This window comes from Hordeum vulgare, chromosome 5H (genome assembly GCF_904849725.1).
Source record: "Hordeum vulgare subsp. vulgare chromosome 5H, MorexV3_pseudomolecules_assembly, whole genome shotgun sequence".
In the NCBI taxonomy this organism is placed as follows: domain Eukaryota; kingdom Viridiplantae; phylum Streptophyta; class Magnoliopsida; order Poales; family Poaceae; genus Hordeum; species Hordeum vulgare.
This window is the reverse complement of record NC_058522.1, coordinates 539,021,346-539,093,434: the sequence shown is the minus strand read 5'-3', so window position 1 is coordinate 539,093,434 and position 72,089 is coordinate 539,021,346. Positions and strand designations below refer to the sequence as shown.

General features: G+C 45.3%; 1 protein-coding gene and 9 non-coding genes across 10 annotated transcripts; 9 read left to right on the top strand and 1 right to left on the bottom strand.

The window, feature by feature from the left end:
* Window positions 1-763: 763 nt before the first annotated feature.
* Window positions 764-902, bottom strand: LOC123400548. Its single transcript, XR_006610781.1, has one exon. It is a non-coding gene; the product is annotated as a small nucleolar RNA Z247 (small nucleolar RNA).
* A 15,077-nt stretch (window positions 903-15,979) lies between these two features.
* LOC123397189 lies at window positions 15,980-55,964 on the top strand. The gene is made up of 4 exons (XM_045091837.1): window positions 15,980-16,017; window positions 16,498-16,570; window positions 53,882-54,005; window positions 55,725-55,964. The coding sequence occupies exons 1-4, from the start codon at window positions 15,980-15,982 to the stop codon at window positions 55,850-55,852; spliced, it is 363 nt and encodes a 120-aa protein (XP_044947772.1). The 3' UTR covers window positions 55,853-55,964.
* LOC123400745 lies at window positions 54,101-54,187 on the top strand. The gene has a single exon (XR_006610955.1). It is a non-coding gene; the product is annotated as a small nucleolar RNA SNOR75 (small nucleolar RNA).
* Window positions 54,291-54,378, top strand: LOC123400751. The gene has a single exon (XR_006610961.1). It is a non-coding gene; the product is annotated as a small nucleolar RNA SNOR75 (small nucleolar RNA).
* LOC123400747 lies at window positions 54,497-54,583 on the top strand. Its single transcript, XR_006610957.1, has one exon. It is a non-coding gene; the product is annotated as a small nucleolar RNA SNOR75 (small nucleolar RNA).
* On the top strand, window positions 54,874-54,960 carry LOC123400748. Its single transcript, XR_006610958.1, has one exon. It is a non-coding gene; the product is annotated as a small nucleolar RNA SNOR75 (small nucleolar RNA).
* Window positions 55,015-55,081, top strand: LOC123400515. Its single transcript, XR_006610758.1, has one exon. It is a non-coding gene; the product is annotated as a small nucleolar RNA Z105 (small nucleolar RNA).
* Window positions 55,170-55,251, top strand: LOC123400506. The gene has a single exon (XR_006610750.1). It is a non-coding gene; the product is annotated as a small nucleolar RNA SNORD18 (small nucleolar RNA).
* LOC123400517 lies at window positions 55,359-55,425 on the top strand. Its single transcript, XR_006610759.1, has one exon. It is a non-coding gene; the product is annotated as a small nucleolar RNA Z105 (small nucleolar RNA).
* On the top strand, window positions 55,523-55,603 carry LOC123400503. Its single transcript, XR_006610748.1, has one exon. It is a non-coding gene; the product is annotated as a small nucleolar RNA SNORD18 (small nucleolar RNA).
* Window positions 55,965-72,089: the final 16,125 nt, after the last annotated feature.

The following is a 72,089-nucleotide window of genomic DNA, read 5'->3' as shown; positions in this document are numbered from 1 at the left end:
TGAAGTAAGCTTGGTGACACCATATGCTCGCTTATTGGATGTTCTAAGCTGTGGAAGCAATGGATAGAGCCCTCGAACACATCTACCTCGGTATTGAACCCTCTTCGTTGCCGGATACTAAATCAAAAAGAAGAAGGGGTGAAACTTAAGGAATACATGATTGTCAAGGGCAATTCGTTGAACAGAAATGAGATTAATGGAACCACTAGGGACATGCAAAATTTTGTGAAGATGGATTTTTCGATGTGGGGTTTTAATAACTGAATGACCAATGTGTTGGATCCTCATACCTGTTCCATTGACAATGTGGATCTAGTCTTGGACACGATTCTTCTCTCTCACGGTGACTTCCTCAAGTTCACTCATGATGTGGTTGGATGCACCACTGTCGATGTACCGGTTGGTGTCGACGCCATACGATCCTTCAGCAGCTCCTGCAACTTTTTCATCCTGTGAGGAGTCACTTTCATCCTCATCAAACCTGTACCAACAATCCTTTGTGGAGTGGCCGTGTTTCCCACAGATTTGGCATCTCATGGCATCGGGACGAGAGGTTTTGGAGCTGCAGCGGCCCCTGTTGTTGGAGGAGGGGGGGGGGGGCGCTGCCCCCGGAGTGTTGGGAGTTGGTGTTGTTGGTGTTCCCCGCAGGCTTGCTCTTGTTTCGTGGTGGGCCACGGTAGCGAGACCCTCGAGGGCCGCCACGAGAGGCGATGTTTTGCAGATGATTTGAAGCCGGCAGCGTTGTGGAGCAACGCCACCCTCTGATCAAAATTGCTCACCTGAGCAAAGAGAGCTTCGAGGGTGACTGGTTCGGTGCGGGCGTCGAGGGCCGACACCAGGGGCTGGTACTCCATATCCAACCCTGCAAGGATGTAGGAGATGACTTCATCGTCATCCAGGGGCTTGCCGGCGGCTGCCAACTCGTCAGCAAGCGAGCGCATGTGGGCGAAGTAAGTGCCCGCAGATTGGGTCCCCTTGTGCGCATCGGAGAGAGCAATGCGGATGTTGTTCACCCGCGATCTGGACTGCGATGAGAACATGCTGGCAAGTGCAGTCCAGAGCTCGTTGGCCTTGCGGATGGAGGTGACCTCAACAAGGACATCTCCAGATAGGTTGTTCAAGAGATGTGCTAGTACCTGTTGATGCTCCCTAACCCAACCTTGATATAGAGGGTTCGGGACATAATCCTCTTTTCCATCTTTGTCTTTGGTGATGATGCTCTTCGGTGGCTCCGGTGTGGATCCATCGGCATAGCCGAAGACCCCCCATGCCGATGAGCTGTGGCGTGATCTGCGCTCGCCACATGACATAGTTTGTCCTGGTGAGCTTCTCCGCGACTTGCTTGTTGATGACGGACATAGATGCGGCGGAGGAAGACGACATGGTGGAGCAACGGAGATGGCGAGAGAAAGGCTAGATGTGATGGAGGAAGGAGGCTCTGATTACCATGCAAGATTCAGCTTAACGTCTTACCTCGTTAGAGGCGACGGGTCCGTGTTATATAGGCAGGGGCCAACCGTGATATGCATTCAACTTGGAGAGGAAGATTACAAAGAGATAAGTACTAGGAGAAGGTAGTTCAAACAATAGAATACAAACTACTCTAGACATCCTAGCTGCATACGGCGGCAGAGCCGATCCTCTCCTTGTGCATCACGTCAGGAAGTTGGTTTAACACTGACTTTTGTTTCACTCTGAGTAATGCAGCCAACTAAACTGACTTGTTTTAGCAATGGTGATGGATCATATGTTGTCTTGAACTTGCCGACTGGGGAGACACTAAACTAGTAGTCGAGGTTGTTGTTTGGTTGTGACGTTGTTGAAGCTATTCGAGGTTGGGATCAAGTTGCAAAAGATTCATGGTTTAGTGACAAGAACTTGCTGGTAATTAACATGTTCTCCGCTGCTTCTGATTAGGACTGTACTTCCTCCATTCTTAAATACTCCCTCCGCGTTAAAATAAGTGTCTCAACTTTGTAGTAGCTCTAATATAAAATTGTATTAAGCTTGAGACACTTATTTTGAGACGGGAGGAGTATGTCTTCCTAGAAATTTCAGTAAAGACTGCGTATGGACGGATACATATAGACATATTTTATAGCATAAATTCACTTATATTGTTCTATATGTAGTCCATAATGAAATTTGTAAAAAAAATCGTATTTAGAAACGGAGGAAGTATATATATATAGAATATTCGAAGCGCAGCTAGTGATGTTTAGATTGGTAGATAAATTTCAAGGGACTCGTGTGCGGGTGCTTTGGCAAGAGTTTATCACCCCCCCCCCCCCCCCCCCGGTATGATCAGGTGATGGAGGTCACTGTGCCGGGAGGATGAAAGCATTTTGTCAGAAAGATGTAGATCAACTAGGTTTTGCTTGGCTGTTATAGATTTGTATTGTTTTAGCAATGGGATATTGTTGTTAGTTAAGGCCTAACAGCGGGCAAAAGTGCAACATTATTACACCGACATTTTGAACATATTCAAGTCGCAAGCCTCCTCCTCCCGCGACACACGTCATGGGAGAAACCCTAACGCCGCTACTGTGAAGACTCCCTCCTCCTCCCCTTCTCCCCTCCCCTGTAGTCGCCTGTGGGCTTACCCAGGCGAAGCCCGGTCGGGGCATCTTTCCCTTTTCGCTTGGTAGCGTGTGGCACAGCCGACGGAGACGCGACGCAAGCAGGGGCGCGACAGTGCGGCATCCAATCTGGGTGCGGGGCAGGGGCGTAGCCAGGATTACCAACCATTGGGTTTAGCTCTACTAAAGAGTGGGTTCAGTTCTTTGCTTAGTCTTAAGCTAGTGTAAATCTATAAGGGACATGTCAAATTTTATTGGGTTCACTTGAACCCAATGCTAACAAGCTGGCTCCGCCCGTGGTGCGGGGCGGCGACACCTGGCCAAGTTCTCACGCGGGTGGCTCTGTGGTGGCGGGGGTGGCTACGATGTTGCCGGTGGCTTCATTTGGGTTCGCCCAGATCTGGCGGCGGCTATACCGCAGGTGGCACAGGCTCAGCGGCGGCCTGGGTGGCTCGACGTGGGCAGGAGCTCGGCGGGCGGCGGTTCTGGTCGCTGCCGCACGGCCCGCACCTCGTCGTCTGGTTGTGTGGATGCTGGAGGTGGATGGCGACCACCGGTGGAGGGACTCATCTTGTCGAGCCGCGACGCCGGTCCGAGGGCGGCTCCAATTCATTCCCTGCTGCGCTTGAACATGCCACGACATAGGGCTGGACCTTTCCGAGAGATGGCCACCGCTGAGGGATGGATTCGACACCGGGAGAATCATGAAACCATCCTTGCCTCCCGTTAGGTGGCACACCGGGTTCGGGGAGCTCGTCCTTGCACGGTCGGGATAGGACGGGGCGGTGGCGGCCAAGTGCGGTCGGCCCTAGGGTGGGCGTGAGACTTGGGGGCAGTGCCATCCAGGGGTGGGGAAGGAGATGCCTTCCCGTCCGTTTCTTTGCCGGTCATGGCTGCAAGCTTCGGTTGGGGATGGTGTCGTGACCATGGGTATCGGGGCGGCGGCCCTGGAGGCGGGAGGCATGGGCTCATGGGCGGAGCTCACAGCTCGGGTGTGAGCTGGTTGTCATGGTCATGCGGCGGTGTGGTGGTGAGGGTGCGGCATCCGGAGTTGTGGGTGCGGCGGGCCTGGCTTGTTGTACCTCACCTCAGTGGCTTTGAGGATTTTCCTCGGTGAAAACCTGCTTTGGCTCTGCCAAGCCAATGATGGCGTCGTCTATGGGCATCGTCTCCTTCTTGAAGGCGTTGTCGCGGCTGCCCTACATGCCCCGGTTGCTCTGAGGAAAACCTTGATCTCGGGATCGGGCGGTGGCGATACTCCTGTGTCATGCCCTTCATGAAGGCACCTCCTTGGAGTGTTTGGCTCGTCGTGCACAGCTTCCTCTCTTCGTGGTGATTCTCTCACGGTTAAGGCCTCCGGAGACTCCAAGTGGTGCTCCCTCTGCCTACATGTAGTTGCTTGGAGTGGATGTGATGGTCTAGCTGTTCTTATACACCCTTATATCTGGTCTTGAGTGTGTTTTGTGGGTATGAGTTGTTTGTGTTGGTTTGCATGGTGATCGTTGCTTCATATATACATAAAGCGGAGGGCGAGCCTTGTTCGGTATGGGATACTCTTGTTTGAGAGTTGTACATAGAACGGACTTTGTTTAATTCTGAGTAATGCAGCAGTGGCCATGCATGCTAATCACAAGAGGCGTACTACAGGAATCTGTTTACCTGGGCTATCACACTCAGCATATTTGCTTAGTTGAGAAGACATTGACCTTTGACTTGTCACAAATTGGCCACGAATTGGTCGCCTGGGGAACAACGGGGGAGCTTTCTAGGAAGCAGCAGTAGGCACAAGCGACATGCAAATGCAAGGCCAAAGACTTGACTGAAACATCTCAAAGAGAGGAAGGCCACACAAGCATCTCCGAAGCATTTCCACAAATTCACAGCCGGCCAGGCTCTGCATCTTCTGCCTCTACAACGCCGGATCTGCTGCAGCTGCTGCTCCCGTTCCTGCTCTGCGTCCACCACGGTTGCGAGATTGGATTTTCGGTCTGTCATTCTCCGGTTAAAAAACAGGTCGTCTCAAGCCCTGCATCCCTCTTGCTCACACCATTCTCTTCTCCACTGATTCCACGGTGTTCTTTCGATCCTTTCAATGGCCGAGGTGGTTGTTGGAATCATGTGTCTTGCAACTATATTCAAATTGGTCGAAATCGTTAATACTCGAAAGATCATCATTATGGAATTACACATGTATTTGTACATCGAATTACTTTACATGACTGGCTTGTAATCATTATTTGTTGGAATGCACTTAAGTATTACTGTGCTCAAGGAAGCCCATGGATTATCCATGGAATATAATGTACTACTAGTAGCAATCGCTGACTAATCATTTCGTGCAATTCGTACATATTGTGGGCAAAGGAGGAGACGGATGTGCAGTGTATATAGGAAGGTTTTCAGCTTAAGCAGAGCTAAATATGGTGAACAAATTTATTTATATAGAAGTTTCTTTCGTCCATAACACCTCAAATTAAATAAAGAGAAAAGTATGTTTTTGGTCCAGTTTTCAAAAAGTATACACTTGGTCCCTCAGAAAATTTTGGTATACATCTGGTCCCTCAAGTCTCAAAATCGGATAAGTTTGGTCCTAAACCAGATTTTGAGCCCGTTGACCGGGTTTGACCGTCACGAAACCACCTGATGAACAGTACTTAAAAAAATAAAAATAAAATATAAAAAAAACTGAATTTTTTTGGGATCTAATATGCTTACATGCGCAAGGTCGACCAAAATTCCGTGCTCTTTCGACACTCGAGGAGCGGTTGGTTAAAAAAATCTTCCTGGTGAATAGTAATCCAAAAAAATTCAAAACAATTTTATAAAAATGAAAAAAAAATTGGGTCCAATATGCTTACATGCGCAACGTGCGACCGAAAGTTTGTCATGAAATAATATCGGACGGGCTCTAGCAAAAAAAACAAATTTTGGCTATTTTTTGTGAGCAAAAATTTGTTTTTTTGCCACGGGCTCCTCGAATGTCGAAAGACGACCAACTTTTGGTCGCACTGAGCATATAAGTACATTAGACCTCAAATAATTTCAGATTATTTTGAATTTTTTCAAATATTTTTTGAATTTACGGTTCATCGAACATAGATATTTTTGTTTTTTTGCCAGGAGGTCCTCGAGTGTGGAAATACCATAAAATTTTGGCCGCACCTTGCGCATGTAAGCATGTTGGACAATTTTTTTTAAAATTATTGTTCATCAGGCGGTTTTGTGGCGGTCAAACCCGGTCAACGGGCTCAAAATCTGGTTTACGACCAAACTTATCCGGTTTTAAGCTTGAGGGACCAAATGTATACCAAAAAATCTTGAGGAACCAAGTCTATACTTTTTGAAAACTTAAGGGATCAAAAACATAGTTTTCTTTTAAATAAAGTACATAATGTTCTTTCAATAATTGAATTTGTTCTGTTCAAAAGGCACAATAGTGTAACATGGAATATTGTTCAAATACGTCGTCACCGATGGCTGTTGCACGCTAACAACAGAAAACCCACTTCATAGAACTACATTTACTAGGGGGACAGTGTGACGTTCCCAACGCTGGAATTCTTATTGCACATCCTGTAGCTGATGTCCGCGTAAGTTCTACAGAACCACATAGATCAACGATATAAAATTTAGATGATGATAAATGGATCAGTGCCAGCGCCGGGATGGCGACGCGTCTCCAACTCGTGAACAATTCGAGTTCATGTTGCCGATATCCGCTATCGCTCAGAACCGCTGTTGTTGAGTCATCAACAACGCCATTTATTCGCCAAAGAGATTAGGGGGTGATCGGGAAGAAAAGAAGAAGAAAGGACATGGCTAGGCCGCTAGTGATAAAAAATGGTAGACATACACACACAGTATTTCAATCATTCAATGGGATGGGCACGTGCCTCTACTAATGACCAATTAAAAACTCCCACAAGATGTAACCCCTCATCCCTGTAACACCTTGTAAGTATAGCAAAGCTCGCTAGAGATCGCTCAGGCGCCCGTTCGCATGATCGGGAAGGCAGTATTACGCGTAGGCGCGACCGTCATATCCATGGGGCGTACCATTAAATCTATCCATGCAACATTTTTTTTTAATACAGTAAATTTTGGCACGATGCAATAATTTTCGTCAACGGCTGCAACAAAAAAATAATTGTAGCAAAAAAATATCTACGTGATCGTAGTAAAAAAACGAAGTTGATGATGCGTGATAGCAAAACAAAATAAGGGTTGTAGCAAAACAATCTAGTGAACTCGGGTTGCAACTCTAACGAACGTGTACGCAACTTTTTTTAGTGAACGGTTGAAGCAAAAAATGATGCCGATTGTAGCAAAAATTAACACGGTTATAGCAAAAAAATTCAACTAACTCGAGTTACAACCAAACGTGAATGTAGCTTTTTTAATGAACAAAATGTAACAAAAAATAAAAAGCGCTTGTAGCAAATTTTATTGCGGTTGTAGCAAATCTGGACAAAAAATGTTGCATGCACTGACAAGCCACAACGCGTGGGCCGCACGCGACCGGCCGAACGATTTTTTTTTTGAAGGAAAACTGTAAGGGGACCCCATAGCGAGTTTTTTTAAAATAATAAGAACCCTAATTCGCGCCCATGGGGACTTGAACCTGGGTGGCTGGGTTGTACATCCACTCCACTAGCAAGGCTCACTTCTTGGCCGGGAACATTTACCGATCCGGAATACCTTTCTTTTTTGAAGGAAACCGACTGGTTTCCCACATGACCACGTGATCCTATAAGAAAAACTGCTAATATCTTTTGTCACATGCATTTATTTAGAATTGACTAATAAATATGTATGTGCGTTACAACGCAAGAGTAAGTATTTATTTATCCGAGCCATTGTCTTCATTTCGATTCACCTACCACCACACTTAGATACCAACAGTCGGTGTCTTTCAACACTAAGGAGAATATTTCAATAAATTAAGTCTATTAAAAAACCTATATGTGTCACTGTTACATGCAGCAGATGAAATACAAAATAAGATCCTATGTATCAGTTGCAACATTAATGTTCATGACTATCACAAGAATTGTTTGAATATATTTAAAATAAATTCTTCATGTACTTATAATGTTTATGAATTTAATAAGTGTATGTATATGCTATAAAAATTATTTGTGTATTCATTATGGAAAATAATTGTGTCGTCCGTTGGTAAGTACGCGGGTGGATTTGGTGAAAGGAAATACATATGTAGCGTCTTCAATCATGTGACATTTAAAAAAGAGATGCTGGTGGAAGTACAACATGCCTACGGATGGTAGTTGATTCATTGTAATTATTTCCTTGCCAAGCAACACAGAGCAATGCGTGTGGCATGTTCATTTGTATTACAAATTGACGTCGGTACAAAGAGATGACGAATCATGCACCATTTATTTAGATTGCATCCTAAATATATTATTTTTAAAATATTATACGCATTTTTCTAATCAAATTTCATATATAATATGTTAAAATTAAAGTTATGGTTTAAAATATATGATTATTTTAAAAAATCTATTCTAGATGGACTGCAGGTTGTTTAACACAAATATTAGGGGTTATATGTAAAAATTCAAAAAAAAGTTTGTTGTGACTTAAAGTCAGACTGGGGGTTCATTAGTATAAAATTCAGGGGGCTTTTTAAAAAGAAAAAACAATTCGTCTGACTTAAACCATACTACAAGTTGATTTCCTAAAGCTATAGGGGCTTTTCTAAAAAATGGCCGACAACGGACAACCAGGAGCATTAGCTGTTTTAGTATTAAGAGATAGAGATAGAGATCTTTTTAAAATGTTATAACTTCTGAACAGAGTATCAAAACATAGAACACTTTTCATCATTGGATTTGTTATGTCGAGTTCTTCAAAACTAGATCCCATATGATAGGTTTCGTCGAAATTCTTTTCATGAGTAACTTTGGGTGCGATGGAGGAAAAATTGGTGCTATAGGGATGCATTGGTTGGGTCGGGCAACTTGCGGTTCTTGGCTACTCAACATCAGATTCAAAAGAGTTACCGTGACCACTAGTGGGGACAGGGCCTATAGTCCCGGCCCGTAAGGGGCTTTAGTCCCGGTTCAACAAACGGGACCAAAGGGGCGGGACTAAAGGCCTAACCTTTAGTCCCGGCCCTGTTCCAAGCCGGGACCAAAGGTGCTCCACGTGGGCGCCTCGGAGCGCCCTCAGGGGCAGGCCCTTTAGTCCCGGGTCTTTACACGGACCGGGACTAAAGAGTTTCAGATTTTGTTTATTTTTGGGTTTTAGGGTTTTAGGGTTTAGGTGTTCGGAAGATTAACATGATGCCTCGTTTAGTGTTCGGGAATTAGTTTTCATATAATTCTAAATAGAAATAATTATGCATATATATATATATATAAGATTAACTTATCTTACAAGCGAGCATATATATACAATTATATGGAGATCTGAATTATCGGGACTAGAGCCCGTCTATTCGATTACATGGACCAACATCAGTAATGGCCCCTAGCTACACTAAATCGTCCTTTGTCATCTATAACTTCCGTCCTGAGAAAGGTCGCAAGCTCCTCTGCAACAACAATCGCGCGTTGCTCTGGTAGGGACTTCTCCCTCATGACCGTGTACTATATAAGAAGAGGAGATGAATATGAATATCAATCAGGATAACAAAGAATGACGGGTAAAAATAGAGGTGTGAATGTTCATTGCTTACGTCGAATTTGTGATCCTTGTGCTCAGAGGTAAACGTGCGAATGGTCTCGCAAACATAGTATCCGCATAGATGCGTCCCCCGTGGCTGTTGGTCGCACTTTACGAGAATAGAATATACACTACTAGGAAAAGGGCTATAGATGATATAGATACTAATGGCGCACCACACAAGCAGTGCGCCACTATTATATAGTAATGGCGCACCATGTGAGGTGTGTCATTAGTGTGGTGGATACTAATGGCGCACCACACTCTCGGTGCGCCACTACTATATATATATTTTTTTTTGCAAAACTACTAATGGCGCACCAGCACCTGGTGCGCCATTAGTAACCTGGTTACTAATGACGCATATGTTAGTAGTGCGCCACTACTATAAAAAAAATTGGTTTTTTTTTGCAAACTACTAATGACGCACCAAAGCTAGTGCGCCATTAGTAACCAGTGTTACTAATGGCGCATCTATTGGTGGTGCGCCACTACTATTTTTTTTACAGAACTACTAATGGCGCACCAGAGGAGGTGCGTCATTAGTAACCAGGGTTACTAATGGCGCATATGTAGGTGGTGCGCCATTAGTAACCTGGGACCAGCTAGATATTTTGGACAGCCACCTACCACACTCACTTTCCCCACTTTCATTCTCTCCACCTCCTCCTCCAAGCTTGTCTCGGGTGCCTCCTCCTCCTCACCTCATTTGCATCATAGATTCACCCAAATGAAGTGGTTAAATTACCTTTTTTGATAGGTAAGTAAGGGGAAAGCTTTTATATTGTAGATCTACTTTTTTCTCCCTGCAACAACGTGCACATGCACTTTTTATGGCCTAGCTAGATCTACGTATGTTTGTTGTGTTGCATATGTTTGTGGTGTTGCATATATGTTTGTGTTTGCAGGTACCGGTATTTGAAATGCGATAGTTGCCAATTTTTTCCGGAATGTTGATTCATTTCCGTTTCGGCGAGAATTTGGCACTATGCATTCTTTTTTGTCCTATTTTTAGGCAAAGTCATGCCAATTTTTTTTTGGTTCTAAAATATCATTTTGCTCTACCCCGCAGGCGACCATAGTCCGCACGATGACCGAAGGCATCGTGAATAGGTTTTTGAGCTCCGCGAAGGCCGAGATGCTTCAAAAGAACGAGACGGAGATAAGATGTCTGTGTCGAAGATGCAAGCTGAAGAGCCTTATGGACCCGGATTCCGTAAAGGTGCGGGACCACCTGCTCTTGCGTGGTTTCATGGATGGCTATCGGTGGCAAGGTGATGAAGATGATTATGAAGTCGTCCATGGGGGGCGGGAAAGAAATGAGGAAGGGCATGAGCAAGACAACCGCGGCGAGGGCGGGCGAGAAGACGAAGAATCTCCAGGACACAGTCATCATGTAGAAGATGCCGGACATGATGATGAGGAAGATGCCGGAGCAGACGAAGGGCATGATCATGAAGATGAAGATGCCAGAGCAGACGACGATGGACCATCCATGGCCTGGGTGCAGGACCCTCATATTCAAGAGCTGCTTCTCAAGCAGACGGATAACGCAAGAGCTGCCGCCCGAGAGAAAGCCAAGCTGGATCAACTGGAGATAGACGCGGTTACTCCATTGTATGAAGGATGCAGGCCCGAGGATACCCGCCTGAAAGTAATGCTCATGGCTCTGGAGATGAAGGTAAAACACAAAATGACCGACGCATGCTTCGACGAGAACATGTCATTCTGGCACGAACGTCTTCCCAAGGGGAACAAGTGCCCGACCAGTTTCGAGGAGGCGAAGAAAATCGTGTGTCCTCTGGATTTACCGCACGTGAAATACCATGTGTGCATGAACAATTGCATCATTTATCAGGACAAGCACGCGGAGTCTACCATATGTCCGGTGTGCGGCGTCAGTCGATACAAGAAGAGGAAGAAAGCTCCTCAAAAAGTGGTGTGGTACTTTCCGATCACTCCTCGTCTGCAACGGTATTTCGCGGACCCTAAGGTAGCAAAGCTCATGCGTTGGCACGCGGATAGGGAGGAGAAAAAGCGAGAAGATGACGGAAATGATCCGGAGATAAATAAAAAAGACAAGATGCTGAGTCACCCTAAGGATGCGAGCCAGTGGCAAGCGTTGAACTACGAATACCCAGAATTTGGGGACGATCCAAGGAACATCGTGCTGGGCGCGAGCACCGATGGAGTCACTCCGTTTGGCAGCCAGAGAAGCACACATAGCACCTGGCCTGTGTTTGTGTGGATGTACAACCTTCCCCCTGGTTGTGCATGAAGAGGAAGTACATTCACATGAGTATGCTAATTGAAGGGCCGAAACAACCAGGGAACAACATCAATCTATATCTGGGGCTGCTGAAAGAGGAGCTAGACACGCTGTGGAAAACGCCAGCCAATACGTGGGACGCCGCAGAGAAAGAATATTTCCCTATGAGACCCGCACTGCTCACGACGGTGCACGACTATCTCGGTTACGGATATGTCGCGGGGCAGGTGGTCCACGGATTTTCTAGATGCGTCAGGTGCATGGATGACACATTGTATCGCCAGCTAGATAGAGATCCCGGGTCTTCAAAAATCGTGTTCATGGGACATCGAAGGTGGCTTCGCGACGATGACACATGGAGAAAACGCAAGGATCTGTTCGATGGTGAAACCGAACCCCGAAGACGGCCCCTTATGAGGAGCGGCCAGGAAATATACGAGTTGTTGAAAAATTGGAAAGAGTGCCCACCGCCAGGAAAGGCGCCACAGCCGGGAAAGAAGCGAAAGGCGCCAGAGCCGCTGCTGAAGGTATGGAAAACGAGGTCTGTTTTCTGGGACTTGCCGTACTGGAAGATCCTCCGTGTGCCTCACAGCCTTGATGTCATGCATATCACGAAGAACGTGTGCGAGAGTCTGCTTGGTACCCTGCTCAACATGCCAGAGAGGACCAAAGATGGACCGAAAGCAAGGGCAGACTTGAAATCAATGGGCATCAGGGAGGAGCTTCACGCTAATAATGATGATGATGATGATGATGATGAGGCGAAGCAGGACAAGGAAAGTCGTCGCAAAGGCAAAAAGTACAAGAAGACCGGAAATGACTTCCCTCCCGCGTGCTTCACTCTAAGTCAGGAGGAGATCGATCAGTTTTTCACCTGCCTCGTAGGAGTAAAACTTCCTTACGGTTACGCGGGGAAGATAAGCAGATACCTAGACTCAGCGAAGCAGAAGTTTAGCGGGATGAAGTCTCACGACTGTCACGTGCTGATGACGCGGATACTTCCAGTTGCAATCCGTGGGATCATGGACGCGCACGTCCGTGAAACGCTATTTGGCCTATGCAACTTTTTTGACGTCATCTCTCGGAAGTCGGTTGGCGTGAGGCAACTTAGAAGGCTACAGGAAGAGATCGTGGTGATACTATGCGAGCTTGAGATGTACTTCCCGCCCGCATTCTTCGACGTTATGGTGCATCTGCTGGTCCATATCGTGGAGGATATCATCCAACTCGGGCCGACGTTCCTGCACAGCATGATGCCGTTCGAAAGGATGAATGGTGTCATCAAAGGATACGTTCGCAACATGTCACGTCCAGAGGGAAGCATAGCCAGGGGCTTTCTGACCGAAGAGTGCATCTCCTACTGCACGAATTATCTAGGCATCGAGAACCCCGTTGGTCTGCCCGTCAACAGGCACCTCGGCAGGCTCGCAGGATGGGGTCACCGTGAGGGTCGCCGCGAAATGCATGTCGACTTCGAGGGTCGACTCGCTGACTTTGAAAGAGCAAACCTAGTCGCGCTACAACAAATAGACGTGGTCGATCCTTGGGACGTAGAGCACAAAACCTTTATTGAAAAGACGTACAATGACCGAGGCCAACAGAGGACGGACGGAGATATAATCAAAGAGCACAACTCATGTTTCACGCGTTGGTTCAAGCAGAAGCTTTTGTCGTACCCTTTACATGAGGATTCTTCCGCGGAAGAACAACTCATATTCGCCTTGTCACAGGGCGCCGAGCACAACCTGATGACGTATGAGGCGTACGATACCAACAGCTACACATTCTACACCGAGGGAAAGGACATGAAGAGCGATGGTTATCAGAACTCCGGGGTAACGATGGAATCCTACACCGGTAACGACAAGGACAGATACTACGGAAGGATCGAGGAGATTTGGGAGTTGAGCTACGCTGGAGAGAAGGTCCCGATGTTCCGTGTCAGATGGGCCAAGAGCGTCATAAAAGAAGACCGGTATTTCACCACCATGGTTATACCCGAAGCCAAATCCAAGACCGCGGGCGCAAACATCACCGCGAAAAATGAGCCATGGTTACTAGCTTCCCAAGTGGACCAATGCTTCTTCATTACCGACCCGCCAAAGCCCAGTCGTGTTGTCATGAGGAGAGGCAAAAGGAAGATCATCGGAATGGATGGAGTCGCCAATGAGCAAGACTTCGACAAGTACGGCGACCCGAAGATGGAACATGACGACGATGATGAAGTACCAGCATACACCACAAGAAGAAGCAGGACCACCCTACCTAAAGGACGTCCGTTCAAGAGAAGAACTCCATTTACGAAAAATAAGGGCAAGAAGATTGTGAACAAATAGCTAGCTAAGATCGATTGTATTTAAATTTGATGATATTTTTTCATATTCAATATGAAAAAATATTGAATATTCATGAGGACACTCGATCTCGATCCCCTCCATTTCGATCGCTATCACCCCTCGCAAGATCCCCCTCGCCACCGAGCACCCCCCGCACCCTCCCCCGCTCCACCGCCGTCGCCGTCGGCATACTTACCACTAGAACACCTATTCACAAGATACTAGGCACTTCTCAAAAAAATACTAGGCACTTCTCAAACCAAGGTGCAACCAGCACAAGAAAACAATGCAAAAAAAATACTAGGCACTAGATGTTGTTGTGAGGCACTAGATATTCATAGGCATCTAATTGCAAACATAAAAAAAAATACTAGACATCTACTTGAAAACATAAAAAAAATACTAGGCACTTCTCAAACCAACGTGCAACCAGCACAAGAAAACAATGCATAGAAAAAAAGGAAAAAAAAGAGGGGGGAACACGATTCGAACCCGCAACCTCCTGCTAGGAGGCAAAACCCACGGACCACTGCGCTGCTACTTCGGAGGTTAACAACATAGACAAGGCGCACCTCATATACATGCGCCATTACTACATAAAAAACATTCTAATGGTGCACCGCTCGGGGTGCGCCATTCCTAAGCCGGGTCGCGCCCTCCTCTCTTCTCCCGCGGCCTCCCCCTACCCCTTTCCACCAAACAGCAGCTCCCCCACCTTCGTCCACGCAGCCCACGGAGCTCTGGCGCGCTAGGGTTTGCTCCGCCTCTGCCTCCGCCGCCGCCGCCGCCTCCGCCTCCGGCACCTAGCCGCCGGCCGTCCCGTCACCGCCTCTGCCTCCGTCACCACCGCCGCCTCCGCCTCCGACACCTAGCCGCCGGCCGTCCCGTCACCGCCTCTGCCCGCCTTGCCGCCCTTTCTCGTCGCCGGACGCCCATCTTCCCAGATCCTCGGCACCTGCCTCTCCATCGCGCCCTCGGCCTGCACGGCGCTCGGCGCGAGCTGCGCCACCGCCCCAGGCCATGACCCCGCTGCCCTGCCCCGCCGCGTGGCGCCCCTGCAAGTCGGCGGCAGCCACCGACCGCCCAGTCTGCACCCCGACACTTGGCTTAGTCTGATTTGAGGTACCATTTTACAATTCCCCAATTTTTTTGGTTTAGGGTTAGGCGGTTAGCTTCATTGCTCGCTGATTTGTTGTGTTGTGCATACTCGACTACAGTACATGAACATGAACTGGTTAATTTAGCACATCATTTTTGTTCGATTCTGTCATTGATTGATAAATGGTAAATTCATATTCATGAGGTTATCAGGGTTTCTTGCTTTCGTTGCAGTCCTGCTAAGTCTGTAATTAAATAGTCCAAACAAAGTGGCAGGTGATGCTGCAAGGTTATATTTTTTCTGCTGGTTTAGCTTATATTGGTTGGCATGGATGAGTGTTAAGTCACTAAATATTGTTTATGTTTTGATCTTTAGTTGGCTATATATAAGTTTCACCTGCTGGCTCAAGTTTACTTTAATGATGCAAGTTAAATATATAGCTACAAGCTAATTTAAACAGCAAACAGTGGCCCATACTAGTGTCAGCTCCTGTGGTATCGCACGCTTGCACACTTTCGTGACCTCTTTTTCTCTACTTTTGAAATGTTAGTTTGCTCATGTGTATTAATCAAGGTGACAAACAGCATGCTGGAGTAAACTTGTAAGGCACATACTCTTTTGATACTTAGGTGCACGTGAACTTGCAAGAGATGCTCGAGCTACAAGACCCGATGACCTCATGAATTCTGTTGTTGGAGGGCTAGCAAGTGGAGCTGTTCTTGGCCGAATACAAGGTTGGTCATTATACTCCACGGTCATATGTTGACTTATATTTCTTTTCATACTTAACATCTTTCAGTGACTCGCATTTGCAGTTTTTCTCAAGTCAAATTTGACTGTAGTGCTCAATTCCTCCTTGTCCTTATGAATTTGATCTCTACAGTACACCAAGCAAGCTTATATATCTGAAAAACTTAAGTTTATGATATCACACATACTAGCAGATGAAGATGCATATTATATTACATTACGCACTGAAGCTCAGGGAAATGTGCGATTATAGTCAGTCATGTGCGTTCTGGTGGAGCTTGTGCAAATGCTTAGAAGGTTGGTTCTGTGCCAACTAGCTGCATCAGAGATCAGACACGACCGAAATAATTTTTTACCACATGACCTCGTATAACGGGACTCTCTTGTTTTCACACAAGCACGTGTTTTTTTCAAGTATATAAATGCATCCATGTACCAAACATCACAGGGTGAATTTAAACGACACCTTAGGGTTATCTTGTTCTCTATAACCACATGTTGTGTGTCAAGGCAACTATTGAGAAAGTCTGTTTTCTGTATTTTGTGAGATGGCAGATTGCTTATGATAGATACTTTCAAGGTGGGATCCTCCCTTCCATTCAAAGTTTAGTTTACTTCGTAAGTAATGTTTAGTTTACTTCGTAAGCTTGCAAAAACGTCTACATTGTAATCCGTAACTCTTAACTTAGTCTCTCCTAGTACTTATCAATTTTACATGTGTTGTCATACTTAACGCATGCCTAATTTTAACACTAAATCAACTTCATTAATTTTCAGGTACAGTACTTGGATCAGCGGAAGAGGAGCATCAACACCACGGGCAGAGGAGCAGCAGCCGCTAGTTCTTCAGGTACAATGGGGGGACAACAGATATTGCTATCTGAAAAATGAGTTAGCCAGTCATCTAAGTTGAGCTGATTTTGATTTCCGTATGTTATGGGGGGACAACAGATATTGCTATATGTTCATTCTTGAGGGTACAAACTTGCTAAAATATTGATGATTTTTTGTTGGGTGACCTATTTTTGTCCATATGAAAGCAGAGGACCATATGGTTTGTGTCCTTTTCATCCATATGAAAGTAGAGGCACATTGTGGTGCTAGTTTGCTGGGTTTTGTTTCTGACCATCGTGTCGTGATGATTTTGCAGGTACCCCGAGAGGCCCTTGAGTTTGCCGGAATGTCGATTAATTTCCGTTCCGGCAATTTCGGGTACTCCATATGTCCTATTTTCAGCAAAGGTCATGCTGAAATTTTCCGTGAATTTTAGCATGACTTTGCTAAAAATAGGACATATGGGGTACTTGCGACTAATGCATGGGCCGGGGTATCTTAGTACTTAATTAAGTAGGATCAACTGCCCCTTTATTCTTGCTGCATTAAACCATAGGTGGCAATAGAGCCAAGTGATTAGGCCCAACTTAGAATTCTCCTTCCCTTTTCTTGATAGGGTATATTATTAGAAGATACCCATATATATCAGTCAACCTAGCGTGCCTCGGCATCGATAAACCCTAAATGATGAAAACTTAACTTAGCATTTAGGGTGCCTCAGCATCGACAAACCCTAAATTATAAAACCTTGGCTTTTAGGGTGCCTCGGTGTCGATAAAAACCTAAATGATGAAATCTTAGACTTTTAGGGTGCCTCGGCGTCGACAAACCCTAAATGATAAAATCTTAGCTTTTAGGATGCCTCGGTGTCGACAAACCCTAAATGATGAGACCATGATCTTGTTCCTTGACAATAACCAACTTTTTGACCAAACTTTTTTCCTATTTAGAGCGAAACATGGCCCACAATGATGAGGCCGGCGGTTCGGGCAAGCCATTCTGGGAGCTGTCCCAGGAGATGGTGGAAGAACCTCACCGCTATGAGGACGCCGCGGAAGACACCGATCCCGAGTACACAACCCCTAGTGGCGTCAGGGATGACACCACTGATGGTGTCGCCGAGGATGCCACCATTGATGATGGCAGCGCACGCGCAGATGGCAGCCAATCGAAGAGGCAACGGAAGGACCGGCGCCCGAACGTGCTCAGCACCGTAAAGGAGGAATTTACTGAAGTGAACTCCGACGGGTATCCAACGGCGCCCAAAGAAATAGTCAAGGGGTACGCGGTTCAGCTCGGGTGCATTCTCCGGAGCACTGTCTCGATCAACACCGAGAACCTAAGGCATAAGGACCGAGGGAATTTGCGCAACCTCCTCTTCACGAAGCTGCACGAACGATACAAGTTCCCCGGTGACGTCGCAAACACACGCCTCTCAAGGAATAAAGTGAACAGTGTCGCCCTCACGAAGATGAGCAAGGCCCTGTCTACTTGGAGAAGCGTGGTGAATAGAATGATTGACAAAGGTGATAGTTATGAGAAGATCAAGGCGAAAAATCCATCGATCAGCGAAGATGACTACAAGGAGTTCAAGATCAAGTGCGAGAGCAAGGCAACCGCGGAATCAAGTCAGTGGGGGAAAGAAATGCGGGAGTTGAACTTAGGGGTCCACCAACTCGGTCCCGGCGGTTACGGAGTGGCGGAACCTATATGGGACAAGGAGGACGCGGAGCGTGCCGAGCAAGGCTACCACCCTGCTTCGAGAAATACGGTGACAAGCAGACCAGGAACTATGTCAGGGCTCGGTACAAGGTGGACCCAGTAACAAAGGAGCTTACCACGGATGCGAAGACCAGGGCGCTTGAGCGTGTTCTAGTAAGGAATACACCCCACGTAATTAGCTCCATATGGTTGCATTCTAATTAATGAAGCCAAATATCTAAATGGTTCATTCCTTCCGCAGGACACTGAAAGCAGTAGCGCGGGGTCGTCTCAGAGCTCCCATTGGGACACCAATTTAAATAGGGCGTTTAACATAATGAAAAACAAGGATAAGTCCAGTAAGCCGTCGTCAGCTGGTCGTGTGGCCGGCAAAGGCTTGTCCACGAAATGGTCGTCATACTATAACGCTGGTGGGCGAAAGGAGAGAAATACCAACTTGGTAAGCCAGTCGCGCGAGGTTGAAGAACTCAAGGCAAAAGTGGCGCGGATTTCGGAGATAGTCCAAGAGCTAGTGCAACACCAAGTGGGAGGGGTGATCACCGCCATTGTGCCTACCTTGATTGAGGGGCTGCAGGCGTGGGTTGCGGGCAGCCAACAGGGGCCGCCCCCGATTCCCAGCTTCACGGCCAGCAACTCGCACAACGCGCAGGCGATGCCATTGGTGTCTCCGGCGCCGGCCGGCACCTCGGCAGCAAGCGGCCCCTCCGTCACTTGCACGCCCGCCGTAGGCGGTGCCTCGACATTAGCCAAGCTCGACGCCATCACGGTAACTAAGCCTCTCTCGGCCGATGACTTCATCTCCTTGCCTTTGACTGGGCATCCCCTGACGCCCTACATGTTTTCGCAGGGCGCCGGCGCCGACGTTCCATGCACTCTCCTGCACTTCATGGGCGCGAGTTGATCGATGTTGCCAAGGGCAGAATCGTTCAACCGGGCAACCCCATATTCCACGGTAAACCAATGCCACCCACCACGTATAGGGTTCAACTGGTTCGGGTGCTGCCAGGCTGCGACGACTTGTTACCTCCGTTCCACCCCGCTGGGGCCGACATAGATGATGTGATGACCCTCAGCGCCTGCTTAAGCTGGCCCTTGCTTTGGCCGAAGAGCCAGATTCGTTTGGGGGCGGGGGACACCACCCCACAGACAACACCGCCAGTCGTGCCGGCGCCAAGCCATGGCAAGACCGCCGCAACGCTACCGGACATGCATATGGCACAGGATCCGGACATGCATATGACACAGGTTCCGGACGACGACGATGACGACGATGGTACATTTACCAAGGTCGATAAGTACTTTGCCGAACATGGGTACGGTGAGGAATTCTTGGGGCCTCCTTCTCAAGAACCCAACCCTGCAAAAGACGACCGCGATCTAGCTGGTACCGCGGAGAAACCCAATTGCAACAGGCGTTGTCTGGCGTTTAGTTTTGAGGAGACGCCTCCAGCTGCCGCCTTCACCGAGCCTCAGATAGCCGAGGTGTGAAATATTATCAGCCCCAACACACTCAAGAAGGTGGTCTCTGAGCAGATGAACTGGATCCCATTACATCAGCAGAAGAAGGGACGGAAAAGAAAGACTAACAAGGGTGCGATCCAGCCGGCACTGAGTACGATCCGTGCTCTGGACGGGCCACCTTCACCTAAGGATATCTCGAGGAGGGTGCATGTGGCGGGTAGGCCGATGCTACCGACTAATCTGCTCAATGCTGCAACCGGTGCTATGTGGAGTCTGCATGACAGTGTTCTCTATTTGGAGAAGCGGCGTCTCTCCGAGAATAATGTGGCATACCCAGTTTTCGTGGCCAAGGTGCCAGAGGGCAAGGGCTTTGTCGATAGCGCCATTGGGGGTATGATCGTCCTGCGGTTTGCTGACATCTTTGCTATGTTTAACCTTCATCCGCTGCACTACACCTTCGTTCGGCTATTTTCGCTGAGTATGGAGATGCGGATCATTAGAGACAAGACCCCGGACCTAGTGATAGTCGACCCCTTCTATATGCGTGCCAAGATCTTGGGCAACGCTGGGGACCGGCAAGTCGCGAGTTCATACCTCGAAGGCGTCATTCTGGCAAACTCAGAAAAGGATAACTTCCTCGTGCCTTACTTTCCCTGGTAAGTTATCCCCTCATCGCCACGTAACATATGATTTCTTAGATTTTGATCGTCCTTTGTTGTTCTAACATTCCGTGTTTTGTGCAGTGACACACGTTGCACACTCATCCTCTTAAGCCTGAAATATTCCACGGCCACGTATTTCGACTCGGACCGTCAGTCAAAAAAAGACTACACAAATATCAAGAAAGTTCTTGATGAAGCTCTTCCTGGATACGCCATATCTGGAGGCACCTTCAGCAGGACAAGTCTCAGGCACGGCAAGCACGTGTTCACCCACAATACAACGTTCGCGTGCGTCAAGCAGCCGCCTGGCAGTCAGAAGGATGCCTACTACGCCCTCCATCACATGCGGGCGATCATACGGGACAGTAATCACCTTCGGCTACCAAATAATCTCAAAGATTGGGCCGCACGCTTGTCGGCAATCCAGGATGCGGACATCAGACAAGAATTCTTTCGCATCCAGTCGGAGTTTGCGGAAATCATCCATCAAGATGTCCTTCGTACCTCGGGGCAGTTCTACCTCAGATCTCCGCTGTCCAATAGTGAGATAGATACAATGCTACAAATGGAGGCTGACAACGACCGCAATTTCATGACCATCACGAAAGACGGCAGCTTCATCCACGTTCCCGTGAATCGCTACTAATTCATGTTGGAATATTAAACTTTAATGAACTGGTATGTCTCTTTGGTTTGGACAGTCGTTCAACTTATATATAATCGATGCTATTTATTAGTAGGACCATGAATCGTGTTGTTATAGTTGTAATATTAAACTTTAATGAACTTGTATGTCTCTGTGAATTGCTACTAATGTTTTGTTTGGATAGTGCATAGAGATGTCGTCGTATGTCGTGTACAAGGGTAAGGTTCCCGGAGTCTACGACGACTGGGAGGAGTGTTGGAGACAGGTTCATCGATTCAGCGGTAACAGTTACAAAGGGTACACCACAAGGGCGGAGGCGGAAGTTAGATACGCGCGCTATCTAGCGGGAGAGAGGAGGGAGCGTTGGAGGAACCGGATGAAGACCAGTTTCATTGCGATTATGCTCATCGTGATGACCGCAGCTCTCTTCTATATGTGATGGTAGTTTAGATGGTCGATATATCGACTTGTAATGTGAAGACAAACTCGCTACTCGCGGTCTCGAGACTTGTAATGTTCTAACTTTGTTCGGTATTTTAAATTCGGAGACTAATATGATGAATTGTATTCGGAGACTAATCTTCTATTGTATTCGATAAATCTGTTGTTTATATGTTGTGCTATCTATATTCTGTGCAATAATATATTTTGTAATCTGTGCAAATATCAGAAAAAATAAAATAAATACTAATATTCATACTAGTGGCGCATCACTCAGCACACTAGTGCGCCATTAGTAAGCCAGAGCATATGGGTACATATGGCCGTGGGAGGCATACTAATGGCGCACCATAAGCTATACTAATGGCGCACCAGGATATATACTAATGGCGCACCGGGATCTATATTAATGGCGCACCAGGATATATACTAATGGCGCACTACCTGGTGCGCCATTAGTATACCAGATACTAATGGCGCACCATGAGCAATACTAATGGCGCACTACCTGGTGCGCCATTAGTATACCAGATACTAATGGCGCACTTGTAGTGCGCCATTAGTAAAAAAATCTAATGGCGTGATGCTAGTGGCGCACCTATAGTGCGCCATTAGTAGCAAAAAATGGTGCGCCATTAGCAAGCCTTTTCCTAGTAGTGATATATAATCAAAATAATAATCTAGCATCATAAATGTATTGAAAATAGAAGTATATCATACTACTACTTACCTGAGCCGCTCTAAAGGTCAGCTTCTCAGGCTCGATACCGGGAGTCACGCACTTGAACCGCTTCCAAACCCTGTCCGACAAGGATAATGATTTGCTAAGTTTTTCATTAATTGATATATCAGAAAATCATCGAAAGAGACCGATAGAGGGCAAGAATGATTGAAATTACCCTTGAAGCATGTCCTGCAGGCTTTGGAACTGTTCCAAGGGTCTCGATAATGGGTCGAAGGCATCAATTCTTCCCTTATCAATTTGAATGTCCAACAGAATCCAATGGAAGCTGCACATGTATATATATATATGTGTGTGTGTGTGTGTGTGTGTCAGTAACTTATCAATTACACTTATAAGTGAATGGACACAACAGAGTAAAGACCCTCACCTGAAGTTGTATGGAAACAGTATGTGGTCATAGAAATTTTGATCTGTTAGAAACCTTAGAAGGTTTTCCTCCGTCTCCTTGGGTTTATCAGTTAGCGTCGCTATATGTATTTTATCTGGGTCAATAAACCCAATATTTAGGATGTTCTTACTTTTACAATCCAGAATCTTCATTCTGCATAATAGAGTACAAGTTATATATAGACAATGAATTGAAATAACTAAACAAGTTATATGTAGACAACGAATTGAAAAACTTACACACAATAGCAACTCATAAGCGATTTGTCGAGGGCGTCGCCATTGTACATCTGGAAGAGTTCATCAAAGTCGATATGGATTTCTTCGGGGCGGCCATAGTACTCCCGTGGGACACTCACCACGATCATCGTTCTCCCATTCTTTGATTCACTTAAGTACCATGTATGCAAGTAACGCATATTTGTTGGGGGATCATCTTTGCTGACCAAAGGTGCTCCCATGACAAACTGTGGCTTAGGGGCTACCACAGCCTTGGGTAACCTGTCGTCTTGGGAAGCCAGAATGTCTTTAACCGGGATACCCCATTCATTCGCCCACTTCTTTTATACTTCCAAATCTTGCCCCTGCACCAGAGGGGGGACATTCTCGGGTAACACCCTGAGGGGTGGGATCGACTGTTTGGCCTGTTGTCCAAGCTGAGGAACGTCTAATCTTTTTTTGCTTGTAGTTGAACTTGATTTGTTCCCACTTGCACTTGCACGTGATCTGCTCTTTTTCACTTCCTTCTGCAATGTGCGTGTATCTGTTGGAAATATGCCCTAGAGGCAATAATAAATTAGTTATTATTATATTTCTTAGTTCATGATAATCGTTTATTATTCATGCTATAATTGTATTGATTGGAAACACAATACTTGTGTGGATACATAGACAAAACACTGTCCCTAGTAAGCCTCTAGTTGACTAGCTCGTTGATCAAAGATGGTTAAGGTTTCCTGGCCATAGGCAAGTGTTGTCACTTGATAACGGGATCACATCATTAGGAGAATCATGTGATGGACTAGACCCAAACTAATAGACGTAGCATGTTGATCGTGTCATTTTGTTGCTACTGTTTTCTGCGTGTCAAGTATTTGTTCCTATGACCATGAGATCATATAACTCACGGACACCGGAGGGATGCTTTGTGTGTATCAAACGTCGCAACGTAACTGGGTGACTATAAAGATGCTCTACAGGTATCTCCGAAGGTGTTCGTTGAGTTAGTATGGATCGAGACTGGGATTTGTCACTCCGTGTGACGGAGAGGTATCTCGGGGCCCACTCGGTAATACAACATCACACACAAGCCTTGCAAGCAATGTGACTTAGTGTAAGTTACGGGATCTTGTATTACGGAACGAGTAAAGAGACTTGCCGGTAAACGAGATTGAAATAGGTATGCGGATACTGACGATCGAATCTCGGGCAAGTAACATACCGAAGGACAAAGGGAATGACATACGGGATTATACGAATCCTTGGCACTGAGGTTCAAACGATAAAGATCTTCGTAGAATATGTAGGATCCAATATGGGCATCCAGGTCCCGCTGTTGGATATTGACCGAGGAGTCTCTCGGGTCATGTCTACATAGTTCTCGAACCCGCAGGGTCTGCACACTTAAGGTTCGACGTTGTTTTATGCGTATTTGAGTTATATGGTTGGTTACCGAATGTTGTTCGGAGTCCCGGATGAGATCACGGACGTCACGAGGGTTTCCGGAATAGTCCGGAAACGAAGATTGATATATAGGATGACCTCATTTGGTTACCGGAAGGTTTTCGTGCATTACCGGAAAAGTTTCGGGATCATCGGTAGTGTACTGGGAGTGCCGGGAGGGGTGTCGGGGACCATCGGGAGGGGTGTCACGCCCCAAGGGGTCTCATGGGCTATGGGAAGAGATAAACCAGCCCCTAGTGGGCTGGAATAAGTTCCCACTAAGGCCCATAAGGTTTGAGAAGGAAAAAACACAAGGTGGAAAGAGTTTCCAAGTGGGAAGGTGGAATCCTACTCCAAGTAGGATTGGAGTAGGACTCCTCCACCTCCAATTTCGGCCAAACCTTTAGGTTTTGAGGCTGCCTCCTCCCCTCCCTCCCACCTATATATACGGAGGTTTTAGGGCTGATTTGAGACGACTTTTCCACGGCAGCCCGACCACATACCTCCACGGTTTTTCCTCTAGATCGCGTTTCTGCGGAGCTCGGGCGGAGCCCTGCTGAGACAAGGTCATCACCAACCTCCGGAGCGCCGTCACGCTGCCGGAGAACTCTTCTACCTCTCCGTCTCTCTTGCTGGATCAAGAAGGCCGAGATCATCGTCGAGCTGTACGTGTGCTGAACGCGGAGGTGCCGTCCGTTCGGTACTAGATCGTGGGACTGATCGCGGGATTGTTCGCGGGGCGGATCGAGGGACGTGAGGACGTTCCACTACATCAACCGCGTTCACTAACGCTTCTGCTGTACGATCTACAAGGGTACGTAGATCACTCATCCCCTCTCGTAGATGGACATCACCATGATAGGTCTTCGTGCGCGTAGGAAAAATTTTGTTTCCCATGCGACGTTCCCCAACAGTGGCATCATGAGCTAGGTTCATGCGTAGATGTCTTCTCGAGTAGAACACAAAAGGTTTTGTGGGCGGTGATGTGCGTTTTGCTGCCCTCCTTAGTCTTTTCTTGATTCCGCGGTATTGTTGGATTGAAGCGGCTTGGACCGACATTACTCGTACGCTTACGAGAGACTGGTTTCATCGTTACGAGTAACCCCCTTTGCTCAAAGATGACTGGCAAGTGTCGGTTTCTCCAACTTTAGTTGAATCGGATTTGACCGAGGAGGTCCTTGGATGAGGTTAAATAGCAACTCATATATCTCCGTTGTGGTGCTTGCGTAAGTAAGATGCGATCCTACTAGATACCCTTGGTCACCACGTAAAACATGCAACAACAAAATTAGAGGACGTCTAACTTGTTTTTGCAGGGTATGATTGTGATATGATGTGGCCAACGATGTGATGTGATATATTGGATGTATGAGATGATCATGTTGTAATAGAAATATCGACTTGCACGTCGATGGTACGGCAACCGGCAGGAGCCATAGGGTTGTCTTTATACTAACATATGTGCTTGCAGATGCGTTTACTATTTTGCTAGGCTGTAGCTTTAGTAGTGATAGCATAAGTAGCACGACAACCACGATGGCAACACGTTGATGGATGATCATGGTGTGGCGCCGGTGACAAGAAGATCGTGCCGGTGCTTTGGTGATGGAGATCAAGAAGCACGTGATGATGGCCATATCATGTCACTTATGAATTGCATGTGATGTTAATCCTTTTATGCACCTTATTTTGCTTAGAACGACGGTAGCATTATGAGGTGATCTCTCACTAAAATTTCAAGACGAAATTGTGTTCTCCCCGACTGTGCACCGTTGCGACAGTTCTTCGTTTCGAGACACCACGTGATGATCGGGTGTGATAGACTCAACGTTCACATACAACGGGTGCAAAACAGTGCACACGCGGAACACTCGGGTTAAGCTTGACGAGCCTAGCATGTGCAGACATGGCCTCGGAACACATGAGACCGAAAGGTCGAGCATGAATCGTATAGTTGATATGATTAGCATAGGGATGCTTACCACTGAAACTATTCTCGACTCACGTGATGATCGGACTTGAGATAGCGGATTTGGATCATGTACCACTCAAATGACTAGAGAGATGTACTTTTTGAGTGGGAGTTCTTAAGTAATACGATTAATTGAACTAATTGTCATGAACATAGTCTAATGGTCTTTGCGAATTACGATGTAACTTGCGCTATAGCTCTACTGTTTTTATATGTTCCTAGAGAAAATTTAGTTGAAAATTGATAGTAGCAACCTTTGCAGACTGAGTCTGTAAAACCGAGGATTGTCCTCGTTGCTACGCAGAAGGCTTATGTCCTTAATGCACCACTCGGTGTGCTGCACCTCGAGCGTCGTCTGTGGATGCTATGAACATCCGACATACACATTACTGATGACTACACGATAGTTCAGTGCAAGATACTTGATGGCTTAGAAGCAAGGCGCCGAAAACGTTGTAAAACGTCACGGAACATGAGTGATGTTCCGAAGAGATGCAATTGTGATTTCATGCTTGTGCCCTTGTTAAGAGGTACTAGACCTCCAACAAGATTCTTTGACCACAAAGTAAAGGAGAAAAGCTCAATCGTTGAGCATGTGCTCAGATTGTCTGAGTACGACAATCACTTGAATCAAGTGGGAGCTAATCTTCCAGATGAGATAGTGATGGTTCTCCAAAAGTCACTGCCACCAAGCTTTGAGAGCTTCGTGATGAACTATGACATATCAAGGATAGATACAATGATCCTTGAGCGATTCGCGACGTTTGACACTGCGAAAGTAGAAATCAAGAAGGAGCATCAATAGTTGATGGTTTGGAAAACCACTAAGTTTCAAGAAAGGCGAGGGCTAGAAGGGATACTTCGTGAAACGGCAAAACAGTTGCTGCGCTAATGAAGAGACCCAAGATTAAACCCAAACCCGAGACTAAGTGCTTCTGTAATAAGGGGAACAGTCACTGAGGCGGAGCAACTCTAGATACTTGGTAGATAAGAAGGCTGGCAAAAGTCGAAAGAAGTATATTTGATATACATAATGTTGATGTGTACTTTACTAGTACTCCTAGTAGCATGAGGGTATTGGATACCGGTTCGGTTGCTAAGTGATTAGTAACGCGAAATGAAAGCTACGACATAAACGGAGACTAGCTAAAGGCGAGGTGACGATACGTGTTGGAAGTGTTTCCAAGGTTGACATGATCAAACGTCGCACGCTCCCTCTACCATCGGGATTGGTGTTGAACCTAAATAATTGTTATTTGGTGCTTGCGTTAGGCATGAACATGATTGGATCGTGTTTATTGCAATACGATTATTCATTCGAAGAGAATAATGGTTACTCTATTTGCTTGAATAATCACCTTCAATGGTTTATTGAATCTCGATTGTAGTGTTACACATTGGTGCCAAAAGATACGAGTTAAATGATGATAGTACCACTTACTTGTGGCACTGCCGCTTGAGTCATGTTAGTATGAATTGCATGAAGAGGCTCCATGCTGATGGATCTTTACTCACCTGATTTCGAATCACTAGTGACATGCAAATCATACCACATGAGCAAGGCCTTGTTTTCATTGAGATGAAACAAGATAGTAACTTGTTGGAAGTGATACATTTTGATGTATGCAGTCCAGTGAGTGCTGAGGCACGCAGTGGATATCATTATGTTCTTACTTCACTGACGACTTGAGTAGATACAGGAGTATTTACTTAATGAATCACAAGTCTGAAATATTGAAAAGTTCAATTCTGTTTCAGAGTGAAGTTCGTCGTAACAAGAGGATGAACTGTCTACGATATGATCATAGAAATGAATATCTGAGTTACGAGTTTTTGGTACACAGTTAAGACAATGTGGAAATTGTTTCACAGTTCATGCCACCTGGAACATCATGGTGTGATGATGTGTCTGAACGTCATACCACGCACTATTTAGTATGGTGCATGATGTGATGTATCTTATCGAATTACCACTATCGTTTATGGGTTATGCATTAGAGACAACCACATTCACTTTAAATAGGGCACCGCGTATTTCCGTTGAGATGACACAGTATAGACTGAGGTTTAGAGAAATCTAAACTGTCGTTTCTTGAAAGTTTGGGGCTTCGAAACTTATGTGAAAAAGGTTTTAGTCTGATAAGCTCGAACCCAAAGCGGATAAATGCATCTTCATAGGATATCCAAAACAGTTGGGTACATCTCCTATCTCAGATCCGAAAGCAAAGTGTTTGTTTCTAGAAACGGATCCTTTCTCGAGGAAAGGTTTCTCTCGAAAGAATTGAGTGGGAGGGTAGTAGAACTTTATGAGGTTATCGAACCATCACTTCAACCAGTGTGTAGCAGGGCGCAAGAAGTTGTTCATGTGGTGCCTACACCAATTGAAGTGGAAGCTGATGATGATGATCATTGAGCTTTGAATCAAGTTACTACAAACCTCGTAGGTCGACAAGGTCGCGTACTGCTGCAGAGTAGTACGGTAACCCTGTCTTGGAGGTCATGTTGTTGAGCAAGAGTGAACCTACGAGTTATGGAGAAAGCGATGGTGGGCCCAGATTCCGACAAATGGCTAGAAGCCATGAAATCCGAGAGAGGGTCCATGTGTGAAAACAAAGTGTAGACTTTGGTAGAACTACTTGATGGTCATAGGACTATTGAGTAAAAATGGATCTTTAAAAGAAGACAGACGATGATGGTGATAAGTCACTATTAAGAAAAGCTCGACTTGTCGCAAAGATGTTTTCGATAAGATCAAACAGTTGACTATGATGAGACTTTCTCACTCGTAGCGATGCTAAAAGTCTGTTAGAATTATGTTAGTTGTTGATGCATTATTTATGAAATATTGCATGTAGGATGCCAAAACATTGTTTTCTCGACGGTTTCCTTGAGCAAACATTGTATGTGATACAACCAGAAGGTTTTGTCGATCCTAAAGATACTAGCAAGTATGCAAGCTCCAGTGATCCTTCAATGGACTGGTGCAAGCATCTCGGAGTTGGAATATACACTTTGATGAGATGATCAAAGATTTTGGGTTTGTACAAGGTTTATGAGAAACTTGTATTTCCAAAGAAGTGAGTGGGAGCACTGTAGAATTTCTGATAGGAATATGTGGTTGACATATTGTGGATCAGAAGTAATGTAGAATTTCTGTAAAGCATACAAGGTTGTTTGAAAGAAGTTTTCAAAGGAGTACCTGGATTACGCTACTTGAACGTTGAGCATCAAAGATCTATGGAGATAGATCGAAAGCGCTTAATAGAAGTTTCAACAAGATGCATGCCTTAACAAGTTTTTGAAAGAGTTCAAAAATAGATCAGCAAAGAAGGAGTTCTTGGTTGCGTTGTGAGGTGTGAATTTGAGTAAGACTCAAAACCCGACCACGGCAGAATAAAGAGAATAGACGAAGGTCGTCTTCTATGCCTTAGCCGTAGAATCTAAAGTATGCCATGCTGTGTACCGCACCTGATGTGTGCCTTGACTCAAAATCTGTTGAGAGGTACAGAGAGTGATCCATGATTGAATCACCAGCAGCGGTCAAAATTTATCCTTAGTAACAAATGGACTAAGGAATTTTTCTCGATTATGGAGGTGGTTAAAGAGTTCGTCGTAAAGGGTTACGTCGATGCAAGCTTTGACACTAATCCGAATAACTATGAGTAGTGAAACGGATTCGTATAGTAGAGTAGATATTTGGAGTATTTCCGAATAGCACATAGTAGCAGCATCTATAAGATGACATAAAGATTTGTAAAGAACACACGGATCTGAAAGTTTCAGAACCGTTGACTAAAAACCTCTCTCAAGAGCAAGACGTGATCAGACCCCATAACAATATGGGTGTTGGATTCGTTGGAATCACATGGTGATGTGAACTAGATTATTGACTCTAGTGAAAGTGGGAGACTGTTGGAAATATGCCCTAGAGGCAATAATAAATTAGTTATTATTATATTTCTTAGTTCATGATAATCGTTTATTATTCATGCTATAATTGTATTGATTGGAAACACAATACTTGTGTGGATACATAGACAAAACACTGTCCCTAGTAAGCCTCTAGTTGACTAGCTCGTTGATCAAAGATGGTTAAGGTTTCCTGGCCATAGGCAAGTGTTGTCACTTGATAACGGGATCACATCATTAGGAGAATCATGTGATGGACTAGACCCAAACTAATAGACGTAGCATGTTGATCGTGTCATTTTGTTGCTACTGTTTTCTGCGTGTCAAGTATTTGTTCCTATGACCATGAGATCATATAACTCACGGACACCGGAGGGATGCTTTGTGTGTATCAAACGTCGCAACGTAACTGGGTGACTATAAAGATGCTCTACAGGTATCTCCGAAGGTGTTCGTTGAGTTAGTATGGATCGAGACTGGGATTTGTCACTCCGTGTGACGGAGAGGTATCTCGGGGCCCACTCGGTAATACAACATCACACACAAGCCTTGCAAGCAATGTGACTTAGTGTAAGTTACGGGATCTTGTATTACGGAACGAGTAAAGAGACTTGCCGGTAAACGAGATTGAAATAGGTATGCGGATACTGACGATCGAATCTCGGGCAAGTAACATACCGAAGGACAAAGGGAATGACATACGGGATTATACGAATCCTTGGCACTGAGGTTCAAACGATAAAGATCTTCGTAGAATATGTAGGATCCAATATGGGCATCCAGGTCCCGCTGTTGGATATTGACCGAGGAGTCTCTCGGGTCATGTCTACATAGTTCTCGAACCCGCAGGGTCTGCACACTTAAGGTTCGACGTTGTTTTATGCGTATTTGAGTTATATGGTTGGTTACCGAATGTTGTTCGGAGTCCCGGATGAGATCACGGACGTCACGAGGGTTTCCGGAATAGTCCGGAAACGAAGATTGATATATAGGATGACCTCATTTGGTTACCGGAAGGTTTTCGTGCATTACCGGAAAAGTTTCGGGATCATCGGTAGTGTACTGGGAGTGCCGGGAGGGGTGTCGGGGACCATCGGGAGGGGTGTCACGCCCCAAGGGGTCTCATGGGCTATGGGAAGAGATAAACCAGCCCCTAGTGGGCTGGAATAAGTTCCCACTAAGGCCCATAAGGTTTGAGAAGGAAAAAACACAAGGTGGAAAGAGTTTCCAAGTGGGAAGGTGGAATCCTACTCCAAGTAGGATTGGAGTAGGACTCCTCCACCTCCAATTTCGGCCAAACCTTTAGGTTTTGAGGCTGCCTCCTCCCCTCCCTCCCACCTATATATACGGAGGTTTTAGGGCTGATTTGAGACGACTTTTCCACGGCAGCCCGACCACATACCTCCACGGTTTTTCCTCTAGATCGCGTTTCTGCGGAGCTCGGGCGGAGCCCTGCTGAGACAAGATCATCACCAACCTCCGGAGCGCCGTCACGCTGCCGGAGAACTCTTCTACCTCTCCGTCTCTCTTGCTGGATCAAGAAGGCCGAGATCATCGTCGAGCTGTACGTGTGCTGAACGCGGAGGTGCCGTCCGTTCGGTACTAGATCGTGCGACTGATCGCGGGATTGTTCGCGGGGCGGATCGAGGGACGTGAGGACGTTCCACTACATCAACCGCGTTCACTAACGCTTCTGCTGTACGATCTACAAGGGTACGTAGATCACTCATCCCCTCTCGTAGATGGACATCACCATGATAGGTCTTCGTGCGCGTAGGAAAATTTTTGTTTCCCATGCGACGTTCCCCAACAGTATAGTCATCAGGCTTATGGTGTAAGTCATACTGTGATGGAAGGGTCGTGAAGTATTTTGCATATGCTATTTGCTTCTCGGTGTATTCCGCGCGGGGCTCGGGTTCCTTCTTTTTCATCTGCGCATCATGATGTTCCTTTGCTATCCTAGCGTTTTCCTCGGGGGTACGATCATAAGGTCTGATAGGAAGATTAGCATGAGGTACCTTGGGGAGGGGCGACAGTTTGCACTTTGGGGGGCTCCGTCGCTTAGAAATCATCGGCAGGGCGTTCTTGCTGGCACGCTTCCGCTTAGTATCCAGAGCGGGCGGCGGCGGAGACGGACGACCCAAGTCCGGCGGTAGTGATCGATATGGACTCGTGTTGTGCTGGCCGACGTCATGTGGAGGGCTTGGAGGTGATGGAGGTGTAGGTGACCTATGACGACTCGGAGGCGGTGTTGTCCTTGGAGCCGAGCCTGGAAGCTTGATGTAGTTCTTGTCCCATAGGATGACTCCACCCAGTACTTCTCCGAGTGTCCTCTCATCTTCGGGTCTAGCTATGTCGAGCTCCATATCATGAAACCCCGCCATGATTTCATCCACCCCGACTTTAGCAAAGCCAGCTGGAATCTCATGGCCATGCCAGCGTGCATCAGGGCCAGAAGGTAAAGCTTGTCCGACGACCACCTTCATGGATATGTTCTTGAATTTCTGACGGAGTTCACATGATGTTGACTCCTTGATTCCATCCACGGGGTAGCCGGGACCGCCCTCTATCATTCTTCGTGCATCGTCGGGCGGGGCCTCAGATTCAGCCACGCTGCTTTTCCGCTTAGATGGGGCGCCGGTAATATCAAGTGAGGATCTTCCTGGCGCGCTACTCCTCTAAACTCATCAATCTGCTTCTGTTGCTCGTTAATCCTGGCAAGCAACTGGTTGAACTTGTCATTCTCCTCATCCTGATGCCGCTTCTTTGCTCTCGCTCGGCTTCTGTAAGTGTCTTGGTCTCTGGCAAACCCAAGCCACCACGGGTAAGAAGGAACGAAGCCTCGCGTTCGTCCTCCTTGTTCGTCATTGCCGAGGACCAGTGTGAGCAAATCTTTCTCTCTATCTGCAGTGAAATTTCTTTTTCCCTCCTTAATTTCTTTCACTATCTTTTCCAATTCTCCCTGGGTATCCTAAGACCGTCACTGCAGATGAGGTCCCCTATTTCTTCGTCGTACGAACCACCATGCGCAAGGAACCAATTTCTTGCTCTCAATTCCCACTCGTCACGGAGTGGTTCAGGTATGATGCCTTTAGCTAGCAGATCTTGCTCTTTCTTATCCCACTTTGGGATGGCAGTCTCATAGCCCCCTGGCCCCAGCTTGTGGTGATATTTCTTCTTGTCGGCATTTTTCTTGTTCTTTTCTGATAATGCTTGGGCATCTTCTGACTCCTTGTACTCTTGAAATGCCTTCCAGTGATTCGCCTGCTTGGCTAGATACCCCTCGAATACTCGCACTTTCTTTGTCTTCAGATAGTTTTTCCATAGCTTCTTCTTCCAGCTACGGAACAGTTCGGCCATCTTCTTTAGAGTCCACTGCTTGACTTTGGCCCTCAGTTTGTCTGCGGCGTCTTCATTCTCACATTCTGGCAGGTTGATATGTGACATGATATCATTACAAAGATTATCTTTGTACCTTTCGGCGACATAGTCACTATCGGTTGCCCCTTTGCGCTTGTTCCACTCCCGAACGCTCATCGGGACGTGATCCCTAACAAGAACTCCGCATTGCTTCTTGAATGTGTCAGCAGCATTCTTAGGAAGCTTGGGTTCGTCCGTAGGCAATATCACCTCAAAGGTGTAATGCGTCTGTGCATCCAACTTTCTAGTCGGGCCTCGTTTCGTAGCTTTGCTCGATGTGGAGGCCTAAGAGGGAGAAACATTCGTCAAATGAATGTATATGTATACAATATAGAGCTATCTCCAATATTTTTCACATATTACAAGTGATTGTCGAACTTCATATGTATACCTCGCCGGACTTTATTATTTCTCCACCGGCTTCTCCATCAGTGGAGCTATCACCTTCTCCGTCATTGGACCTATCTTCTGCCCCATCGGCTTCATCTTCGTGTCGGTCGACCTCCATTCCATATCCGGAGGGGTTTAGATATGACGACGGAGATTCAGCTGGTTCAACGTCGGGGCCGTATTTGATTATATCTTCGAGAAGTTCTTCCTCTTCGAGGTTCCTGATATGTGGATCCATAGTTCTGCAAAAAAATGGACATTTGATTAACTAATAAACTAACAAACTATATAAGAGGGGTTGGAAACTTCGAAGTGCCATTTTATATAGGAGGACCTTTAGTCCCGGGTCTTGGCTAGAACCTAAACTCTAAAATATGTCTAACAGATTCTCTTAACCTTTAAGGATTTAACAAAATGGCGACATTCTACATGTGTAGAAAATGATCCTATTTTTCCTGATCTCATCTACCCTTCTATATGTCACATTGTCTAGTGTCAAAGGACTTTGTTAAACTTTGTACCAAAAAAGAATTATTCTATCAGGAACTCCGTTCCAAAACAACTTTAGTACCGGGTCGTGGCTCCACCCGGGACTCCTAGATTTCTGCATAGTATTCAAAGTAGGAGTACTTTTCCAATTTGAGCATTCAATAAGCAAAACCAAATCGTAAAATAAAGTAGTATTCAAATTAGCATGCATTCAATTATAAGCAAAACTACATCATCTCTTTTGTCCGTACATCGTCGAATATTATCACTAATACTCCTCGAATACTATCATACATATAGCATCACTGATACAGCTAGAACCGTAGCGCCCGACGGGTATCATCGCGGGCGGTGGACACCCAAAGAGAAGGAACCATCACAGGATCATAGCTCCAGTGAGATCCCCGAAGAACCTGCCAGGTATGCTCGAACCTGCCCTCCAACGCAACCATGTAGCGATGGACGTGCTCATCCTCCTCGCTGACACGGTGACGTACCACCTCCGCGGTGTCCGGAAGCCTCGGCACCATCACTGGCCCACGCGACCGCCACCAAACAAGGATCAGGTCAACGACGGGCTGGCTCCTCACCAACCTACGCCCCCTGGAAGGTAGCACCTCCCAATACCAGCCGGGCGAAGCCCAGTCCCGGACAGGGCCCCTCTGATCAAGCAGGTGTCCTCCGCCGAGTCGACGACGAGGATGCGGGATAGGCATCGTAAAATGAACTAAAAAAATAAACTAGTTCTATTAATTTTCTTGCTAAAAATAAACTATTAACACTTAAGCATATACAATAGCAAAATTAAACTATTAACACTTAAGCATATACAATAGCAAAATTAAACAATAATCTAAGAAACACTAATTAAGCATCTATATACGTAGAAATGTCTTCTTCTTCTTCTTCTTCTTCTTCTTCTATTCTTTCTTATTTTCTTCTCTGCTTCTTCTTCAACTTCTCTTCTTCTACTTCTCCTCTTCTTCTATTTTTCCTCTTCTTCTCCTCTCCTCCTCTTCTTATTCTCCTTTTTCTTCTTTTCTTCTCCTCCTCTTCTTATTTTCCTTTTTCCTAATCTTATTTTCTTATTTTTGTTCATCTTTCTTATTTTTGTAACCCTAACCTAATTCTAAATATTACTAACCCTAATAATCTAGCACAAACCTAATAACAATAGGAATTAAATGACAAAAAAATCTTTTTCTTTTTCTTCCTTTCTTCTCCTTTTTCTTCTTTTCTTCTCCTTTTTCTTCCTTTCTTCCCTTTTTCTTCTTTTCTTCTCCTTTTTCTTCTTTTCTTCTCCTTTTTCTTTTTTTTCTTCTCCTTTTTCTTCTTTTCTTCTCCTTTTTCTCCTTTTTCTTCTCCTTTTTCTTCTTTTCTTCTCCTTTTTCTTCCTTTCTTCTCCTTTTTCTTCCTTTCTTCTCATTTTTCTTCCTTTCTTCTCCTTTTTCTTCCTTGCTTCCCTTTTTCTTATTTTCTTCTCCTTTTTCTTCTCCTTTTTCTTCTTTTCTTCTCCTTTTTCTTCTTTTCTTCCCTTTTTCTTCTTTTCTTCTCCTTTTTCTTCTTTTCTTCTCCTTTTTCTTCTTTTCTTCTACCGGCCGGAGTGTTGGGGAGGAGGGGGCGGGGGCTTACCGGCCGGAGGCGTCGACGACGGCGAGGAGGACGGCAGGCGGCGGCGAGGAGGAAGGCGGCGGCGAGGAGGACGACGGCGACGGCGGCGAGGAGGACGGCGGGCAGCCTGACGGCGTCGTCGAGTTCGTCGGTGTGCTGCGCCGGGCAGGAGAACGAGGAAGAAGGAGAGAACGAAATGCGATTTGGGTTGGAAATTTTCTAACTCCCGCTTATATAGGTGGATCTTTAGTCCCGGGTGGAGCCACGACCCGGGACTAAAGGGTCTTTAGTCCCGGGTGGATCCACGACCCGGGACTAAAGACCCTTTTTCGGCACACCAAAAGGCGGGAAGCACGGGCCTTTAGTCCCGGGTCGGGGCTCGAGCCGGGACTAAAGACACCCTTTAGTCCCGGGTCGTGGCTCCACCCGGGACTAAAGCCCCTCCGCTGGCTGCACGATAAGTTTAGTCCCACCTCGCCCAGCGAGGGGGGCTAATAGTAGTTTATAAGCCCCGTCGCAGCATCTCCATCGAGCTCCTCTCTAAAGGAGGCTTACGGGCCTAAACTCACTGTAATTTGAAAATTGAAACTATATTCAAAATTATGGAGAAAATTCAACCTGAATTCAAAGTGAGGTCACTTTGAATTTAGGTTGAATTTTCTCTATAAATTCTCATATAGTTTCAATTAAAAACTATGTTTATTAAAAATTCTTTTTGCATATTTGAGAATTTGACAAAACTATGAAAATGAAAAGTGTTTGAAATTGAATAAATAATTCACAACTATTTTCTATTTTCAAAATTAATTATTTTGACTATCCAAACTATTAACTATTTTGTTATTTTCAATTAAAAACTATGTTTATTAAAATTCTTTTTGCATATTTGAGAATTTGACAAAACTATGAAAATGAAAAGTGTTTGAAATTGAATAAATAATTCAAAACTATTTTCTATTTTCAAAATTAATTATTTTGACTATCCAAACTATTAACTATTTTGTTATTTTCAATTAAAAACTATGTTTATTAAAATTCTTTTTGCATATTTGAGAATTTGACAAAACTATGATAATGAAAAGTGTTTGAAATTGAATAAATAATTCAAAACTATTTTCTATTTTCAAAAGTAATTATTTTGACTATCCAAACTATTAACTATTTTGTTATTTTCAATTAAAAACTATGTTTATTAAAATTCTTTTTGCATATTTGAGAATTTGACAAAACTATGATATTGAAAAGTGTTTGAAATTGAATAAATAATTCAAAACTATTTTCTATTTTCAAAAGTAATTATTTTGACTATCCAAACTATTAACTATTTTGCTATTTTCAATTAAAAACTGTGTTTATTAAAATTATTTTTGCATATTTGAGAATTTTGACAAAACTATGATAATGAAAAGTGTTTGAAATTGAATAAATAATTCAAAACTATTTTCTATTTTCAAAAGTAATTATTTTGACTATCCAAACTATTAACTATTTTGTTATTTTCAATTAAAAACTATGTTTATTAAAATTCTTTTTGCATATTTGAGAATTTGACAAAATTATGATAATGAAAAGTGTTTGAAATTGAATAAATAATTCAAAACTAATTTTCTATTTTCAAAAGAAATTATTTTGACTATCCAAACTATTAACTATTTTGTTATTTTCAATTAAAAACTTTTTTTTGAGCTAGTTGACCCTGAAATTGAAAAGCACTACAAATGAACTATGAAAATGTTGAAAGTTGGCATGCTATCATCATTTCACTCACATAGCATGTGTTAAAAAGTTGAGAGGGCTACGACAAAAACTGGATGCACTTCGTGTACAAAACGGACAATCTCTCTCGAAGTATCACGGTTTCGAACGAGAACTCATCTCTTACAAAGGGATTTCATTTTTTTGAACTTATTTGAACTCCATACTTTTTGTGTGTACAAAATGCACCATTCAAAGGCACATCACAAAATTTCAACAATTTCTGACTTCATTTGGTATTCTTCGTGCATTTACTTTTTTTTGAGCTAGTTGAGCCTGAAATTGAAAAGCACTACAAATGAACTCTGAAAATGTTGAAAGTTGCCATGGTATCATCATTTCACCCACATAGCATGTGTTAAAAAAGTTGAGAGGGCTACGACAAAAACTGGATGCACTTCGTGTACAAAACGGACAATCTCTCTCGAAGTATGAGGGTTTCGAACGAGGACTCATCTCTTACAAAGGGGTTTCATTTTTTTGAACTTATTTGAACTCCATAATTTTTGTGTGTTGAAAATGCACCATTCAAAGGCACATCACAAAATTTCAACAATTTATGACTTCATTTGGTATTCTTCGTGCATTTACTTTTTTTTTTTGAGCTAGTTGACCCTGAAATTGAAAAGCACTACAAATGAACTCTGAAAATGTTGAAAGTTGGCATGCTATCATCATTTCACCCACATAGCATGTGTTAAAAAGTTGAGAGGGCTACGACAAAAACTGGATGCACTTCGTGTACAAAACGGACAATCTCTCTCGAAGTATGAGGGTTTCGAACGAGAACTCATCTCTTACAAAGGGATTTCATTTTTTGAACTTATTTGAACTCCATACTTTTTGTGTGTTCAAAATGCACCATTAAAAGGCACATCACAAAATTTCAACAATTTCTGACTTCATTTGGTATTCTTCGTGCATTTACTTATTTTTTTGAGCTAGTTGACCTTGAAATTGAAAAGCACTACAAATGAACTCTTAAAATGTTGAAAGTTGGCATGCTATAATCATTTCACCCACATAGCATGTGTTAAAAATTTGAGAGGGCTATGACAAAAACCGGATGCACTTCGTGTACAAAACGGACAATCTCTCTCGAAGTATCACGGTTTCGAACGAGAACTCATCTCTTACAAAGGGATTTCATTTTTTTGAACTTATTTGAACTTCATACTTTTTGTGTGTTCAAAATGCATCATTCAAAGGCACATCACAAAATTTCAACAATTTCTCACTTAATTTGGTATTTTTCGGGCATTTACTTTTTTTTGAGCTAGTTGACCCTAAAATTGAAAAGCACTACAAATGAACTCTGAAAATGTTGAAAGTTGGCATGCTATCATCATTTCACCCACATAGCATGTGTTAAAAAGTTGAGAGGGCTACGACAAAAACTGGATGCACTTCGTGTACAAAACGGACAATCTCTCTCGAAGTATCAGCGTTTCGAACGGGAACTCATCTCTTACAAAGGTTTATTAAAATTCTTTTTGCATATTTGAGAATTTGACAAAACTATGAAAATGAAAAGTGTTTGAAATTTAGTACATTCCATACATGCATTACATAAAAGGTTTAATACATTATTACATTATTGCATGAATATTCCTATCTATTATTTCTGTTTTCTTCTGGGTCGTAGCCATGGAGAATCTTCATCATTCAGTAGGATGCTTGGGTCAGTTTTCACTTTGAAGGGCGGAATTTCATGAAACTTATTATAATCTTCTGACATGTCTGTCTTGTCATCTACTCCCACGATGTTTTTTCCCTGAAAGAACTATGTGGCGTTTTGGCTCATCGGACGATATCTTCTTTTGCTGATTTCTTTTTCTCGTTTTTGTAGACATGTCCTTCACATAGAAAACCTGAGCGACATCATTGGCTAGGACAAATGGTTCGTCCATGTACGCAAGATTGTTGAGATCCACTGTTGTCATGTCGTACTTTTGGTCTACAACTACCCCACCTGCTGTCAGCTTCACCCATTTGCACCAAAACAAAGGGATCTTAAAAGTAGGTCCATAGTCAAGTTCCCATATCTCCTCTATGTACCCGTAATATGTTTCCAAACAGTGCCCATTCTCGTCTGTTGCATCAAAGCGGACACCACTATTTTGGTTGGTGCTCTTTTTTATCTTGGGCAACCGTGTAAAATGTATTCCCATTTATCTCATACCCTTGGAAAGTACATATAGTCGAAGATGGTGGCCTGGCCAAACAGTACAGTTGATCTCCAATGGTGTCGTCATTCATGAGATGTGTCTGCAACGAACTGCCGAAAGTCTTCTCGTGTTTCCCTTTAATCCAAGAGTCAGCCTTCCCCGGGTTTTCGGAGCGTAGAATATTCTTGTGTCTCACGATATACGGAGCCACCATGGTGGAATTGTGTAGAACTGTGTAGTGTGCTTGAGAGAAAGAATGCCCGTCCATACATACTTTTGCTTTCCTTCTTAGTGTGCCTTTTCCTGTCAGCCTACCCTCATACCGAGATTCAGGAACACCAATCGGCTTAAGGTCAGAAACAAAGTCCACACAAAACTCAATGACCTCCTCTGTTCCATAGCCCTTGGAGATGCTTCCTTCTGGCCTAGCACGATTACGAACATATTTCTTTAAGACTCCCATGAACCTCTCGAAGGGGAACATATTGTGTAGAAACACATGACCGAGAATTCTAATCTCTTCGACTAGGTGAACTAGGAGGTGTGTCATTATATTGAAGAAGGATGGCGGGAACAACAACTCAAAGCTGACCAGACATTGGACCACATCAATCAGTAACGCTGATAGACTTTCTCGGTCGATTACCTTCTGAGAAATTGCATTGAGGAATGCACATACCTTCACAATTGCCAGGCGAACATTTTCCGGTAGAATTCCCCTCAATGCAACCGGAAGCAATTGCGTCATAAGCACGTGGCAGTCATGAGACTTTAGGTTTTGGAATTTTTTGTCTTTCATATTTACAATTCCCTTTATATTCGACGAGAAGTCAGTTGGGACCTTGATACTGAAAAGGACTTCAAAGAAGATTTCCTTCTCTTCCTTAGTAAGAGCGTAGCTGGCACGCCCTTGAAACTGCCCTGGATGCATGCCATCTCTTCCTTTATGACGTTCCTGGTCCTCTCATGCTTCCGGTGTATCTTTTGACTTCCCATACAAGCCCAGGAAGCCTAGAATATTCACGCAGAGATTCTTCGTCAGGTGGATCACGTCGATTGCCGAGCGGACCTCATTGACTTCCCAGTAGGGTAGCTCCCAAAATATAGATTTCTTCTTCCACATGGGTACGCGTTTATCAGGGCCGTTAGGAACATGTTGGCAGCCAGGACCCTTTCCAAAGATTACTTTTAAATCTTTGACCATATCAAATACTTCAGCACCAGTACGGATGACAGGCTTCCCCGGGGTTCTGCCTTGCCATTGAAATGCTGGCCTTTTTTCTTTAAGGGATGCTTGGGCGGAAGAAAACGACGATTGTACGGGTACACATTCTTCCTACATTTGTCCAGATATATACTTTCTGTTTGATCCAAACAGTGCATGCATGCATTGTATCCCTTGTTTGACTGTCCTAAAATGTTACTAAAAGCAGGCCAATCATTGATAGTTACGAAAAACAACGCTCGAAGGTCAAATTCCTCTTGTTTGTGCTCGTCCCACACACGTACACCTGGTTCGGCCCACAGCTGTAAAAGTTCATCAACTAATGGCCTTATGTACACATCAATATCGTTGTCGGGTTGCTTTGGACCTTGGATAAGCACTGACATCATAATGAACTTCCGCTTCATGCACAACCAAGGAGGAAGGTTGTAGATACATAGAGTAACGGGCCAGGTGCTGTGACTGCAACTCTGCTCCCCAAAAGGATTCATGCCATCTGTACTCAGACCTAACCATAAGTTCCTTGCGTCAGCTGCAAATCTCGGGAACTCTCTCTTGATTTTTCTCCACTGCCGACCATCAGCGGTGTGCCTCAACTTATCGTCTTTCATACGATCTTCCATGTGCCATCGCAACAACTGCGCATGATCTTTATTTCTGAACAGACGTTTCAACCGTGGTATTATAGGAGCATACCACATCACCTTGGCAGGAACCCTCTTCCTGGGTGGCTCGCCCTCAATATCACCAGAGTCATCTTTTCTGATCTTATACCGCAATGCAGTGCATACCGGCCATTTATCCATATTCTCGTACTTCTCACCGCGGTAGAGGATGCAGTCATTAGGGCATACATGTATCTTCTGCAGTCTAATCTTAGAGGGCAGACAAGCTTCTTTGCTTCGTACGTGCTGGCGGGCAATTCGTTCTTTTCTTGGAAGCATCTTCTTCATCAGTACCAACAACTTTTCGAATGACGAGTCAATCACACCGGTCTGTGCCTTCCACTTCAGCAATTCCAGTGTGCTACCCAGCTTCTTCTGGCCATCTTCACAAGTTGGGTACAACAATTTGTTGTGGTCCTATAACATCTGCTCGAACTACAACCTCTCTTTTTATGTGTCGCAACCTCGTCGTGCATCAGAAATGACCCAGCCAAGATCATCAGCGGGCTCATCTGGTTCCCGTTCTTCATCCTGATCTTCTTCTTCATTGTCTTCCATTGCGATATCAGCATACTCAGGGAACATAGATCGGTAGTTGGCATCATCGTTCTCTTCTTCTTCATCGTCGTCTTCCATCATAACCCCTCTTTCTCCGTGCTTGGTCCAAACATTATAGCCCGACATAAAACCGGACCGAAGCAGGTGGCTCTGAATGACTCTTGAGGAAGTGTAATCCTTCTCATTATGACATTCAACACATGGACAAAACATAAAGCCACCACCATGCTTGTTCGCATCGGCTGCATCTCGAAAAGAATGCACGCCTTCTCTGTAAGCGGCTGTGCGTCGATCACCGTAAATTCATGGATGGCTCATCTGCGTTATACGACAGTATATCAAATACAATCACGATCCTAAAAATTAGTACTGCACGGTCTAAACGAGGAAATATAGTTGCTAACCTTTTAGAATAAGTAGAAATAAAGAGGAAGAGGTTTAAGCGTGGCTCAGGCATCTCATATCGTAGTTGTGTTCGGTGAACTGAAGCGGCATCGCTCTAACACACATTTCAACAAACACCTCTAGTGCATAAAAAAAATGAAGAGCTAGCACACACCCACACTCTTCCATCCAAGAAAAATGCAAGGAAGAGGGGAGAGGGGGGTTGTGCTATATATAGGCAGAGAACTTTAGTCCCGGTTTGAGACACAAACCGGGACTAAAGGCTCCTTACGGGCCGGGACCAAAGCCTCGTGGAAGGCATTGCGATTTGGGGCGACGTGGCCGGGACTTAAGTCCCGGCCCAGAGGCAGGCCGGGACTAAAGGGTCCAGGCTAAAGGCCGTTTTCCACTAGTGGACATGTTTCATAAACATCATCCACATAAGAAGGCTACTTTTCTTCATGAGATAACAAGGGCACCAAATCAAAGAATGATGAGATAGAGAGCCATTTCAAGCACGTAACGAGCACAGATATCCAGCCCGGAGGGGGCGCGGATATGGAGCTCCCATTGCAGACTGGCCGAGCCGCGACAAAGACGATTAAGCACACGTAGAAGAGGACCAATGTGGTCTTAATGCAATTTTATTTCTCACATCTCGTTTTTTGTTTCGTTGTCCTTTGTTTGTGTTGTTGCTTTCTGGATAAATATGACATATGCGATGCTCCCGTGGGTGTCTTTTCTCAAAAAAAAAAACCAAGGAGGGCCAATTCGATGTCGGTGGCCCAAAATAATACTATAAGAAAATGGATTATTAAGACTAGTTAGCGAGCGCTCCCTCGCGAGCCTTCCAGCGATCGCTCCCGCGCGCCGTCACTTGACGCGTTTTCAGCCGTTGCCACGTGTCACGCTCTGAGCGTTCCCTTCGGATTTTTTATTTATTTACTTTTTCGCACGCGTTTTCGCCTTTTTTGAGTGGTTTTTTCTGATTTTTTTTTTGTTTTTTTGGTTTTATGGTTTTGAACCGGTCTTTCGTAACTTTTGGACGAAAAATATTTTTTTTTTTTGCGAAAAAACGCGTTTTCTTTTTTTTTACGTGAAAAAACTCGTTTTTTGTTTTTTTTTTTGCGAGAGGCACGGGTTTGCCTTCGCGAGAGGCATGCCCGTGCCTCTCGGAAAGGGAAAAAGACGCATTTTCTTTTTTTGCGAGAGGCACGGTTTTGCTTTCACGAAAGACACGGTTTTGCCTTCGCGAGAGGCACGCCTGTGCCTTTCGGAAAGGAAAAAAATCGCATTTTCTGTTTTTTTTCGAGATGCACGGTTTTGCTTCTGCGAAAGGCACGGGTTTGCCTTTGCGAGAGGCAACCCCGTGCCTCTTCCAAAAGGAAAAAAAATGTTTTTTTTTTGCGAGAGGCATGGTTTTGCTTCCGCGAAAGGCACAGTTTTGCCTTTGCGAGAGGCACGTCTGTGCCTCACCCGAAAACAGAAAAAACACGTTTTTTGCTCTCTCTTTTTTTCGCGAGAGGCACGGTTTTGCTTCCGCGAGAGGCACTGTTTTGCCCTCACGAGAAGCATGACCCGTGCCTCTTGGAAAGGAAAAAAAAACCTTTTTCTGTTGTTTTTTCTATCGCGTGAGGCACGGTTTTTTCATTTGGTTTTTTCTTCCGGTTTTTTTCATGAAAAAAAGTTTGTCAAAACCTATCAACGTGGGATCTAGTTTTGAAGATCTCGACGCGAGAAAGTCAATGATGAAAACGGTTCGAGATTTGGACGGACGATTTAGGAGATAAAACTCCGGGTTGCGACAAGTGACACGCATGGGGTGCGTCATTTGTCGCAACATGTGGAGGTCAGAGTAATCGTTGGAAGGTGTACTCCCTAATTTGTGATCTCGGATTATGAATTATGATCACATCACGTCGAGGTGTGTGTGGGCTTAGGCTGATGGTGACCAAGCTTTTCTTGTTGAGGAAAGGGATTATTAATTGTGATCACATCACGTCAAGGTGTGTCTGGGCTTTGGTTGATGGCGACCTAGCTGAGCACTTAATTGCTGCAACGGACCTAAGTACAAGACAATGGCTACTATTTGGGATGATGGTCTTTTTATCACATGATAAGTTTGTCATCTTTACGGTGACTCTCTGGGCTATAAGGACAACAAGGTGGAAGGCTATCCATGAGTCCATTTTTCAAAGTTATCTTTCCACACATATGTTCGTTCAACGCTTCATTGTTGTATTGGAGAGCATCGAGAATGCCCCTGGACTAATGGGACCTAATCCTGCAGCAAATGTTCGGCAACACTAGGTTTGGATGCCTCCTCCACTCCTCCAGTAGGTATGTTTAAGATCAATGTGGACGGAGGGCTCTCCTGAGATGGATCCATGGGCGCATCCTCTGTTGTATGCCGTGATGACAAGGGCCTTTATTTAGGGTCCTCGGTTATGGTCTTTCTAGGAATTAATAACCTGACCTGTCTTCAAACACTAGCACGTCGAGAAGCGCAAGCACTTGCCCAAGACCTGAATCTATGAAGAATCATCATCTCATGTGATAGTAAGAGTGCTGTCAATGATATAAAGCATGGCTCACGAGAGGAGAACGACACACTAGTTCAAGAGATCAATGTGAATCAACAACTTTTTGAAGCATGTGATGTCATCTTTAAAGGTAGGGACACAAACAAAGATGCTCATAGTTTGGTTAAATTTTAAGTTTCTCTTAACTAGGGTCGCCACTTCTGGCTAGGCTATCCACATGACCCTTCTTGTATTCCTTTGAACTTCCCAATTAATCAACAAAGTGTTATTTACCCCTCAAGAAAAATCTAAGAAATGTGCATAGCTCACTTGAGTCAGAACATATAGGTATAGTCCTGTCATCTCAGTTGAACAATTCAAGGATGCGAATTAGGATCCATATTTGCACATGTCTTTCTTAAGTAACATTTACTTCCATTTACTAGACATCTATTACCAGTTTACAACTTATGTGTATCATTTTGCAGGGGTATGTCTATGTGTTTCCACTGGCAAAAGAATTGAATGCACCCCAACCATCCATAATGTGAAGGATGCTTCCCCTTGTATATATATAGACCTCCAACCAGTCATTCTATTCATTTCAACATATTCGTAGCACTAGCCTAGTACATTTCTCGTGGTGATGGGACGATCAAATTAAGGGTAAACTGAGAGAAGAATTAGACAAATGTTAAAACATGTACGCTGGGAACGAGAGACGTCAGGAACAATGGAAAACCAACGTTTCTGTGTGATTCAGAGGTGAAGAGAGATGCTTAACCATGAAGCTGCGCGGTTTGGGTCTCTTTCAACATCCCACCACCGCTAGAGACCATAGTTGTAGCCGTTGTCACTATGCAACTCCCCATGATGCATATGCTCTTCCACCGATGGTACTCTTCATCAACCGTTTCTTGGCGCTAGTGCACCTTTGGTCTGCGTGCACGCGTGCTCCCGATCTGGACGGCCCATCGGCGCGCCGGCATATATTTCTCAAGGGTATCCCACGCTACTACACAGTCACTTTGAACTACACCGAGCTCGTGTTAATTCTCTTCTATAGCCTCAAGCACCTCTCGCCCTAGAAGGAGCATTTCCACGCTGAAATACATGAGAGGTGAACTGGATCGCTGTTGTAGAGAGAAAGGGGGTGGCCAAGCAATCATGGCATCAAGGGTGATTTTGCTATTACATCATTTTCCAGCAACAGTTTCATTTTAAACTATTGCACACGCAGACAGAAATTCTGACAATGACCAGGTATTCCAACAAAGGGGGCAAAAGGGAGGTTGTATATTTTTTTGTACTCCCTCCGTTCTTAAATATAAATCTTTTTAGAGATTTCAATAGGGAACTACATACGGAGGAAAATAAGTGAATCAACACTCTAAAGTATATCTATATACATCCGTATGTAGTCTTTTAGTAAAACCATTAAAAAGACTTATATTTAGGAACGGAGTGGGTAATTAAGTCGTGTCAAAACTAAGGTAGTCCCCGTAAAAATCATACGATTTCCTTAAGTATCCGTCAAACGAGAAGATGCATCTCACCATATTTGTATCTTTTGGATCCGCTTTGAATTTTGTAGTAGAATCTTGAGTTAACAGCCTGCATGCCCTTAAAGTAGTCCAGGACCTGCATCATTGTCATTTTTACCATTTTCCTCCTCATCAAGACCCTCACATTGGTAAGGTACTTTTTTGAGTAAGGGACTGTGGGCATTATATGAATGAATAGAAGTATGCCCATGATTTTTCTTGTGGGCATCTTCACAGAGATGAATGTCTTCACAAACATAGTAATTTTTCTAGACGGGTTTTTTGAGGTTTTTTCCAGTAAGGATTTGGTCACTTTCTAATTTTTCTTTTTCTATTTTTCTTACTATTTTATTCTTGTTCTTTTTGTTTTTCACTTTTCCAATTGGATGGGCTGATAGTAACCCAGTGGTGGTGGCGCTGTTGTTTCACCCAGCCGACCTGTGTTTGACCCCCTTTTGGGTCGAATTCTGTGTCTCACACTCTTAAAAAAATGTTGCGGGGTTCCTCCCCCGATGGTCCAATATTTTTCTGATTGGAAAAACTTTTCCATATTTGTTTTTGTTAAATTCATACACGTTTTGAAATTTTATGAAGCTTTTCTCAGTTTTATAGATTTTTGTAAAAAATATTAGTGAACTTTTTTCCAAGTCATGATTTTTTTCCGTTTTGCCTTTTCCCTCAAATTACGAGCTTTACCATGTCGTGAACTTTTCCCAATCAGTTTTTCCAGCGAAATAAATAGCGCGCTATAACGACGCTATAGCACCGTTATAGCATATTAGGAAAGCAAACACTATATTTTAGCAAATTTAGCCGTTAGGCGATATTCACATAATTAGCATGCTACAAGACGCTATAGCGTTGTAACGTGTAGCGTTATAGCGTACACATGATGAGATATTCAGAAAAATAGGAAAAACAAGGCCACAACCCAGTAGATAGATGTAGATTCGGTGCTCAATGTTTGAAGTTGATATGTTAAATGAATTGACTGCACTTTAGATTTGATCTTTATGCATGTATTGCACTTGGGATTTTTTTTTGTTGCTGAATACTATATTTTTGGGCTTATTTATCTTTTTTTTTGCAAACGCTATTTTAAAATATAGCATGCTATTAGCATGCTATAACTTGTGTAGCATTTGATGAAGGGCCTCGCTATATTTTGTAGCGTGCTAATTTTTCGTTGGTTTTTTCAAATTGATAAGAAATGTGAATTTTATAATTTTCACGAAATTGTTCCAAATTCTGGAACTTTTCAAGTCAGGAACTTATTAAAATTCATTTTATTGTTATTTTTATGAACTATTTCCAAATTCATGTTTTTCTAATGTCAACAGTCAATGTTTGATTGACAACCGTGAATGGATTTTAAATTCACAAACTTTTCTTATAGGCGTTCGTAAGGAATCAAAAGCTAGCAAGCTACATGTAAGGCTGCAACGACATAGGGATGTAATTGTTGCTCGCAAGGGGAAAAAGCTAGCAAGTTTTTTTATACAAAAAAGGAAGTAATTGTACTTTTTTTTAGACAGTCTCACAAAGATTTATTTAATTGAGACCAATGTTTATAGGAATAAATGCAAGATCACCGGGATTCCCTAATCACACATGGCGGCTAATCCCTAGTCTAGTAACATGCTTCGCTAAATTGTGAGTCTCGAAATTCGATCTCCTAAATTCATGAGCATAAGTACAAGAAGTAAATGAGTTTTTATGATCTATGATCTCATGTAATATAGCTCCATAGCTTGGCGGGTTCTTTTGCTTGATATCATCCACCACCACCTTGCAGTCTCAGGCCACATATATGTTTTGCACATTGGGATCATTCGCAAGGGCTAAGGCCTCACGCACCGCTAGTGCTTCAAGAGTTGTTGGATCACTTATACGTTTGAAGACAATGGTCGACGCCCCTTGGAATGTTCCATTGTGATCACGACATATGGCGGTAGCAACCGCTCTTCTCTGATTCGGTGAAACAGCAACATCAACGTTTACCTTGAACACTCGCGCCGACGGATGGATCCATTGGGGTAGCCGAGCCACCTGTGGCCTCGCTGGAGTGCTCACATGATCATTTAACACATGTAAAATTGAGATGTAAGAATCAATAAAAAGATTGACCGATTATGGGCTTTGGAACTCTTCCTCATATATGGCTTTCCGTCGCGTTCTCCACACGGCCCAGAGAGTCACAACCATTAGCACAAAGTCCCACCATGGTAGCTCCTCATGCAAAGAGAACAAACTGTTTCTTGCATTAGGATCCATGTTTAGACTCATTTTCTCCACCAACTCGTCCTTCGCAAATGCCCAAATACATCTCGAGATAGTGCAGTCCAAGAACGTATGTCTCACGAATCCTCTCATCCACACGAGGCACATACCTTAGAATCTGCCATGTGACGATGGCACAACAGGTCCATTGTTGGAATCGAATGTCGAGCCATGCACCATAAGAACACCTTCCGTTTTGAGCGGACCTGAATATGCCCGAGCCTCGTCCACTCTTTGCTCGTCGCATCCGGTCCCGATTCTCCCTCATTTCCTTCTAGCTAGTTCTCCCGATGGTCACGTGTGTTGATCACTATATATACGGTATGCCGAATGGACCGAGAAGGTCCTGTTCCTCTCAGCTTACCATGCCCAGAAATCGTCCATGTTCCTTGTGCATAAAGGCATGGACATTATAGTGTCCGCATTGAAGGGTAAAAATGTGGTTCTTATGAGGACTTCCTTCCATGTTGTTGTGGCTCCATCGATTAGCTCTAGCACCCATGTAGGTCGATCACTTGTGAGGGCTGTAATCGGCTGCAAAGGTCCCAGCCTGGGTAACCAATTCGTATCCCAAATGTTTGTATTTTGACCATTTCCTATACGCTTGATCATCCCTTCTTTTAGAGTTTCACTACCATCAAGGATAGCTCTCCAAAATTGTGACGGATGGCTTCCAAGTTTCGCCTCCAGAAAGTTTGTGTTTGGGAAATAAACAACCCTCGGGATTTTTGCACTAAGAGAGCTTGTCTCCATCAGCAGTCTCCATGCCTGTCGGGCCAGCAAGGCGAGGTTAAAAGCCTCGTAGTCCTTGAATCCCATTCCACCAAGGTATTTAGGTTTTGTCAGAATATCCTAGGAGACCCAAGCTGGTTTCCGTTTGCATTTTTGCTCCCCCACCATAATTGTCGAATGATAGATGTAATGTTTTAACACATACCCCTTGGGAACCTGAAACAAGACATCAAATAAAGCGGGATGGCTTGGGCCACCGATTTAATAAGGACCTCCTTCCCTGCTGCCGAGAGGAGCTTCTCCATCCACCCTTTTACCTTTTCCCAAACTCTATCTCTTAAGTATTTGAAAGTCCCCATCTTAGAGTGACCGACATCGGTTGGCATGCCTAAATATCTGTCACTCAAAGACTGTTAGTAATATTTAAAGTGCTTTTGACGCTATCTCTCAAAGATTGTGGGCAACCCTTGCTGAAGAAAAACGTCGATTTGGCATGATTGATTCTTTGTCCCGAAGCATTATAATAAGTATCCAAGAGGTTCGAAACCATGGCAGCTCCCTCATCACTTGACTTGAACAACAACATGCTATCGTTGGCAAAAAGGAGATGGTTAACAATTGGGGTTGTCGGTGTTGGGAAACATCACATGGGAAACAAAAAAAAAATCCTACGCACAAAAAGATCAATCTATAGAGACTAACATCTACGAGAGAGGGAGTGCAACTACATACCCTTGTAGTTCGCTAAGCGGAAGCGTATATAACGCAATTGATGTAGTCGAACATCTTCGCGATCCAAATCGCAATCCGTCCCGCGATCCCATCACGATCCGTCCCGATCTAGTACCGAACGAATGTCACCTCCGCGTTCAGCACACATACAGCTCGATGACGTTCTCCGTCTCCTTGATCCAGCAAGCGAGGACAGAGAGGTTGATGAGTTCTCCAGCAGCGCGATGGCGTGACGATGGTGGTGGTGTTGCTGTCCCAGCAGGGTTACGCCTAGCGCTACCGAAACCGCGAACGTGGGAGAAAATGATCTAGGGAGAGAGAGGGGCGCCAAGGGCTTCGTGTGTCCTCCTGGGCGCCCCCTCCCCTCTATATATAGGTGGAAGGGCGTGGGGAACAGCCCCTCCAAGCCCTAGGGCACAGCCAAGGGGGACGAGGTGGAATCCTAGTTCCCTTCCTCCCCTTCCATACAAGGTGGACTTTCCACCTTTCCCAACTGCACGGGCCTTGAGGGACTTGTGCGCTTGGACCAATAAGGCCACAATGTCTCCCCTCAGCCTATGCAAACCCTTGGGACGTGGTAGAACCCTTGGTGGACTTTCGGACTCCTCTGAAAGTTTCCAGAACCTTCTAGAAGCTTCCTGGTAACCTTCTAGAAGTTTCCTGGTACAATACCGGAAAAATTCGAAACTTTTTCGATAGCCAAAATATGATTTCCCATATATGAATCTTTAGGTCCGGACCATTCTAGAGCTCCTCATGACGTTTGGGATCTCATTCGGGACTCCGGACAATCTTCGGTCACCAACATACATAAACTCAACTATACCGAAATGTCACCGAACCTTAAGTGTGAAGACCCTGCGGGTTCCAGAACTATGCAAACATGACCTGAGACACTCTCCGGCCAATAACCAATAGCGGGACCTGGATGCCCATATTGGCTCCTACATATTCTACGAATATCTTTATCGGTTGAACCACGATGTCAAGGATTCAATCAATCTCGTGTACTGTTTCCTTTGTCCATCGGTATGTTACTTGCCCGAAATTCGATCGTCGGTATCTTCATACCTAGTTCAATCTCGTTACCGACAAGTCTCTTTACTCGTTTCATAATACAAGATCCCATGACTAACTCCTTACTCACACTGCTTGCAAGCTCATTGTGATGTTGTATTAAAGAGTGGGCCCTAGAGATACCTCTCCATCATACGGAGTGACAAATCCCAGTATCGATTCATGTCAACCCAACAGACACCTTCGGAGATACCTGTAGACCACCTTTATAGTCACCTAGTTATGTTGGGACGTTTGATACACACAATGCACTCCACCGGTGCCCTGAAGTTGCATGATCTCATGGTCATAGAAATAGATACTTGACATGTAGAAAACAGTAGCAATAAACTGACACGATCACATGCTACGTTCATAGTTTGAGTCTTGTCCATCACATCATTCTCTTAATGATGCGATCTCGTTATCAAATGGCAACTCATGTCTATGGTCAGGAAACCTTGATCATCTTTGATCAATGAGATACTCCTTTAGTGGATCACTAGGTACAGTATGTTGTCTATGTACCCGCACATGTATTTGAGTTTCCAATCAATACAATTATAGCATGGATAAAAAACGATTATCATGAACAAGGAAATATAATAATAACTAATTTATTATTGCCTCTATGACATATTTCCAACAGTTGGTGCCACCTTGATCTCTTCGAGCACTCGTAGGCACTGATGATGTTGTGTGTGCTCAACCTGCGAGGTACAAATGTTGTTTTTTCCTCAGAGATTATGTGAGGAAGAATCACCTTGAGCCTATTTGCCACCACCTTTGACGCAATTTTGTATATTACATTACAAAGGCTAATGGGACGAAACTGAGAAAACTAAGTAGGATTAAGAACCTTGGGGATCAATGATGACCCATAAGTATAGGGGATCAATCGTAGTCCTTTTGATAAGTAAGAGTGTCGAACCCAACGAGGAGCCGAAGAAATGACAAGCGGTTTTCAACAAGGTATTTTTGGCAAGCACTGAAAAAGCGGTAACAAGTTATTTGATAGCAAGATAATTGTAAAAGTAATGAGTAGCCATAGTAACAATAGGTGCAACAAGGTAGCCGAATCCTTTTGTGGCAAACAACATACCGGAACAGTTTCTTATAATAGGCAAAGCGTTCTTTCGGGCACACGAGAATTTCATATAGTACTTTGATATTTTGATATGTGGGTGGACCGGTACTTTGGTGCTGTTCTTACTTGAACAAGTCTTCTACTTATGATTAACCCTCCCGCAAGAATCCATAACTACGAGAAAAGTATTAAGAGTAAATTCTAACCATAGCATTAAACGTAAGGATCTAAATCAGGCCCTTACGGAATAGCGCATAAATCAGGGTTTAAGTTTGTGTCACTCTAGCAACCCACTATCTAATTACTACGCCACAATGCATTCAGGGCAACACTGTATAAGAACACTTGCAATTAGCATAAGGGTCTTACTTGTAATTAGTATAATAATTTTTTTCCTTTGGAGAAGTTCAGGATCGCACGAGCTAATCATGGCAACAGGGTTGGCGTCTCTTTGGAGGTAATAAAGAAAAATAAATAAAAAATCAAAGCCCGGAAGAACAATTATGTATTTAACTCTTTTAAGAAGCACATAATGCATTTTTTTGTCTTTTTTTGAGTAAACACAACATGTGCATCTCGCATGGAGCACAAGCTATGTTTTCCCCCCTTTTTAAGGAAGCACATCTCTATTTTAAGAAATACGTCTATGCATCTCGCGAAAGCAAGGCGGTACCTTTTGCGGTTGTGTTTATTTTTCAAGAAGCACAACTATACTTCTTGTAGAAGCACACGAAAATGACTTGCTTCCAAAAGATATTCTACCATATAAAATCCAAAAACACGTATAGAAATAATAATGAAATGTTCTAAAAATGCGGACAACCTTGACACATGGTGGCGGCTGGACGCAACACTAGATACACTCAGCAGACAAAAGAAAGAAGATATATATTGCGGGAGACCTCAAGGAAAGGTGCTCTCAAAAACCTTTTTTTTTTAAGGATACACCATTGATGTACCAAGTTTTATAGAAGACAAAAAATATGTACAAGAGCTATCGAAAATTCTCATCGCCATCATCTGTGTCAAATACATATGGGCCAAAGAGTTAAGGCCCAACTCATCACATCTCGATCTGAGCCGTCCATCCCTCCTGGGTTAGGGTTCCTTTCCGAGCTCTATAAGTACCACGCGAGAGCAGTCCCCTTTTACCTCCGCCGCCGCAGCAAGCAGATACCGAGACCCAGTCCGCCTGCCGCGCCGCCGCCTCCGCGATGAGGGCCAAGGTTCGTTCCCGATTCCCCTCTACCTTCTCATCCGACTGCTCGATGCGATCTAGTGGTTCTCGCTCGGTAGTGGTAGTTGCTTGCTTGTTTGCGGTTCTCTGTGATGATGAAAACAGATGACGAGTCCGATGCAATCCATTCTACAAAACCGTGTGGACAATCGAGGCATTTGTCTGAGAGAACGTTCGATTTTGTAGATGCAGCCTTGTAGATGTATAGGCATGTGTTCGATTGAGTCTAGATGTGATTTGTATTGGTTAGATTTGTTTTGTTTTTGTTTTTGGTTCTCTGTGATGATCAACACTGATTAGATGTCCGATCCAATCCATTCCATTCAACCGTGGGGACAACACGAGGCATTTGTCTGAGAGAACTCTGATTTTGTTCAAACATTTGATTTGCGATTGCGGTGCGACTCTCTTGATAAGGTTAGATTTGCTTGTCCGCCTGTCTCACTCAAGTCAAATCGTTGATGTTTCTGGGGTTATTTTTCTCTATGATGATGAAAACAGATGACGAGTCTGATGCAATCCATTCTATTAAACCGTGTGGACAATCGAGGCATTTGTCTGAGAGAAAGCTATTCAATGCCCATCCGCCTTTGTCTTATTTGTTCTAGTCATAATGTGTGTAGGTTTCTCGTTCTAAGATTGGATTAGCTTGGCTGCTTGTGTTAGTTATATGTACTCCCTCCGTTCCTAAATACAAGTCTTTGAAGAGATTTCACTACAAGTCTACATACGGATGTATATAGACATATTTTAGAATGTACATTCATTCATTTTACTTCGTATGTAGTCACTCAGTGAAATCTTTAAAAAGACTTATATTTAGGAACGGAGGGAGTAGTTGATATTGGTGTGTTCGTTCTCTGTGATGATGAAAACAGATGACGAGTCTGATGTAATCCATTCTATTACACCATGTGGACAATCGAGGCATTTGTCTGAGAGAACATTGATTGCTTAGCCATTTCCTTTTTTCAACTGTTTTTTGTATAATTGCGTCGTTGGCATGATGAGGAAGACAATTGTTGTCTGATCTATTTGATGATAAAATCCTCCTACTCATTCTGAATGTCAAACAGACTGCAAATCTGCTGTGTTTAACTAGTTGTAGATATCATAGTTGTTTTATATATGCCTTTGAAATTGACTTCAGTTTGGGAAATGACGAAGAACAATTGGTCCGTGTTTCTGAAAATCACATGATGATATCCAATGAAACACTCAAATCTTCTGATTCTAAATCACATAGTACTATCATTCCAAATTTTATAATGGACTTGTTATTATTATCCTATGCATATTCTTGAGTGTTCATTTTTCCACCGTTTTTTGTGTAATTGCGTTGCTGGCATGATGAGGAAGACAATTTTAGTCTTATCTATTTGATGATAAAATCCTCCTACTCATTCTGAATGTCAAGCTGACTGCAGATCTCTAGTTTGCTCAACTAGTTCTTCAGATATCTTAGCATAGTTGTTTCCTATTTGCCTTTGAATTGACTTTAGGTTGGGAAAATGATGAAGAACAATTGGTCCGTGTTTCTGAAAATCATGTGATGATATCCAATGAAACACTCAATCTTCTGATTCCAAATCAAATACTACCATATCTGAGTTATTATATTGGATTTGTTATTGTGTTCCTATGCATCTCCTAGAGTACTAGCACTATGCAATTTGTATTAATGAACTGTGGTTTTTGTAATTTGCAGTGGAAGAAGAAGAGGATGAGGAGGCTCAAGAGGAAGCGCCGAAAGATGAGGCAGCGTTCCAAGTAGGCGAACAAAGAGGAGATAACCTTGTATCAATGCACCAGTCTGTTGGGTCGTTTGGTTCCTGATATGTCTTGTTGTTTTGATATTGGGGATGCCAACCCTTGTAACAAGATGATTATATGCTTATCTTCAAAGCTGGATATTCGGCTTAAGAAATATTATCGGCTATTTTTGATTTGTTGCCCTGTCTGTTTCTTATTTTCTTGCATGCATCTGAATGTTTTTGTCTTAGTCGAATGGTATTTCAGTTTTTTTTTTCATTTGTTTCTCATAAGCATATGTACAACTGGAATTGCTCGGTTCCTGGCGCAAATGTCTCTTGGAAAGAGAGGAACAACCGATGCGGTAATTGGTATGGGGATCTGAGCTGCGACGCTTTTTGAGAGAATACAGGATTATCTGCAACTGCCACCATCAGTTCATAGTGATTTTTGGGGCAACACTCTCTCATTGTTTGGCTGCCTTTCTCCATGTGTAAACTTCCATGATTTCCTGAGCGAATCAATATTTGTGGGGTGAGTATAGACGCAATGTAGCCTTGCACGGTGTCGCCCTACTGCCCTTTGCGAGCCATTGCCATCAAACAAGTATAGCTGGCGTGGCAGTACGACGAGGAGACAGACCGCCTTTACTGGCGTGTAAGTAGTGAAGGGCTTACACAGACCTCGTTCTACCCTTCCAAAAATTAAACCACAAACCTTCCAATACTCGCGTGTGCCCTACTGCCCTTCGCGAGCCATTGCCATCAAACAAGTATAGCTTACTGGCGTGTAAGTAGTGAAGGGCTTACACAGACCTCGTTCTACCCTTCCAAAAATTAAACCACAAACCTTCCAATACTCGCGTGTGAGGAGACGCTCCCCTCTCCTTGCGAAATTTCTCCGCCAACAATGACGGCGCCGCCTCCTCCGCGTAAAGGGTTTAGGGTTTAGGTCTGTCTCCTCGTCGTACTGCCACGCCAGCTGGGTGCCGTCGGGATCATCTGTCTCTGGATACCTGTACCTGCTGGGAGTTTCGGAGGAATCCGTGAGCCACGGGGACTCGGCAATCTAAGACCTTGGTGCCAGAACTACTCATGTTATTGGGTAAGGTAAGGGTGAAGTGTATCAGGCTGCTGCAACCTATGATTGAATAAGTGGCTAACTTACGCAAAAGAGAAGTGAAGGTGGTCTACGCTAACGGTCGGGATTACTTGATCAGGAAGTGATCCTGAACACCTACCTACGGCATTCATATCCCCATCGTGTTCCCGATCGAAGAGGGGTCTTCGAAGGGACAGTCACGGTTACGCACACAGTTGGCAGTTTTATTAATTTATGTTCAAGTTCTCTAATACCGGATGTTAACAAAATATTCCTAGTTGCCACATAACCGCGGGCACGGCTTTCCGAAAGATTAAACCCTGCAGGGGTGCTCCAACTAGTCCATCACAAACGAACACAGGCCGCAAAGGCATCCTCTATCACGAATCTCGTGATCTCGTCGGATTCCTTAGAGGAAAACCTCAACTCTGGGGGAAACCAAAGCTTCACTGGTATTCCTATACGCAAGATATACCGCTAAGGTAAGACAAGGCTAGCAGGACCTCCCGTCGTGTCGACGACCCTGATAAGAGCCGCGTATCTCAGTCTCAGGACAAGACAGATGAGCTAGACGTCGGGATGGCTAAACCTCTGGGTGACCAGTGGGGCCCCGGACATCGCTCAGGTGGGGCCAACACTCATGAGGAGCACTGGCCCGCGTTGTTGATTAAATTCCTCGGGGTAGCTATTCCCTATGCAGATTATTATGTGATTAGCAGATTAAAACCAAAGTTGGGTCCTGCCGGACAAGCCTTAGCACTACGCGATTTATCGAGGGGGTCCCCATAACAACCCCGAATGTGTTAGGAGCGATCATTATGGAATCAAACACCGGTAACCGGTAACTAAGGCGGCAATAACGGAACAAGACACCCGACAAAAGGCTAGGCCTCCCGTCATTTACCAAGTATATAGGTGCATTAATTAAATAACAGAATTTAAGGTAATGATATCAAGCTCATGTTTATCACATGAGTCAAAAAAACACCTGCAACTAGCAATGCTAACATTAGTAGCTGAGCAAGCCTACTTAGCCACACAAGTTTGCTAGGAAGGAGAACGGTGTTTGGGCTCATGGCATTTCAAGAGGCAATTTAATTCAGTGGTAGGCAACGAGCAATATGACATGGAAACGAAACTAACATAACAAGTCTAGAGATGGAATCAAGGTCATATCATCTTGCGTGTGATATCCTCAGCTTGGAATGGTTCTGGATCGTCCTGCACGTACTCTCCTGACTCCACGTATTCGTTCTCCGATCCCGGTGCTACCCAACATAATAATAACAGCCAATGAACAGCAGCACCACAAGATGCAACAATCACATGATGCATGGGATGAAAGTTGAGCATGCATCACTATTTCTATCACACGCACAAGCAAAATAAACTACAACAAGTTTCTGGACAGAACTGTACACTAAGCTATTTTTACATGCATGAGAAAGACATGAACAGATGCGGCTCGTGAAAACGGTGCAAAACCATATAAAGAACATTGCAAACGGAGCTACGGATCAACGGGAATCAACGAAACAAGATATGAAGCTCTACGTGGAAGTTTCAACACCACACTCACAATTGGCACAAATATGATATTCCCAGGTTTCCAAGACATGCAACAACCCAACATGAATGAATTGGAGCAAGGTAGAACACCACAACATCAATTAAGCACATACTTTGATCAAAATGACAAAACTCCATAATCTGCCATAATCTGCATCTTAGCTCTTTGGGAGCTGCATGCAACATAGCTACAGGTCTTCAAACATGACAAATAATACATGTGGATGTTGCCAACCAAGAACACTACAAGCAACAGCAAGAATCACAGCAAAAGTAATTAAACTCTATAAGATACAAGCCCACAAACTTTCCCAAAACCATCAGATCTCAGGGACTTAGTGAAAATTCCTGCACCTGAGTTTCTGTCTCTGTTCTTAAGCTTTTTGACAGCAATCAAAACACAACCTAATGGACTCCAAATGACTTTAAAATTTACAGGGAGCTTCAAAAACATATCGGGTTCAAAATCTTAGCACTGAACTAAGGCCAGTTCTCAACAGAATGACCAGCACATTCTCATCTATAAGAGAAGAAAATGTTTCCAGCATTCCAGACTTAGTGAAATTGCAGAGTTCACTAATCTGGGATTTTTCCAGCCACATGCCCACTTTGTCTAGGCATAGTTTGCACACACACAACACCAAGAGGTAATTGACACCACTATGGTGTAGAGAAAAACTCCTACTACTAACACACAAAAACTCATGCCCTTGGGCTCCACCTATTCCATGGAATCAAGGCTCAAACTTGCAACAAAACTGAATATGCAACCCCATAAAACACCCTACTAAGACAACCACTACCAAGGTAGAGTTCATGTGCACAATGACAAAGTGACATGGGATTTTGAACCCCATGTTTGTGTCATGCCCATCAACAACACCAATGCTTATCACAAGCCAACCCCCCACACACAACATGCTCTCTCTCATATTAAACATGAGGAGGTGCACCACTTGCAAAGGTGGGAAGGTCCACACACACACACACATTAGCATCACTTGGAGCAAGAACCCAACTCCAAGCATAAGGGAAACACACTCACATCATAACTATACTAGTGCAACCCCAAGCTAATACACACACACCACAAACTACTTCCACCAAAGCTTGAACTTCAAGGCTTGTGCAATTGCACAAGCATGTGTGTAGGGTTACACACACACTTGCACACACATCAACCTCAAGCTCAAACTCACATGCACCTAGATCCACACCACTACTACCATCACACCACCCTACATACATGCCTTCTCTTATTCCTCCAACAAATAACAGGGAAGGAAAAATACATAAGGCATAGGTATTCCATTGAACTAGGCATGGAGTAGCACACAAAGCAAGGGAAAAAAACAACAAAAAACAGAAAGAAAGAAAAGGAAAAAGAATTGGGGGCTCTCTGGGATTCGAACCCCAGAGCCCCTGGTTCCACACCCACACACAATTCCATTGCGCTGCTGCTACGGCGGTTGACGAGGGAGGTGGTGCAAGTAGGGTAAGGTTTCCCCGCAGTGCTCTAAATCGCAAACAAAACAACCAAAAAAAGAAAGTGCCGAGGGGGGGGGGGGACTCGAACCCACGCCCTCCTACAGGCACCACACACACACACCACTGGGCTACGAAACGGATACTGACAGAGGGGGGAAACTGAAACAGGTAAGCTAACACTCCCATCAGACTTGCTCTGCACCTGCGCGTGAGCTGCTGCTCGCCGGCGACAGAGAAGGCGCCGTGGCTCTCTTCTGCGTCACTGAGGCACCTCGCTCTTCTACGCTACTGCCGGCTGCTACCCGGAGCTAGCCCTCTCCACCTAGCTACACCACGAAAACAACAAGGCACAACACACACTACTGTACTGCTCGGGTCAGGGATGCCCGACAACACAGCTCGCCGGCCGGACCTGAACCTGCTGTTGTTGCACACTGCTACTAGCCGGCAGCTACGTAGGGAGGGAGCCCTGCTACCTGCGACACCGAAATCACCATGACTCCTACTCGACCTGCTGCTGATCTACTGCTATGCTGGGAAGAAACCGTGCTACGAACACCACCTACACTGCTACCGGCTACCTGACAGAGAAGAAGGGCGCACCACTACGGCGGATCCAAGACGGAACCGAGGCGGAGGAAGGAAGGGGAGGTGATCTGCTCACCTTGGGAACGGAAGGAGGAACCGATCGAAGGAGGAGGAAGACCGGAGAGGAAGAAGGTGCTCGGAGAAGTCCCTGCCCTGTCGAACCGAAGTAGGACGGAGAGACCCCCCGGGGCGGAGCCATAGACGGACTCGTGCTCGTCGGTGAGGACGCCCCTCGTCCTCAGCGACGGCGGGAATGGAGCGCGGGGTGCAGCCCCTGGACATGGCGGACTCGTCGGACGGCGACGCACGCGGGGTAGACGCGGCGAGCTCCACCCTCTCTCTCTCTGTTGCTAGACTACAGGCCTTACCTGCGGGGAGGAAGAGAGATGGGGAAGGTGGCGGCGCACTGGAGGGGAAGAAGGAACCCTACGGAGGAGGAGGAAGACCGGGGGCTCCTTATATCGTCTTGGGAGGCGAGCTTGGAGCCACCAGATCGATGGGAAGGAAGATCAGTGGTGGAGCGCTGTTCGTACAACGTGACGTCGCCACGAGGAAGAAGAGGGACGGCGAGTGGGCTGCTGGCGCGAGGGACCTGGGCCAGGGAGGAAATGGGCTTCAAATGCTAGGGAGAGAATAAAAGAAACCTGGCCCTCTCCCATATTATATATAAACGCCATCTCAGCAAAAAAAATACACCAAGAACAACTAAGGTCTTAGAAAAAAATAAAAACAAATACCCCTGGGCACAAGGGATTTATGCCCAAATTTCTAAAATACCAAAATGATATTTTTACAACTAAAATAATAATTGACAATCAGATTAAAATAATCTGAAAATAAAGGAAAAACCCCAAACAAAATAAGTTTAAAAACCCCTCTGCTACATACCCATATACCAACTAAAATGCTCTAAAGGTGCAACATTTTTATAACAACATTGGAGCAAAAGGATTTGAACTTGGGAAAAAGAATATAAAAAAAAAGGTTTGGACTACACAAGGGGGTTTGTAATTGATGCCAAGCACCACCCTCTCATTACTTCACACCACAACAACACCTATGCATCAACACATGAAATCACAATATACATGACCACAAGATTAAAAGCACCACATGAAATCATATGACCACATGCACCAACACCTAACACCTGTAATGATATGATGTGCTATGCATGCATGCATGAGAAGGAAAAGCAAGAAACACACATGAAATCACAGTACCAACTTAACATCATGATCTCTTACAAGGTGGTCCCACATGAAGTAGGTCCAAAATGGGTAGGTTTTACACCTGGGGCATTACAAACTCTCCCACACTACAAAGAAGATCTCGACCTCGAGATCTAAGACTGAAAGAAATCGGGAAATTCGGAACGGAGGTGATCCTCGCGTTCGCACGTAGCCTCTTTATCGGAATGGTGTGACCAGTGCACTTTGAGAAACTTGACAGTCTTGTTACGAGTCTTGCGCTCAGTCGCCTCGAGAACCGCAGCTGGATGCTCACGATAAGAAAGGTCAGGCTGAAGATCGATATCTTGAAGATGCACAGTGCGCTCGGGGTTCTTGAAACACCTCCGAAGCTGAGAAACATGGAACACATCATGGACATTTGCAAAGGTTGACGGAAGCTCGAGCTGGTACGCAAGGTCGCCCCTCTTGCCAACCACTCTGAACAGAGCAATGAAACGAGGTGCAAGCTTGCCTTTGATGCCAAAATGCCGCATATCCTTCATAGGCGACACCTTGAGATAGACAAAATCATCAAGCTCATACGACATGTCACGGTGCTTGCTATCGTAATAGCTCTTCTGACGGGACTGAGCTGCTCTGAGGTTGTCGCGAATGATCCGACACATCTCCTTAGCTTCTTCTATCATACCATTGCCAAGGATCTGACGCTCGCCTGTCTGGGACCAGTTGAGCGGAGTACGACACTTCCTGCCATAGAGAATTTCAAACGGAGCCTTGCCAGAACTAGCTTGATAACTGTTGTTATACGAGAACTCCGCGAAAGGCAGGCAATCCTCCCACTTCATGCCAAAAGAGATAACATAGGCTCTCAGCATGTCCTCAAGAACTTGATTCACTCTCTCCACTTGACCACTAGTCTGAGGATGGTACGCTGTGCTGAAGCGGATCTTTGTGCCCATAGCAGACTGAAAGGAGTCCCAGAACTTGGAAGTGAAGATACTTCCGTGATCTGACGATATCATCATAGGTACACCGTGCAACGAGACGATCCTCGAGGTGTACAACTCTGACAGCTGAGCTGCTGAAATGGACTCCTTGACTGGAAGGAAATGCGCCACTTTACTCAATTTGTCGATGACGACGAAGATAGCATCATTGCCCTTCTTGGACTTCGGAAACCCGGTGACGAAGTCCATCTCAATGTGATCGAACTTCCACTCGGGAATCGGCAAAGGCTGCAAGAGGCCCGCTGGTCTTTGATGTTCCGCTTTCACCCTTTGACATACCTCACATTCGTTAACGAATTGTGCAATTTCACGTTTCATACGGGTCCACCAGAAAGTCTGCTTCAAGTCATGGTACATTTTGGAACTTCAAGGATGAATAGAGAGTAGAGAGTTATGAGCTTCATCCATGATCACCTTCCCGAGATCACCCTTCGGGACGACAAGGCGGTCCTCGAAAAACAAAGTGTCCCTGGCATCCACAGTGAAACACTTATACTTGGGAAGACTCTTTCCCACACCAATCTTGACCTTCTTCACCATAGCGTCAAGTAGCTGAGCTGCTCTGACCTGATCTTCCAAGGTAGGAGAGATCTGAAGGTTCGCAAGAAAACCCTGAGGAACCAGCTGAAGATTGAGCTTCCTGAAAGACTCAGAAAGACCCGGCTGGAGAGGTTGCAGAATCAGACTGTTGCAATATGCCTTCCTGCTCAATGCATCTGCCACAACATTTGCCTTGCCTGGCGTGTACTCAACACTCGGATTATAATCCTGGAGCATTTCCACCCAACGTGTTTGCCGAAGATTCAAGTTAGGTTGAGTGAAGATATACTTGAGGCTCTTGTGATCGGTGAAGACTTCAACCTTACGTTCCAACAAGAGATGTCTCCAAGTCATCAAGGCGTGCACAACAGCTGCTAGCTCGAGATCGTGCACAGGACAGTTCTTCTCCGCAGGCTTCAGCTGCCTGGAGGTATAAGCAACCACCTTCCTATCTTGCATCAAGACTGCACCGGAACCCTGGAGAGAAGCATTGCAAAAGACCTGGTACGGCTTGGAATCATCCGGAGGAGCCAATACCGGAGTGGAGGTAAGCTTCTCTTTGAGTGTATCGAAAGCCAGTTGACACTCTGGAGACCAAACATACTTGACACCCTTCTGAAGAAGACTAGAGAGCGGCTTGGCGATTTTGGAGAAGTTCTCAGCGAATCTTCTGCAATATCCGGCAAGACCGAGAAAGCTTCGAAGCTGCTTCACATTCTGCGGAGGTTCCCATTCAACAATGGCTTGAACCTTGGACGGGTCAACCTTAATGCCCTCGGCAGAGATAATATGCCCAAGATAAACCACTTCTTTCAGCCAGAACTCGCACTTGGAAAACTTGGCATACAGCTTGTATTCTCTCAGTTTATCAAGCACCAACCTGAGATGTTTCTCATGTTCTTCTTCATCCTCAGAAAAGACCAGAATGTCGTCGAGATAGAGCAAGACAAACTCATTCTTGAATGGTGAGAAAATATAGTTCATCAATCGTCAAAAAGTCGGAGGAGCATTAGCCAGACCAAAAGACATGACCGTATACTCATACGAGCCAAAGCTAGTCCTGAATGCCGTCTTCGGTATGTCTTCCTCGCGAATGCGAATCTGATGATAGCCCATTCTGAGATCAAGCTTGGAGAATACTTTAGCACCTTTCAGCTGCTCGAACAACTCATTTATGTTCGGAAGTGGATATTTGTTCTTGATTGTCTTCTTGTTCAATGGGCGGTAATCGACACACAGCCGGTCCGAACCATCCTTCTTCTTGACAAACAGAACACCACATCCCCACGGAGACGAGCTTGGTCTGATCAAACCCAAACGCTCCTGCTCATCGAGTTGCCTCTTGAGTTCCTTCAACTCTTCTAGACCCAGCTTGTACGACCGCTTGCACACTGGCTCTGTGCCTGGCTCAAGTTCAATGACGAACTCCACTTCGCGGTGCGGAGGCATGCCTGGCAGCTCTTCAGGAAACACGTCTTGATATTCGCAGACTACTGGAACTTGCTCAATGGGATTGATCTCACCCTTTTCATTCAAGGAGAACAAGCGGATTGTGTCATCGCGCGCCGCGAATATAATCACATCCTCCGAAGAGTGGGTAAGTTTCACTTCTTTAGCTTCACAATCAATTGATGCCTTATTCATGGCCGACCAGTCCATACCAAGGATCAAATCAATGTCGGACTTGCCCAAGACATACGGAGAGGCCAGAAACGAATAACTGCCCATCTTGATAGAAACATCCGGAGCACGGGTCCTAGCATGCATGAACTTGCCTGGTGAAACTACTGACAACGGACTAGGAAGCTCTTCAACAGGAACATTATGCTTGGATGCAAATGGAATGGAGAGGAACGAATGCGAAGCACCAGAATCAAACAAGACTTTAGCAGGATTATCATTGACAAGGAGGTTACCCATGATCACATCCGATGAATTTTCTACCTCAGCTGCATTCACCATGTTGACTCGAGCTGACCTGGGGTTGAACTTCACAAGAGCGTTGCTAGGAGGTTTGCCTGGAGGAGGAGGCGGCAGACGGAGCTGAGAAGTGCATTTGTTGGCATAGTGACCCTTCTTCCCACATTTGTGACAAGTGACATCTACTGGCTGCCGGAACTGAATCTGAGGAGGCCCTTGCTTCTGAGGCTGGTATCTCTGCTGGAAGCCAGGGTTGGGTGGGCGGGAAGAACCACGTCCACCTGAGTGCTTCGGCTGCTGAGAGTGCCGAGGAGGAGGAGGAGAAACCCAAAACCTCTGCTGCTTCTGAACCACCTGAGTCGAGGAAGAACTGGAATCTCTGAAACGTTTCTTGGAGTTCTCCACCCTGAGCAAGGCTGCCTCTGCTCTGAGAGCTAAGTTGTAGAACTTGTCAAACTCCTGAGGATCGTGCAAAGCAAGTGCTAACTGCAAATCCTCCTTTAAGCCACCCCTGAACTGATAGATCTTGCTCTTCTGATCTGGAACATCCTGTAGCGCGTAACGGGCCAGCTCGTGGAACTCGACATTGTACTTGTACATAGAATTGCTGCCCTGCTTCAAACGCCTGAACTTCTCACGCATCTCCTCAACAAAACTGGAAGGGATGTAGTGGGACCTGAAGTCACGACAAAACTCGTCCCAAGACATCACCCTGCCACCTCTCGAGTCCTTAAGCTGCTGCCACCAAATAGAAGCCTGCCCCTTCAACTGAAACGTTGCAAACTTGACATAATCCCCCGGACGCACATTGCTACACTCAAAATGCTTGTTCATATCACGGATCCAATCTTCCGCATCAAACGGCTGGTCGCAAGAAGTGAACGTCTTAGGCTGGTTTGAGAGGAACTGACTCAGACTCGCGAAGTGATTGCCACCCTGCTGGAAATTGCCCTGCTGATGATTGGCTCTCTCCTGGATCAACTGCAACAGCATCTGCGTGTTTGCATTAGTAGCTGCCATCATCGCCTGCCAGGCCTCTGCAGGAGGAGGCGGCGGCGGCGGAGGAGGAGGAGGTGGAGGCGGCATATCCTCACGCGCTGGGGTCTGACGAGTTGGTGGAGTCTGACCATGGGTGTGCTTGCTTGGACGAAGTTCTTGCTAATATGCTTGCTTGGGGCTATGCAGATGTGAGTTGTTTACATAATAGCAAGATTTGGTCTGCAACTTGTAGTCTAATATGGTTGTGCAATGGAACTTGTAGGTTGTGCACTGGAAACAGTAAGTTGAATGCATGCAGATCATCCTCGGTCTTGGGTGGATTGGGGGTTGGGGAGAGTTTCTGATTTGCTTAATCATGGAACATAGACGACAGTTTTCGTGTACAAATTGATGGATTTTTCTCCTCATGACTTATAATTGCTGTGTCCCAGCCTACTGGATGCTAAAAGATTGGATTTTTTTATTTTTCATCATCTTAGCAGAATGTTGCATAGCTGTTGTAATTTGTGTTGTTCTGTTGTTGTACCAAATATAGGAAATTATGGGGGTGGGGGATTTCTGGGGAATTGAGGGGATTTGGTGGAGGGGAGGGTATCATCAAATCCCCACCAATCCCCAAGCCCTTTGGGGGTGGAAAAACATGTTGGGTCTAGTCCCACATCGATTGTGGGAGGAGACATAACACGACTTATAAGGGTGAGGGTGTCCCCTCCTAATAGGCTAGTCTTTTGTGGGGGGGGGGGGAGGGCCCAAGTCCTGTCATAAGTCGGTGTTGCTCTTCGGTTGGGCCTGTTGACGCATGTGGGTCGGAACGCTGGTGTTAGCGAACCCGAGATTGCGTAACAAGTGGTATCAGAGCCCAGGTGCCCGGAATAAATCTCGGTGGACTCACGGGTGGTCGGTCATGGTTGGTGGGCTGGAGACGCTGGTATTAGCGGGTCCATGGGTGACCGATGTGTGAGGAGGAGTTTGTTGGGTCTAGTCCCACATCGATTTTGGGAGAAGACATAACACGACTTATAAGGGTGAGGGTGTCCCCTCCTAATAGGCTAGTCTTTTGGGGGGAGAGGGCCCAAGGCCTGCCATAAGTCGGTGTTGCTCTCCGGTTGGGCCTGTTGACGCATGTGGGTCGGAACGCTGGTGTTAACGGACCCGGGATTGCGTAACAAAACACGAGTGCCAAATGAGGCCTAAATGTGATTGTGATGACACTAGGGGCAAGTTTCGACTCACTCGGGGAGGGGGAAGAAGGGTTTAAGAATAAGATACGGGAAGAACTGTCTGAATGTTAAGAGAACGAAATGCATGCATGAAATCAATGGCGCAGCTAGACAAGATTCTTAGGGGGGGGACAAACATAAAATATGGATATTTAAGGGGGTCAAATGCTAAAAGTTTCCTAATCTAATCAGTCTTATTTTTTTTTCTTCTTGCTTTTAGCCAAGGTTGGGGGCCACGTCACCTGCAGCGCTGCACATAGCTGCATGAAATTGTGTATGGCTGATCGGTAAGGATAAATCACGAGTGGACATGGTGCCACACGAGCATGGTATCCACCACTCATTTCTTCGTGATTCGTGTTGTATTTACATTGCCAAAATGTATATGGGTCGTATTCTATGTATAATAGATGAGTATGGCCCACAAATCTGCACAAGTGCAGTTAAAGCTCATTGATGACCACACCGATCCCACACTACTGATTAGAGGAGCTATTCTCTTAGGCTGGTCACAATGGAGAGTAACATAAGGTAGGAACCTACACGCTTTCCTAGACTATGTTCCTACCTCCACAATGGGGAGTAACATGTATGTAGTGTCATGCAACAATGCATTTATTAGGCTATAGACTCATTGTTTCTTGGAGTGTGTGATGTTCCGGTAACTTAGCTAGTTACCACAAGCACCTCTCTCTTCACTAAATACGTGCCACATAGCAAAGTTGTATTGAAGTGTGTGATGTTACTGCTAAGTTCCTCCCCATTGTGACCAGCCTTAGTTATTTGCAGCGTACATCAACGCCAACCCGCACCATTGCATGCATTTTCTCCCCATTCATTGTTTATTCTGGAGCTCCTCTCGCACTCATCTTGCTTCTCTAGTTCTCCCTCTTCGTTCATGGCATTGCTAGCTAGGATTCATACATGGAGATCTAGAGTTTCTTTTCAGAAATAATGAAGACGTGGAGTTGTAGCCGCAGCAGTCTCCCCCTATCTCTCTCTCCCTTCCTCTCTTTCTCAGCTTTGATGATCATGTGTCACTCAATGACTGTCTAAGTGCAGTTCATATTCCTCACCCTCTCTTTCTCTCAATCCTCTCGGTCGTGCCAATAATACTTCATGTCCATCTACTGGAACAACACCAACATTTGTGTTCATGTCCTAGTGTCCAGTTCATCAATGTCCTACATCGATTCTCCAGCTCCACCCATGGGATTTTTTACGACGTGGCCCAAGCATGGCTCACATTTCAAGTAATCCTGTATAAATAAATTTTCCTCTACCCAGCCAATCTGATGATAAGATTCAACAGTGTTCTTCATACACCCACCTCCACCTACATGAAGCATATCTAAACTACATGTCCCGCAGAAGCCCACTCCCTCCCCCACCCACACCCATTATCTAGTACTGGCTGGTGGCTGCATATAGACTCTTCTAAATGACATGCAGACCATCAAGTACCCAACAGAGATTTAAATCCAACACATCTCACAGAGTGCTAAAACTCAACTAGTACCAGACAAAGTGCATACAAATTTAGAGTGTCATGACCCACTCACTGCTGAGTATTTCATGTATTATTGAGTACCTGCCATCGTATTAGAAAATGGCCTATATTAATTAGTAATCACAAAACACAAGCGGGTAGCCGAGATTTCGGCATCGCGTGGCACCATGTCTCAAAAATCCACGTCCTGCTCGGTAAGCACTAATTAGTCCGGTGACAAGTTTTGTCAGCAGTTCATTCTCTGTTTTCTCTTTGATGGATTATTCTTATTTTACGAACGATGGTCTGGTTTGCAATAATTGACCCAATGTGCAAGGTAAAGCTAGAGTCGAGAATACTACCCCCTCTGTATCACAATACTTGTAGTTGGGGAGGGGGAAGGGGGGTGTACTTGTATTAGTGTATTTTAATAACAAGTATTTAGGTACAGAGCAAGTAGGTCCTATCCCCGTGAGTATCCTGTGTAGATATACGATTACAAAGGGCAATGGATGGTACAAACACAGGGGGAAGCACAATCACTCGCTCTTGCCGAATTTTGGCAGGACGATTCATTGGCTATCCCACAAAGCACATCAGCGTGTTTTGCCACAGTGTACAACATTATCTGGAGTCTTTTTTGATCAATGGAGCGATTTTTTCACTGTTTTGACTCAGGAGATGAAAGTAATGCACAAAATGAACTTGATCTGAAACTATTTTACGATTTGACCCTTTTAGAAACGTCAGAACCCGTGGCGTTGCTGGTGTACATAGAAACGCCTGTCTACCGTGACGTTTCTGGTCCACATTCAGACGCCAGTCTAGCTCGCGTTGCAGATCATCTAGAAACGCCACCCTCAGTGACGTTTCTACACAGGCGCCAAACGTCATTATGCATGGCGTTTCTTACTCATCCTTGCATGCATATGTACGTTAGATGAATTGACGCCTCGGCCCTCGGGTCTGCCCCTGACCGCCGCTGCACGCACACAGCAGGTGGTGGTGGTGGAGGTGGCGTGGACACATGCTAGCTACACATCTCTGACTCCTGAGAGCAAGTACAATAAGGTACAGTCAGCAGGCTATAAGGATTAAAATACTATATTTTTGCTGAGTTGGATGAGAGAGAAGAGGAGAGAGAAGGAAAGCGGGCTCTTCGTGAAGAGCCGATTCTAGCACGTGCTCCTAGGTGCTTTGTGAGAATGAAAGATGGATCATATATGATAAAAGTAGTACTCCCTCCGTCCGGGTGTATAGGGCATGCACGTAGTTCTAGGTCATTAATTTAACTATTTAAATATGTATTATATGTAATAAATAATATATCATTAGATTCATGCGAAGATGTAGTTTCTGAATATGTAATTTTCATCGCATATAATATATATTTAGCTAGTTAAATTGACAACCTAGAACCACGGGCATGCCCTATACACTTGGACGGAGGCAGTACTCTTTTACAGCTAACTATTGTACAAGCGAGCTATAAGATGAGCTATAAGGATAGCCAGCAGTTGGCTATACTATTAACCATGCTCTGAGCTAGTCGAGGTAGCAGCCGCTAGGTGATGCATGCGCCCTCGGTTTTGCACGGACGGACGGACGCGTGGGGGCACGTCCGCGGATTTCGCTCCGGCTGCGAGACACGAGGGGCGAGGCTTCTCGTCGTCGTCGCCTCCGCGCCTTTGCTCCCGCCCACGGATCTGCCTGGGATCCCCTTCTACAGTGCACTGCAGCCTGCCGCCTCGGCCCTCTTTATTGGCCCTGTTTGGATCCCACTGCTAGAGCTAGTTTGAGCTAGTTTGAGCTGAACTAGCTCCCAAAGTATCCAAACACATGGGCTAGTTTGGGTTAGATGCAAACTAACCCATCAAAAAAACTAGCCCTGAGAAGAGGTGCTAATTGGAGCTAGTTGGGGATGGACAGCTAAAAAAATAATATTTTGACCGCATCAGATCCTTTCCTCGCCCCGCCCGCCGCGCGCGCCCCGCCTGCCCCGCTCGGCCGCGCTCGCCCCGCCAGGCCAGGCCGCGCGCGCCCCGCCCGGCCGCCCTCGCCCCGCCGGCCTTGCTCGCCCCGCCCGGCCTTGCTCGCCCCGCCGACCGCGCTCTCCCCGCCGGCCGCGCTCTCCCCGCCCCGCCGCGCTCGTCCCGCCCGGCCGCGCTCGCCCCGCTCCGCCGCGCTCGCCCCGCCAGTCGCGCTCGCCCCGCTCGGCCGCGCGCGCCCCGCCCGCCCCGCTCGGCCGCGCTAGCCCCGCCCGCCGCGCGCGCCCCGCTCGGCCGCCCTCGCCTCGCCCGGCCGCCCTCGCCCCGCCGGCCGCGCTCGCCCCGCCCCGCCGCGCTCGCCCCGCGCGGCCGCGCTCGCCCCGCTCCGCCCCGCCCGTCGTGCTCGCCCCGCTCCGCCGCGCTCGCCCCGCCGGCCGCGCTCGCCCCCGCTCGGCCTGCTCGCCACCGCCGGCCGCGCTCGCCCTGCTCGCCCCGCCGGCCGCACCAGGCCTACACAAAAGCTGGGCACAACAAATCCTGGTTAAAAGATACACATGATTGAAAAAAATGCATTTATTGTCATACTAACCTTTGCATCCAAACACCACCAAAGGCTAGAGTTAGTTCATGGTTAGACTAAAGTTATAAACTAACTCTAACCTATAGCCAAGTTAGAGTATCCAAACAGGGCCATTAACCAACTGTGCAGTGCAGCGCAGTGCGGGGCGCCTGCGACGGCCTTGCCCTGCGTCGCCACCGTTGAGCAGTCCCGCGCCGCGTCGGAAAAGACATGGATGAATTAAAAGGTCCGCTTTAGTCTGGTTTTAAGGGCCGGCCCCGGCATCTCGGACGCGCCCATGCCGCCCGGCCTTCTTCTGTCGCCACGTCGGGTCACGCATTAGATCAGGGTGGCTGACTTCGAACCCACCTGCCGTAAATTCGAAAAAATACACTCTAGTCAAGTACTACCCCCTAGGTACCACTGTAGTCTGTAGCTAAACTAGCAGCACGGCCTCGGTTTTCGTCACCCGTTGTACTGGTACCTCTCCTCCAGGGTCAACATCATCTTCATCCTCGCAGCAACTGCGCCGTGGAGTGCTAGTACAGTATACATCATCGCAACCGGTTGCAGGATTAGGTGGGTGACATGCACGCGAGACATGTGTGAGATGGCCACATCAGGCAGCTGCATGTACTTTAATTACTCACGGTGCGTGCA

Excerpts from the sequence above, each read along its gene's own strand:
- LOC123397189 (XM_045091837.1), top strand. The coding sequence starts at position 15,980 with ATGTGCGTTCTGGTGGAGCTTGTGCAAATGCTTAGAAG. Across the intron at positions 16,018-16,497 it reads CTTGTGCAAATGCTTAGAAG|GTACAGTACTTGGATCAGCG; the intron begins GTTGGTTCTGTG and ends ATTAATTTTCAG. Across the intron at positions 16,571-53,881 it reads AGCAGCCGCTAGTTCTTCAG|GGTTCCTTTCCGAGCTCTAT; the intron begins GTACAATGGGGG and ends CTCCTGGGTTAG.